The 61,035-nt window shown below is 39.1% G+C and overlaps 1 long non-coding RNA gene across 2 annotated transcripts; it reads left to right on the forward strand.

Moving 5' to 3' along the window:
* Positions 1-13,385: 13,385 nt before the first annotated feature.
* LOC144238025 (uncharacterized) lies at positions 13,386-45,062 on the forward strand. 2 transcript variants are annotated; one of them, XR_013336980.1, is made up of 4 exons: positions 13,386-13,570; positions 14,743-14,859; positions 44,151-44,199; positions 44,710-45,062. It is a non-coding gene; the product is annotated as an uncharacterized LOC144238025 (long non-coding RNA). The 2 variants fall into 2 exon arrangements; XR_013336981.1 differs by lacking the exons at positions 44,151-44,199; positions 44,710-45,062 and adding an exon at positions 23,734-24,021.
* Positions 45,063-61,035: the final 15,973 nt, after the last annotated feature.

Consider the following 61,035-nt stretch of genomic DNA (forward strand, 5'->3'; position numbering starts at 1 on the left):
GAGGGTGTCAAGTTAAGGTATTGACTTGTGAATGTGTTGATATGATTAGTTAACTTGGCACACAACATTTCCTTCCATGAGTGGGATGTGGGATAATGGTATTTTGATGGAAAGAAAGTTTGGGAAAGATCCAGGGATTGAGATATTGTCAGGAAGGGCAGGCTGTGAGCACCAAAGTGAGAGTGTGGGTAAACCAGAAGACAGAGATGACGCTGGGCTCCTGGAGAGAGGCTGGGTGCCCAAAGACAGGAATGTGCAGGCAAGAGATTAGGGCAGCACAGGCATACTATTTCAACCAATATAAGAATCCAGTCATTCATTTCCCTCCTTTGCCCTATTGAATAGCTGTACCTCTAGTGTTAAGAAGGGTCACTAGGAATAGGCTTTCTTTCTTTTTTTAAAAAAATGTTTTATTTATTTCTAGGAGAGAGAGAGACAGCGTGAGCAGGGGAGGGTCAGAGAGAGAGGGAGTCACAGACTCTGCAACGGGCTCCAGGCTCTGAGCTGGCAGTCAGCACAGAGCCCGACGCGGGGCTCGAACCCACGAACCGCGAAATCATGACCTAAGCTAAAGTTGGTGCTCAACCGACTAAGCTACCCAGGTACCCTGGAATAGGCTTTCTTGAACCTACAGAAGACACTACTGGGGGCAACCTGGGGGAGGAGCCAGAGCAGGATTCACATTCCACTATCACCTTCACGTTGCAAAATTTGGGAATGTTGCTAACGTTCTTTGGTTTCTTCTATCTGTTAAATTGACATATCTTCCTCAGAATGTCATTACATAGTTAAATACAATGGTAGGTATTAAATATAACCACCCCTATAAAGCCTGATTCTGATCGATTTTCTTTTCCTTTTGGCCCCCAACAGTCTTCCCCACTACTAAAGAGGAGCCCATGAGGAGGCTGAGGGAGAGTAGCATGTCACTTTTTTCACTTCTATTCCAACCAAAAAGCTTCTCCTTGGCTGCCTTGTCTATGTGTTCCTTGAGGTCCCAGCCCTATATGACAGGAGCTTCCTCTACCAGAGGCAAAGTGGGCTTTATGGGTGTGTGAGCTGAGCAGTCACTGAGGGCCCTGTGCTGACAGGAGCCCTGGGCTGGGTTTCTTCCTCCACTGTTGTTACCTGGAAATTGTTAATAATTTTTGTGTGTTTCATTTCAGTTTGTACTCCACACATTATGTTCTGGCCAAAGGACGTTCACTCAGTGGCATGGTCCTCTCCTCTGTATATACGTATAGGTGCTTTTTGCCTTTGTTTTCCAACGCCCTGAACCCCTCAGAGGTGATGACTATATTAATTGCCTCTTGTGGTGAAAACAAGGGAGAAAGATGAGAAATACTCTTGGGAAATCCTTTTTCTGGTATGAAAGAATTAAAAAAAAGAAATGAAAGGAACATACTTTTTATTAAAATTTACTTGGTCAGTGAAAGCACTGTGAGAAGTCAGGATGCATATTTAGGTATATTCCTTCTCTACTTCTTTATATTCCATATTTGTAGCCTAAAAATTACATATTCACATATCCTTAAACACAAACCAAATAATACAGCTGCCAAAGGATGTAGATATTTTAGGACACATTTGTTTCTCTTACATTTTGTTGATGTCTAAACACAGTCCTTCGAAGTGAAAATTCCCTCATCTAATTTAATTTATTCACATTTTTACATTGACTATTTGAGTGGCTTTTATGATGGGTGATGCTGAAATTATTTCCAGTTTCTAAAAGCAAAGACCGAGGCTCTGTATTTTTACCAAAGAGATGAGACAAGACTGATTTCACTAAACTTGGCCATTTCTTTTGCCTTACCTGGGCCAGCCTCATAGAAAAGTATTCCTTGACTCATCTAACAAATACTAGAAATCACTGTGCTTTTGAAGTTCTAACACTGGCCCCTGATTTGGGAGTCAAAGTGGAAGCCAACATAAAGTGAGTGTTGTTGCCGAGAAGGCCAGAGTCAAAACTAAGACTCATGAACCAGTAAACACCGCTGATGCGGTCATTGTGGCACTGAAAGAAATTGTGTTATAAAATATAAAGAGATGCTTTGTCAAAGTCTCTTTACTTTCTGTCTGGAGAAGATTTCAAAGACCTTGAATAGCCTAAAAAAGTCATCAAGATAAGTGTGAGCACAGGAGGCCCCTCAGCTGGGCAGCTCTCCCTGCAGCTGGTGACATTGCATTCCTGCAAAGACCCAGAAGAGGTGGAGCTTGAAGAAGAGAGAGAAATGGGGGTCTTCTGAGCAAAGCTTATCACCTGTGAAATGGAGCTCAGTGTTGGAGGGAAAAAAGGAACAGATGAAGGATTGGATTTTGATTTTCCTCTACATTTTTGATCAGACTGAGTATGGAAAAGCCAGAATTACCATGTGAAAGCCTAGTCACCAGAGACTGTCTCCTCATTTAAAGCAAAACAGCAAAAGAGCACCACGAAACTCTACCATAGTTATAAAAATTTTGAGCATGTTGTCATAAGCCAAAGAAGTTTGGATAAACATCTAATATTTTCATTAAATGACCTGGTGGACATGTAAGGACTTTGTAGAGTATAAAGTGCCATTTAATTGTCTAGTGTTATTATTATTAATTAAAATCCATTAAACTTCTATTTGAGGCTTGTGTCCTTTCATGGGAACTATGCAAATTGTTCTGAGATATAGTACTTAACTGGAGAATATGTAGTTTTTATCCAGGAAGGATAAAAAATTGGGACCTACCGAGAAACAGGAAGTCAGGGTTATTATAGAATTCAGAAAAAAGTGACGGTTAAAGTCAATTCCCTAAACAGCCAAACACTCCTTTTTAATTTTAAAAAGGAGGGGAAAGTTTTACATTGGAAGACTGACAAACCAACAGGAGGCTATCAACTGGTTTGGAAAATGGAGAGCAAAGTTAGTTGGTGTTGCTAGGAAACAGACTTCTGAGCTGAGTTCTTCTTAAAGGACCAGTGTACTGTTTTGGTTTTATAAATACTAGCTATTTATTTACTTATTCATTGTGAATTAAAATGACTGATCTCAGAATAAGACTGGCTAAGCCAGAAACAGCACAAATGCAGACAATTCAAATACGATTAGGAAGCTAAATGTTGGGCATCCAATAAGGCATTCACTGTGGAGCTGACTACCTAATGTTACTCAGACAGAAAAAGCTTTATATGACCAAGATGATTCCTAAATAGAGCTTCAAGTCTAAGAGAATTATAGATGACCAATAAAAATTTACTGCAAAAGATAAAATGATGCACTGAAGACAAATGGCAGAGAGGCTGACAGCCAAGAAAGTGAGGAGTTGTCCTTTGGAAAAAGACCCCGGATGTGTGTTCAAGGGTCATGTCCCATGGGATGCTGTCCCTCTTAGGTCATCACTTCACAGACATACGAAGCTGGTCACTGCCCACAGCAGAGGGGCTCGAAGCTTGACAGTTTAGTAAACGGGTCTGACTGAGGACATGGAATCTGTGGGCTTTGAGATGAAAGCCCCTCTGGGTCTCCCTCACAACAGAGCCACTTCATCAACTTTCCTAATGTGTAGTCAGACTTAAAGCTGGAGGGAGGGAAGAAAAACACTTCTGGCGCTTGAGAAAAGGGGAGGATTTGATTAATGTACAGCGAGGGAGTAAACCAGTTCTCAGGGAGAAGAATCTTTGATCAATGGTATGAAGAAGAATCTTTCAAATCCCCCAGATTCCAGTCACTTTAAAAGGAACAAAAAGAAGCTGATTCAGAGCACAGCTGTTGTTATTAAAAACAAAACCAGAACAACAAGGCAGGGAAAAACTGCAAAATATCATCTCAAATGGCTTATCTGGAGCAGCAGCAAATGAATAATGCTTCTCAGCATACACCTCAAAACTAGAGGGACAGTTCGGGCCTCAGTGAGTTAAATACATACAGGTCTTCTGGGGGAGCTGAGGGAGATTTTGTTCTTGGTCATCTTTTCCCTAGATAATAGCACCTGTGTGTGGCGGGTGGATGTAGTCTAAAATAAGCAAGCCAACCTATCCAGTATCAGGAAGGAAACGAACTTTGATCAATTGTCTACTTGTGTGCAGGCCACTCTCGTATGGATTATCTAATTTAAACAGTATTTTTACCCCTGAGGGTTTATATTGTATGAAATTGCCAAGAGAAATATGGCTTCTGTGTGCTCAGGTTAACAAATGATGGGCAGCTGCCTTAGAGAGTTGTGGTCATTTCGTCTTGGATGCTTGATGCCCAAGTCTCTTCAAATGGGTCTTTCTGAACTCAAATGTCAGTGTTTTATGTCAGTTCCTGGAGACATGTCATTTTCCCTTAATTATTTTCTTTCTGTTTAGTAGTCAAGTATTAATTTAAAGCTTTTGGACATTTGACTTCTCTGTTCCAATCCTCTATGAAGTACTGCACATACATAACGATTTTTAAAAACTATTTGTGGTTTCTCTTCAGAAGACACATAAGTATGAATTCAGGAGCTCAGATTCCTTCACCCTCTGGACCTGAGTCATCCTTGTCTAGTTGCTAAAATGTCACTGACTGCTACTACGTTCTCTCTTTTTTTCTTTCCTATCGCTTCAGGTATCTGGTTGATCCACCGTCACCACTCTCAAAACTTTTAACGAGCTTTAAATTCACCAGCAAAATTGCGCAATATTTGTAAATCCTGTTCTCTTTGCTGTTTGGAAGAAGGAAGTGTTTCTGCATTATTCCATACCTGTCTTGAGAAATCCAGCTGAGCCTGAAGCAGCAGAGCTGTCACATTGGAGGGCTGCCTGTGATAAGGACTCTGCTACCGATACTTCTCTGTTGTCATTTACCCTGCTCCGTGTTCGATCTGCAGGGTATCTTAGGCTGTGCCCAAATACTAGAAGGGATGTAGCTGCCGTGATGCCCCCGATCATGGCTGCCTGTCCAAGCAAGCTGAAGGGTGTGACTAAGAGGCCCAAGGACAACAGTCTGTTTGATTAGCACCTCTGTGATTGCCTCAGGAGCCAGCTTCTCAGCCTGAGTTCAAGAGACGTTGTGGTTCCCAGACGCGCTCTGACTCGATGCAGAGTGCACACTTCACGTGGAGCAACACGCACTACAGCAGGGAGCAGTTGTGTTGACCTTTAGGTGTGCACCATGGTCTGTGCTGGTCAGCATTTCCCCAAGGACCCATTGGTGGCCTTCATATGGTTTTCTACTCTGTTTCCTGGGGCATCGACTGTCAGTGTCCTGCTGAGAGAGCATAAATCAGTGACAGCTGTCAGTTCTTTATCTCCAGCGAGGATCTCCGGCTGCAGAAAAGGGCCTCTGGTTCATAACCAAATGTATTGATCAGAGACTGCTGGAGTCTGGACGAAATGCGTATGCTGAAATGGAGTTTGCCATTAAGTGTGGAGCTAAATAGTTCATTTTCTTCTGTGGGATGAAATAAAATCACTCAAAGAAGCATTTGGGATTGAAGATCACAATAGATGAAAAGCTATGGAGGAAAAAAATTAAGTTTTTCAGAATTGATTGCAATATTTCTCATGATATTCTTGATCTTTTCACAAAATCAAACTTTCTGGTAGCTTCTAGTGAAACCTATTTTTACGTTTGCTTTTGATTAATGGAAAGGAGTCATTTTATTTTTCTTCACCATAATAAAAATCAAGCTGTCCTAGGGTGCCCTTCAAAATAAAAATCAAGAGATGATTTGAACCGAATATTAATATTGTTCTTTTAAACTTCTGGATTTTCCCCCTTATTTTAATAAACTAACTTTTAAGCTGATCTCTCTAGAATGCAATGCACATTTTGTGAAAATATGAAGTAGACAAAAATTTACAATAAAGCTTGATCAAGATCTTTCATACATTCTTATCCTATTTACAGATAGCAGAGAGAAGTAAGGCTTCTACTCATTCTTTTGTGTAGCGTGTGTGCTTGAAAAGGCCTGCCAGAATGTGTGATTAGGTGAATTTGGGCATCTCAATCATTTTATTGTAGCTATTGTTATAATTTAGAATTCATGGGGCATCATTTTTAATTCAAGAATACAGAGTGGATTTCTCTCTTTAAAAAATGATCTCTCAGTTTCCAGACATAAGGCTTTTTAGAATCAGGCCGGGACCTAACTGAGAACACAATGGAGTACACTTAACTATGCACTGATTTAATTTAACCCCATCCTGCAGCTAATCTTGAAACTTTTGCCAATTATGATGTCTTCCAGAAGCTCTGAGGCCCTCCAGAATCTTTAGCAGGCATCAGTATTACTCTAATGGCTCGACCTTAAAACCTCTGTCATCTGAGCATCCTGAGATTCTTCTGCCACCAAGTTAGCATCAGTTTATTCCACTGAAATAGTGTTTCTCAACCTTTTTCTTTTCATTAATAACCTCCCTCCCCTCTCCCGAGCTTTTTTAGACATTTTTTTCTCCGTTGCTCCCTTTCCCCATGAAATTGTAGTACCTCAGATATGCTGTACATCTGTTTTGATAGTGTGGGCCTCTGTTTGACCACAAATGATTATAATAGCTAAGATTGTTTTGCCTCACAAGTACCAGTTTTTATCACCTTGGGGCAATGTCACTCCCCCTCACTACATGTACGAAAATATACTCACAATACTACCAAGTAGATACTATATTTGAAGGCACTATAGGTGAATAAAACCTTTTGAAATGATTAGCTACTAATTGAAAAGTGCTTATTATATTTAATGTTTATTTGCATCAAAAGATGATGCACATTGAGCGTGTTCCTCTTCCTGGTAATGTTAGCACCACAGCTGCTGGGCTGTTAGTGGCAGTGATGGTTTGGCTGGACTCCAACATTGCTCTTGGCCTAAGATATATCATCAGGATTTGCCTCAACCCACTGTGGAAGTGAAAGTGCCTTCAGTTAATCCTAGTCTGCACACCACACTCCATTTGTGGGGTTTCTGCTGTGGCTTCAAGGTAACAAAGATTTTCTCTCCCGCAGTCTTCCTCCTAATGTTTCCAACTCGATTCTAACACCTTCAACCATAAAGATACATTTCCCCTTGTCCACTCTCCAATGCTGAGTTTTGATGTCAAAGAGGGCAGAGCTGAAGTGTAGAGGAGAGAAGAGAGCAAGAGAAATAGGAGGGGATTTTAGGAAAGCCATAGTAAAATATCTGATAAGAGGTAATGGGAAAAAGGAAAAGTTTGGGTATTATTCTAAAAACCTTATAGACACTCACAAAATCTTCCCAACAAGCCTTGCTTATCATCAAAACCTTCATTTTACAAGGAGGGGACAGATATAGATTATGCAGAAGGTACTGATAGGGAGGTTAAGTCACTTGCCCAAGGTTACACAGCTAGTAACCTGCAGAACCAGAATTTAAACACAGAGAAACTAGTCCTGTAGGCCATGTTCATCATGGACCCTCTGTCTTTACACCAAGAACCTGCCCAGGTTCTCCAGATAGCTTTCTTTCCCTAGCCCTCTCTTTGAATTCTCCAGGAGTTGGCATTATTGCCTAGAACAATGTTTTTCAAATTGTTCTTAGCAGAGCTTGGGTGTGTCATTCAGTTTTTAGCATTTCAACGAATTCCCCAAGGATCTCATTTAAAATGCAGATTTTCATGTTTTATGCATGGAGAAGAAGATCCAGAGGTTCTAAGTGAAGCCCAGAAACTTGTCATTTGAATAAGCACTCCTTCTGTACCTCCTTGCCCTGGGTGCTTGATCCTATTTTACTCAAAACAACTCCACGTTTTATCTGTTGCATTCTCGGGTTACTTCCTAAGATTTCTTTCAAGGAGAGAATTCTTCAGTCATGACATGTCAAAATACCTCACTGGTCTCACTGGTTACACACCTGTCACAGTGGTTATTTGGGGAACATTATGACAAATTATTTTTGATTAATAAGTTGTCAACAATTTTAAGTACAGCAATATGAGTAGAGTGTGTACGTTTTATTTGTATTATTTATTTTATTTGTATCCTGCCATATTGGGCTAATTATCAAAATCCATATAATACAATAGTATTTTAAATGTAAGGAATGCAATGTAAGGGGAAAAATTGGTTCAAAAAATAAGATAAAGGTGGGATGTATTTACACAAAACATATGCTGTGTGATCGAATATGCTTGCTAGATCTGAGCAAATTGGCCTGTGAAGTTTCTAGGAACTAAAGAGGAAAATTTATCAGTGTTGTGATGCTTTGCAATAAGCCAGTTGCCCCTTAAAAGAGTACAGTCATTTCTTTGATCAGAACTCCAGAGAAGTGATATCCCCTGTAATAGGACAGCATATGATGCTCTGGGTGGCGTCTTCTTGGGATACCCAATCCTGAAGTTCATCTGCCGTGTCTTACACTTTCCTTTGTGTGGTTTCATGGAATTGTGGCAAAGCCAATTCAGTAAATGTAATCTATCCAAAGGCCAAAATGAGGAAGTCAGGTGCCCCATTCACCATTGAGAGAAGAATCCATTTTAAACCAGCTAGACTTTAGGATGGGGTTGGCGAAATATGGCTTGTGGCCCAAATGTGATTTTTTTTTGTCATTTATAAGTGGTTGAAAAAGAAGAATATTTCATGACATGTGAGAATCACATAAAATTTGAATTTCCGTGTCCATAAATATAATTTTGTTGGAACACATCATACTCATTTATTCACATACAGTATTTTCTATGCCTGCTTTTGTGCTACAACAGCAGACTTACATTGTTGTGACAGAGACCATATGCCCCACAAAGCCTAAAATATTTACTATCCAGTCCTTTACAGATAAAGTTTGCCCCTGCTTTAGATTCTTGAGAAAGGGGGCGCCTGGGTGGCTCAGTTGGTTAAGCATCTGACTTCGGCTCAGGTCATGATCTCATGGTTCGTGGGTTCAAGCCCCGCGTCAGGCTCTGTGCTCACAGCTCAGAGCCTGGAGCCTGCTTCAGATTCTGTGTCTCCCTTTCTCTCTGACTCTCCTCTGCTCACTCTGTCTCTCTCTCTCTCTCTCTCTCACAAATTAAAACATTAAAAAGAAAAAAAAAGCTCCCTTTAGATTCTTAAGAGATTGACTACATGTCCTTTAGTCTTGTTTTACTCAAGTGAGTTTTACTCACCTTAGAGAGGCAAAGAGTTAAAAGTTCAAGTCCCTGGAGCACCTGGGTAGTTCAGTCGGTTGAATATCGATTCTTAATATTGGCTCAGGTCATGATCTCACGGTTTGTGAGTTTGAGCCTCATGTTGGGCTCTGTGCTGACAGTGTGCTTGGGGTTCTCTCTCTCCCCCCTCTTTCTGCTTCTACCCTGCTTGCACACTCTCTCTCTCACAACAAATAAATAAACATTTTAAAAAAAGTTCAAGCCTCTAACAAGTATGTAGAGTATGCATATGCTGTTTTGCCTCCTATTAAGGTGGACACAGTTTTAAACAGTTGAGCTGTAGGCAGAGACATCTTGTGATGTCACTCCTCTTGTGAAAGTTGGAAGGTTTAATGGGAGCATGTTATATATTTGTGATATAAAACCACAACTGTGAACTGACACATGCGTGGGGAAAGAAACAAGGTGTTGAGGCAGCAGGGTCAGCCATTACTGAATTTCCCTTTGACTATCTGCTTTTCCTTTGACTATCATCCATTTTGTCAGCTGCCAATGTATTCTAATGGACACATGGGGAGAAAGCACCAAGGGCTTCAGAAAAATGATGGAGAAAACCTTGATTATTGTTAACTTGACAGTCCTTCACTACAACTTTTCTGGATTGTTTGTGTTGGGCATTATGGGTTATTACTTGTGGAATATTTAGCCTAGCTTATGGAGCACAACTATTTTATGGAAACAGTTTAAGAATGACCAGTTTAAAACAGTGGTGGATACTAACGCCATTATTAAAAGACAGGTGTCTGAAATTTTACAGAGTGAGGAGAGTATAGAAGTGACTCTGTCATCAATCAACAACTATATAATTTTATCATAATGGTGCATTTTACATAGTCTGGGTGCCTGGATAAGTGCATTCCTCAAAGTGAAAAATGTAAGTGCAGAAGAGTAAGCAGACTGTGCTCAGTGACAGGGACGTGACAACAAAATTTGTAAGAAACTCTTTTTTTATATATAGACTAGAAAATTTGGGTAGGGTATTTGCTCCCTAATCATGTTCCAAAGGTGTAGAGAAGGCTGTCCTGGCTTTAGCTGTCACTCTGTGTTTAGAAGTGTCACCAATAATTTGTAGCCTGGAAGTGCTTGACTTGTGGACCCCTGGTGCTAATTGGATCCACTGATTTCTGTAAAATCCCCACCTGTCATCAGCTCAGCAGTAGGTATGATATTGAAGCTCTAATGAACCCAGGGAAAACTTTAAATAGCCAGTCTGATTCTTTTTGATTTTATTACTGGGCAAAAAGTTTGAATTTCTAGGGAGGGAACTTTATTTTTATAGTCTCTTATAACCTTTCATTAGGATACATGCTGTTTAAGAAGGAGGTCAGGCTTTATCCTGGAGGATACCCCATTCCTGCAGAAAGGTTGTTAGAATTTAAGAAATCCATCCAGTGGAGCTCAGTTAGAACCTGCAAGGAAAATGAATCCAGAATCCTTGTTAACTAGAAACCAACTTGTTCCACCACTGCAGCAGAAGAATCCATTCTGGGAAGTGGGGAGCTGGTGACCTAGGGCTCAGGGTTACTGCCTGTGTTGTTTTGCTTCAGTAGCTATTTTCTTTGGTGCTTCAGCTTCAAAGCCAAATTCACTTGCAAACCTGTTTTATATCACTATGGGAATTCCTCGTCTCTAAAAGCAGAGACTGTCCTGTCACAGAATACGGTCCTCTGGGAGAAACAGGAATACATTTGGATGAGCTCCAGCATGTATCGCTGTTCTCTGATACCATGAATGAAGCTGCCAGTGTCCTTTAATAGCAGGGCACTCAGGAGCTGTTTGAAACAGAGGTGACCAGGGCTGCTCTGTCCACAGACTGTCACCACCTTCGCTTGCACTGTGGTAGTCTTTGTCAGAATATTCTCCTTCTGTTATCTAGGCCAGAAAAATCCTGTTACATTCTTATGTTTAGCTATATGGACAGGATGTAAAATACATTCCTTCACTAAACATAACCACGGATATCCACAAGGACCCAAATGTTCTTATGAGATTTATGTTGATTGTGAAGAAGCAGTTTGCTTTTATGGCAATGAAGAACTTGAGTACAAGCAGACAGAATACACACACATCTGACTGTATTGTTTGCCCACATTAGCAATTTGTTAACCCATCCCCATAAACCAAGGTCCAATTGCTATCAACTGAAATAATTGCACCGATATTGTTCTTGTTCTTGGGGCTCTAGGACCCTCATGGGGGCTTTAATCCATGTACCAAAATAGACAAACAAGGAAAGACTTGTTAAGTCTTGCAACCAGGTCATCTGACCTCAGTGGATATTCCCTTTGGTATGTCTTTCTGAGGCCCTGACTTGCCTGTATTTGAATAATGCCAGGAGCATATTTCAGCCTTTACCCTTAGGAATTGATAATATAGTCTATTCTTGATTTCAGCACTTCCCCACCTCCTTCATTTCTTGATTTATTCAATCATTCTTAGAATGCCTGAGCTGCTCTTTGCTTGGGCACCCTCACTCATTCTCCTCTTGGTATTTTCTGAGACTTACACATCAGGTAGATGTGGGGCATCTTATATCTCTACTTCAAAGTTGTGCTTTGGCTACACGCTGTCTGCTTTGGATTCCTTTGTGACATGAGCTCTTGTTGCCCCTTATTATTTCATTGATGCATATCTATAAATTATCTTTATTTTTTCCTTGGCCCCTTCACTCATCATGTTATTAATATCTCAACATAAAAGAAAACCAACGTGGGAATAAAGGGCCCATGAGTGAATGGTTGGTCTCAGGGCTGATTAGGAGTCAGAGACACCAAAATGGAGAAAAGACTAGAGATGTTGGTTCTCCAAGATCTGGGATGGGAACTGCAAAGCTGAAAAACAGGCTCTTGAAATCCTACCACCTGCCATTTGTTTGGATCAAATTGCTGGCCTGAGTTTTTAGCTTGAGGTACTTTCTTTCCTGGCCATGGCCTCTTATCTTTGTTCTCTATTCTCTTCAGGGCTGGTACTTTCCTATAACCATAGAACATAATATTAGGATGGGGCTGGGGGTTGAGAGCAATTCCTTAAATTGGATATGAAGAATCAGGTCCCAGAGAAGTGATGACTTCTTCAATGTCACACAGCATGCTGCTAGAGAAGCCGATACTAGACACCCGTCTCCAGAATCGCAGGGCCAAAGCTGTCTTGTCTAATGGATAGCTGCTTACATTCAGCAAAAGGTAACTTTGTGCTGAAGCAGCTGCCTCCAAGTGTGCTCAGAAAGTAATGGTGTGCAGCCGTTTTCCAGAGAGAAATGGCAAGGGAAAGAACTCACAATACTGACAGAAGAAATGTCAGGTATACCTTCAATTAGCTTTATTCTTCCATAAGAAAACTGAAATTAACTTCGCATATAACACCAAATTAAGTGATTTGACTTGGAAGCTAGTCATTAACATCTTCTGGGTTTTCCCCCCTTCATAATTGATGGTATTTTCTTTTATTAAATAGTAAAAAATAAATTTTTAAGACAGGTGTTCTAGGTGCTACTTCATCATCCAAAGTTTCTTTGCAGATGATTTGTGAACCAGGTGATAAATAATTGGCTAATTAGAATGTGGAATTTGGAATAAAGACTCTGAAGTGGATTCTATGGTAGGCAGCAACATGTATGAGTAATAATAAGGTGACAGCCCCTGGTTATAAAATCCTGTGCCTCTGTTACTGTTTCTGATTTGCCCTTGAGCTGTCCTGTGGTATGTTACCAGTGATTGTTTTCTTTCATTGACATGTGCATGTGAGAATAGTCTAAAAATATGTGGTATTCCATACAGTGAGACTTCTCTCAACCATAAGAATGATTTTCTGGAGTGTTAATTATATAATTTACTGATTCTTAACCCTAAAGTACTGACCACAAATGGCCATGAGTCCAACTAAAGGTGAGGAAAGGTACCTATCTTTTATTTTGGCCCTGAATACTTTAAGAACCTAATCTATTTCTCATATTATGAAATGTAAAAAAAAAAGAAAAGAAAAGCAGAAAAACGGAAAAAAGAAAAGCAAAGAAGTGAAAGAAAAGAAAGCAACTATGGGCAACTGTGTGGCTCAAGTGGTTAAGTGTCTGACTCTTGATTTTGGCTCAGGTCATGATCTCACTGATGTGGGATTAAACCCTGCATTGGGTGGGCTGTGGAGCCTGTTTGGGATGCCATCATCTCTCCCTTTCCCTCTACCCCTCCCTCATTCATGCTTTCTCTATCTCTCTCTCCAAAGGAAAAAAGAAAGAAAGAAAGAAAGAAAGAAAGAAAGAAAGAAAGAAAGAAAGAAAGAAAGAGAGAAAGAAAGAAAGAAAGAAAGACAAGGAAGCAACTAAAAATTCCCCCAAAGATCTATGTGGCTTTGTTCCCTGTGATTTTACAATGCTACTTCTAAAGTAACCGGAGACTCTCAAGGTCCTTGCCTAAGAAACCAGAGAACTATAAAGAAGATTGAATGAAGCATCCAGATATGAAGGGTTTCACAATTCAGGTGGGGTGCTGAAGAAGTGATAAGACAGCATGGTGGGCTTCAACTGAGATGAGGAAGTTCTTTCCAAAGATTTCATATAATTGGATATCAGTAGACACATGTGTGTCCCTTTTGGTCTTCCTGTGTCTCTGTGCCTAAACAACTGTATGTGTACCCAAGCTTTTGGTTACACCCTTCCTGGAGGAGCCATCTTTAGTTGGAATCAGATCCTTGTCACTGAGCATAACTTACTTTTTAAAAAATGTTTATTTACTTATTTTGTACTCGCGTGAGAGAGGGTGAGTGTGTGCATGAGCAGGAGGGGGCCAGAAAGAAAGGGAGAGAGGGAAAAGGGAGAGAGAGAATCTCAGGCAGGCTCCATGCTGTCAGCATAGAGCGTGACCCAAGGCTCGATCTCATGTACCCTGAGATCATGACCTGAGCCAAAATAAAGTCAGATACTTAGCCAGCTGAGCCACCCAGGTGCCCTGAACATAACCTCTCGAAGTACCTGTAGTAGACAGTGCCTCTTATCCTCCCATCCAGGGCCCATATTTGTCCTCCCAAATGCAGTGGTACAGAGTTCTATTAAACAAATAAATAATGATAAATCCTGTGGGTTAGGTGTGGAAACTGAGATCCTTGGCGAGCGGTCTCAGCCTTTTAAAAGTCTGTCTCCCTCAGGCTCTCTGATTGTGGAGTGTTTTCCTGCTTTGGGTCTTTCTATTTTGTCAAGTACAGTGTTTCTGGTTTTTAGGCACTAGTATTAGGAGGAGAGCAGCTCAGCCCTTGCAAGACACCGAGACACACAGGTGCTGAACCTGTGCAATGGACATTTTATTCTTACTCTGTTGCTGTTCCCAATATCCTTTTATAACCCTCCACTTTACCCCTGAATAGAGAAGCACCAAGTTGCTACTTTCCTGTATTAACGCCAATCCCATTTTTTTAAATGTATGTTTAGTGTTGAGAGAGAGAAAAGAGACAGAGTGTGAGTGGAGGAGGGGCAGAGGGAGACAGACACGGAATCCAAAGCAGGCTCCAGACTCTGAGCTGTCAGCACAGAGCCCAGTGGGAGGCTCAAACTCACAAACTGTGAGATCACCACCTGAGCAGAAGTCAGACGTTTAACCGACTGAGCCACCCAGGCTCCCCAAACCCATATTTGATAATGAATCTGATTTCTATCCTAGGTAATGCACAACCATTTGAGGAATGCCTCTTATCTCTTATCTCACAGTGGTCAAACCACCCTCACCTGTGACCTGTTGTCATGAGAAGCTCAGACATTGAGGCCAGGATCCTCACAGGTAGGCCTAGACAGTCACGTTTCTGGTTGAGGCACACCCTTATTGTGAGATGTGTTCAGTAGATTCTTTGAACATAGCCTCTAACAAAGTTAGACTTTCTCATCCACTTGGGGCTCTCACCTCTCTATCCTGCTCACGGACCATAGTTCTCCAGAATGAGAACTTGACTTGCAATTCCTGTGTGGTAAAAGTATGAATAGCCTCAAGACCACCTTGGTTACTTAAAAAGAAGGTTTTGTTTTGTTTTCTCTTTTTTTAGAACACTAAATGTGTTAAAATTAACAGAACCAAACACATGTGCTTACAAGTCCTCAAATAACAATTTGATACTTTAGAATGTTTTCCAAACAATGAATGGGCTCTCTTTTTTCCTTTAAGAACTTTAATTTTAGTTAGGGATCAATCTTTTTTTTTTTTATTGCACACATTTATTTAACCAAACAGTTTTATACAGAATGCTTAAAGCACATTTCTTCATATTTTATAGAAGGATTTGACATTCATACCATTGCACAACCAAATCTAACTCCTGACTAGATGGATTACTTTTTGTTTGGAGTTTAAAGCTTTAATGACAGGGCACGTGGATGGCTCAGTTGGTTAAGCATCTGACTTTAGCTCAGGCCATGATCTCACATTCAAGACCCATGCCCTCTGTGCTGACAACTTGGAGCCTGGAACCTGCTTGGGATTTTGTGTCTCCCTCTCTCCCCTGCTTGCACTCTGTCTCTCTGTCTCTTTCTCAAAAAACAAACATTAAAAAAATAAAGCCTTAGTGGGAATAATCATTATTAACTTTACTAATAATTACTTACTGAAAAATACATTCCAAAAAATAATGAATTAAAATTAAATTTAATATGGTGGTCTCATATGCGCTAAAGGAGGTGGTGCCTGATTTGAAGGAGGAGTTTATGCCATGTCCATATAACATCCTCTTTGGAATTTCTGTGACTCTGGGGTCAAGAATCATTATTCTGCTGCCTTTTCGCCAGACATCATGCATGCTACCAATCTCCTTTAGTTGTTGGCCAAGTCTTTTAAGATCTATAAAAAAATTATAAAAGTTTTTCTTTCTAGCTTCTGGATAGACTTCCTTTAGTCAGATTTGCACTAAAAACCCAGCTCTACCATGTAAGTGACCTTAGATAAGCATTCAACTCCTTTGTACCTCACTTGCCTCATCTGCGAAATGGGAATGAAAGTCATTCAAACTTACCACATGGGGCTGTGAAGAGTAAGTGAGATGATTCCCATGAGGTACAAGCACAGTGCTCCCTTATAACAACATGTTATTATGCCATTTCTGTTACTAAGTCAAGAAGCAGAAAATACAGCAACAGACAGTGCCACTCCCTCACTTAGCTTTTCCTTGAAGAGAGGAACATCCTGGAATGGCATATACAGAAGGTAATATGAAAGCCCAAATTATTAATATTAGTTAGTTTTTATCCCCCCCCCCCAAGATGTGAAATGCATGTCTCCTGGCAAGAGAGACAACCATTCTTGGGTTTCTTGTGCTCTGACACATCCTGCTAGGTGGAAGATTCTAATGGCTCTTTACCTGGTCCGTTCCCTGGGTTGCATGTGAGGCTGGCAACCTTAAGTCATAAGGTCACATCTCTCACAGACGGTGGGCAGCCTGGCTGAGTTCTCCAAACTCTGTGTCCCTCAGCTGTGTTATAAAGTATACTGCTGTGTGCACCGTATCCATCAGGGTCCATGAGACTTAGGGAGACAAGGGAACCAATAAAAACACATGGTGCTAATGCTACTAGCTGTGTTGTAGTAAAGTCTACTCTTTTTGGCACAGGAAAGTGCTTTCTGTAAACATCCATGGCATAGTAATAAGGTAACTGATTGGCTTGTGAGTAAGGTAAAACCCCAGACCCCATACCTCTCCTTTCCCAAGGTATTATATAAAGAATATGTCTGTACTCAGTACCAACCCATATACTCTGATCCTCATTCTTTTGAGTTTCCTTGTGGAAAGTTTCCATCACAGAAAGATGTTCCAGCACAGGAGTGCCCGAGGGCTATAAATCCAGGTCCTGTCATACATGATCTTGAGAACTGAAGCAGGAGCAGACACTATGTGGCATTTAATGCTACGGAAAAATGATGATGAATGTGGCCATGTCTGTTTCTGCAGATAACTCTTCATAGGTTCTTGTTGCCTGTAGAATAAACTACAAATCCCTTCTAAGAGATATGTAAGTCTCTATGACCTTCCTATTGTTACAAAACCTCATCCTTTAACATTCCCCTGCTCTTTGACTGAGTTACAGATGTATAGAACAATTACATTATTCATCATACATTTATTTATTCAATCCATGTCCACTGATGGCACAGTATATGACAGGCCTTGTGTTAAAAGTGGGGCAAAGCAGAGGACAATCCAGTCACATGGCTCTGTTCTCCCTGGAACAGGCACATTCCTTCTGATTGTTCTGTTATCTGCTCTCCCTTCTCTGATGAAGACTCATGTATATCTTACATGGTTTCTCTTAAGAACCACCTGCTCCCAGAAATCTTCCTTGACCCCGAGTCTTCAGTTTCCTTCCATTGTGCTACTCCATCATTGAAGTCATATCTGTGCCATAGCAACAGTCATCCTTATTTTAGCCAGTTATGTACTTACATGATCTTCTTTCTATACCCGTTAGTTCCATTCAGCATTCCACTCATGTGCAATGTCCTTTGCAATTTTAATGCTGGATCCAGTTTTTACTCACATCTTATCCGTAGGGCCTTGTTCAGCATCTGACATATAGCAAACACTCAATAAATATGTTGTAGAATCAATGAATAACTAATTTAGTATGGCTTCACGCTGACGTTACCCAATAGACAGAGTCATAGATTTATGCAACTGTAGGGCTGAGAGAGTTTTGCAAGAGCATCTCTAACTCCTCAAGTCACTGATAAAACATTTCCAAGTTGAATCACAGAAAGCAACACAAATACCAGATACCCACTGTTTGGAGCTGCTGAAAATCTGTGAGCAGAAATAATAACTGAAGTAAGAGGAGATCCTTAAGTTTAGCAGTTTGTCAAAGTGCTAGTTAATACAACAGGTAGGACCTTTGAGTAAAGATGGTTGTGTTGAAGCCTGTTCTACTTTATTGAGTCAAGCTGCAGAGTCAAGAGCTACAAAACATTTACTCGATGGTGAGCTTGATGATGAATCATGTATTACTCATCTCCCGTCTTATAAACCACATGTTTGAAGATCTCCCATAAATGGCTACCAGGTGGGGTGAGAAGAACTTCTCAGAATCAGGGTAGAATGCCTGAGACATACTCAAATGGGGAGCAAAGTGGTAAATACTATTTCTTTTTAAAAATTTATTTTTATTTTAGAGAGAGAGCATGAGGTAGGGAGAGGGAGAGAGAGAGAGAGAGAGAGAGAGAGAGAGAGAGAGAGAGAAAGAGAATCCCCAGTAGGTTCCACGCTGAGTGTGGAGCCCAACATGGGGCTCCATCCCACAACCCTGGGATCATGAGCTAAGCTGAAAATCAAGAATCGATGCTCAACCAAATGAGACACCCAGGCACCCCAAGAATGGTTTTTATTAGGTGACTGGAAGGGGGTTTGGAGTCTGTGGTCTGCAGGAGAGCTATCTTTGTTGGGGCTGGGAAGTGGGTGGGAAGGAAAGGACTTTGTTCCTCCAGGAGACATGAAAATTTTTTATTGTCTGATGTATGCTCTCTTTTTATTATGTCTTGCTTTTCCTTTTCTTCTGTCCTTGTGTTTCTTCCATGGAAATTGCTGTTTCTCTTTGGCATCAGTTCCATTCTTTAAGATGTAGCCACCTGTGAGTGTTAGGGATCATATGCTTTTAATCTTCTCACAAGTTGCAGTTAGAGTGAGTTAAGTTCCATCAGAGTGGAGTCTGCCTGAGAAAATATCCAACAACTGTGGAATTTGATCAAACTATGATGAAGACAATTGTTGATCTGAGAAGTGACTTTTCTCCCTGACAATTCATGACCAGGCCAATTTGATGTTTGAGGTATGTTCTCAATCTGGTGATTTGCTTCTTTAACTGTGGCTACTCTCCTGAAGCCTTTTAGCCCATCAGCTTACAATCGTTAAAACTTGCCAAAAAAGGAAAAACAAAACATCATGTTTTTAGTCTAATTAAAAAAAAGAACACTCCCTTGATTCATTAAGACTTTGAACAACAGGATCATTACAAAAATACTTTGTAGGATAGAAAGTAAAGTGTTAACAAAGCTTCTAATATTTATAAATGCAACACTGTAATTATAAGTTTACTTAAAGTGCACTCTGTGGCCTAGATATTCTTCCTCTTGGCTACAAAGCTTTGTATGGCTGCTTAAGGGGTAGCTACACCCATAATCTATTTTTTTGCATTCACTGTGTATAGCCTACCTTCTTTCACAAACTTACAAGTAATGCAAATGAAGGTCATTGTTGATAGATATAGTTCATTTCATAGAATTTTTACAAAATATTTTTATTCTGATAAAATATTTGATTCCAGTAAACATAGTGCTTTGTTCATGTACAATTTCATTTCAAATGGTTTTCTTTCTCAGTTTCTTGATTATCTTTCACTTGTTGGTTAGGCCTATCTGTTTATTGATAAAATGCTGGGTAACTACAGGTTCTGAGCTATTCAAGAGAAGAGTGACTTCCAGGTTTGTCTTTCCTTGTCAGGAAGCTATCATAATTTTTCCTCAGAACATGAAGCTAATTGCCCAGTAAGGAAAATATCCTAACTTCTCCATTTCTATATTTCCGACTTCTTTTTAGTGATCATTCGTTTTATCAGAAACTTCTAATTTCCTTTAAATATGCCATTTTAACAGGATTTGGTGCATTCTTAAGTATCTCTACTCCATCTTCTAGCAAACATTTTTTTTTCTGAAGCTATGTCAAAATCTATAATGAAGTTTGATATAATTTTAAATATTTGATGGATTTTTAATTTTTAATTTTTCAACAGTTTATACATTATGTAGTAAAATATTCAAAGCATATAAAGGATATATGGATATACATGGAAAGTAAAGCTTTCCTCATCCTTGCCCCTCCATTCCCCATTTCCACTTTTCCTTTCTGTGGACAACCATGATTACTCATTTCTTGTGTAAACTTTCAGACAAACATACATGTATACATGCAGATTATTTACACTCACTCCTCTCCCTTTACACAAATAGTGGTGTAATACACCCTGTTCTCTATCTGATTTTCTGCACATATTTGTAGATCTCAGAAAATGTTCCAAATCAGTTTATATAGAAGTACTATCTTATTTTTATAGCTGCATTTTATTCCATAGAAAATCATAATTTATCCACCTAATTTCCTGCTGATGAGCATTTAGGCTGTTTCTAATATTTTGCTATTGTCCTCCATTCTGCAATGACTATCTTTGTTCATACGTCTTTGTGCACTCATGTGAAATTACTTCTATAATAATGTTTCATATTCAAATTGTTTGGTCAAGGGAATATAAGCACACTTCAGTTTTGATAGGTGTTGCCAAATTGCCCTCCAAAGATGTTTCCTGATTTACACCCACAGTAACATGATCTGAGAATATGGATTTCTTTTTAAATTGTGCACCGTCTAGAGAGAAGTAAACTGCTCAATATTTGCCACTATGTCTTGCAATCAGCACTGAATGAATCTACCAGACACTAAATATAATTAAGAGCCCATTACAGTTACTACTGAAATTAGTCAGTGTAATGCTTCTTCTCACCTTCTCCAGCTGATTAAATGTATACTTAATATCCATGCCTCAACTTGCAATCTTGGAAGTGTTTAGTGGCTGCACACAGAGCATTTGACAGCTACGCTCATTGACAGGAGAGAGAGTGTTCTATGTCTTTAGACAAATAAAGGTCAGTGTCTTAAGTCTGATGCTGTTTTGTTAGGCAAGTATTTAAACTGTGATCTTATATCTCAAAATTCAGTACAATATTAAACATGATGGTGAGTTCAGCAGGTGTTTGCTATTCCTGCCTAAAACTGTCTACACTTTTGATGTTGGCTCATAATCAGATCATTTAGACGCAGCCTGAAACAATTCTGTCTGCTTTTAACATGTCAATAAGAAATAAAAATGGTTTCAACTTCTGATTTTAGAACTAGGAATGTTAGTTGTTTTATTATTATTATTATTAATGGAGTAAATATTTTATAGTGAATTCTGTATAATTATTTTTCACCTATTTGGAAATTCTCAGTTTATACCACATGATTCTTTTTTTTCTCTTTGGTGTATTACAACCAAGCCCACCATTTTCTCTGAGCACTGAGATGAATTCTCCTATCTTGCTTTGTCAATTTGGTCAATGGTTTCCCCCTCTCTGGACATCAGTTTGCCATCTACATTTGTAGTCAGTGTTTTCTTGATAGATTGTAGCAGCTTATAACACAAAAACCTGAGGGTGAGAATCAAGATTTTTCAATTATGTAAAGGTAACAACATGTAAGGAATTCATTATGCTATATCCTCATTAATATAAATCTTTAACAGTCTTCTAAAACAAGAAGTTGAAGTCAGTTTTTATTTTTTTATTGACATATTAGAAATAGTATTGTCGGTGAAATTCCTATGTTTCTTTTTTCCTTCCAAGATATTATTTAAATTCAAGTTAGTTAGCATATAATGTAGAATTGGGAAACTTCTATGTTGCTGTGTCAAGTGGCCTTTAATGAGTAGAAATGATTCATAACATCCTATAAAACGGCATGATAATTCTTCTTCTTTTTTTTCCTATTCTTTATAACCTAGTTCCCTTTTCACCATTTCTTCTCTTACGTTTATATTTTAATAGGTTCCCCCTAATTTCATAAACACTCTTGCCAGCACAATGAAGTTGATCATCTCCCAAGCTGAACTTATCTCACCCCAAAACAGCTCCCTCTCCAGAGTTTCTTGCATCAGTGAGTAGTGTCAACACACATCCAGTGGTGCCTGGTAACACTTTTTTCTCCCTCCTCTGCCTTTCCTGCCCACTCCATCAGTCACCATATATTGTTGTCCTACATTCTAAATATCTCCCAAATCTATCCACTTCTCTCCATATTTACTGTACTTCCCTAGTCTTACTGGACATAGCCTCCTAAATATTATCCCCATATTTATTCTTGTTCATTTTTAGTTACTTTTCTACAGAAAGAATATATAAAGCAAAAGTTCATAAGGCATTGGACATCAGGCCATCAGGCAAAAAAAGAGACAATTGAAACATAGGAAACAAATAAGATGAATCCCAAAATGACCTAGCTTATTGTGTGGAGAATGTTTCCAGGCTATGATGCAGGGAAGAGAAGCCTCACCTGAGCCTAATAGACTCTTTGAGTTAAATAAAGGGGATCTAGGACCATAGGAAGATTGAGGGGGTTGGATTTCATAGGACTGAGTGTCAGAGAAGAGAAATGCAGAGAAAGAGAGTTCTGGAAAGCTACTTCATGTCCCCCAAAAGTATCTAGTTGAAAAGTGATCAGTGCATGTCCATGAGGAAGCTACCCATGCGGTGTGAAGATCTAGTCAAAAGGATGCAAATGAAAAATACACAGAGCTCAGTTAGGATCTGCAATGATGCTCATTCTCAGAAGTCAGAGTGGAAAACCTCATAATTTATGGTTCATTGAGTATTCAGAAGGGTATTGTCTAAGTAGTGAGGAAAATTCTCCCTAGACATAATGCTCACTGGTTCTGCCTAACAATACTTAAAAGCAAGACCCAAGGGAATCAAATATTTCTAATTTGACCACATCCCAGAAAAAAGCAAACAAACAAGAAAATGTATTAAATTATAGAAAAGTTCTGCAGCCAATAAGGTAAGAATCACAATGTCTGGTATCCAATCAAACATTACAAGGCATTAAGAAAAACAAAACAAAACAAACAGTATAGTATAAAATATAGTGAATACAAAAATCAAAACTGACTCAGAATTAACACAGATGATAGAATTAGTAGACAAAGATATTAAAATGATTATAAATCTATTTAATATGATCAGAAAGTAGAAAATGGATATATTAAATAAAGGTATAGGCAATACTTTTGAATTTTTTAAATGTTTATTCTTTTGAGGGAGAGAGAAAGACAGAGCGGGGTAGGGAGTACAGGAGGAACAGAAAGGGAAGAAGACACAGAATCTGAAGCAAGCTCCAGGCTCTGAGCTGTCAGCAAATAGCCTGATGCAGGGCTTGAACTCATAGACCTCGAGACCATGACCTGCAACTAAAGTTGGATGCTTAACTGACTGAGCCACCCAGATGCCCAAAAAATATTTTTTAAAAGAACCAAAGCAAACTTCTAGAGAAGTAGCCTGCAATGTCTCAGATGAAAATACACAGGATATGGCTAGCAGCAGATTAGACATTGCATAATAAAAGATTAGTGAGCATGGAAACAAAGCAGTAGAAACTATTTAAAATGAAAAAGGGAAAACAGTGAAATTTAAAAAATGAGACCATTAGTGAACTCTGGGACAATTTTAGTAGGTCTACTATTGTGTAATTAATTGGTGTAGCACAGAAAAGTTGTTTGTAGAAATAATGGCCAAAATATTTCCAAACTTGAAAAATATAAGCAAATGGATCCAAACAACTTTAAAAAACAAAACAAAACAAAACAAAAACATAGGGGTGCCTGGGCTTCTCAGGCTTTTTAGAGCATTGCAATGATTCTAGAGGGACTAAAGACATTGGACCTGAGTTTTATTAATAATAATTCCTCAAACTTTTATCACAGAGATCGTTGGTCTGGCTTTGGTTGCTGCCCTTCCTGTGTCATAGTTTTTAATATTCTTTCAATTCTAAGAGTGTATTGAAAAATCTTTTTCAATTAATTTCCTTGTTTTTTGCTGTAGCTATCCAGAGTCAGTTTCTGTTGCATGTGATCAAAAGAACCGTCACTAACAGAGCCTGCATGTTGGACTTCAGTGGAAAGAAACATTCCGTATTTGCAGCATAAGAATGTGAATTTTACCCTCTCCCCCAGAATATCGCAAATGAAATATTTTCTTAAAAGCTCATACAAGTCCACTGGTGACTGAAAAATTCCTCTCTAGCATGATCTTCCCCTTCATCTTCCAGGCTCCTATCCAACTTCTTACTTGATTTCTCCATTTGAATATCTAATAAACATCTCAAACTTACTTTGCACAAAACAAAACCTAATCATCTGCAGTAAATGAGATGGGCTTTCATGTAGTTGTTCAGATAAAACTCTAGAAATCATCCCTGATTTCTCTCTTTCCTTTCCCAAATCCAATTGCTCAGTAAGTTCTGTCAGTTTTACCTTAAAAATATAGCCAGAATCCAACCACTCACCATCTGAACAACTTTATCCTCCTTGAAGCCACCCTTCTTTCTCCCTTGGAAAACTGCAAATAGCGTCCTAATTATACTTCATGCTTCTACTCTAGCTTTGCCACAGGGCAGCCAGAATAATTATTTTAATGTAAACCAGATCATGTTACTTTCATACTCAAAACCTGTCAGTAGATTCTCATCACAACAAAAATAAAATTCAAACACCTGTCATGACAATAGGCCCTATGTGATCTGTCCCTTGATTGAAACTCTTACTTCAGTTTTGTCCACTGTCTCCTTGCACATCTTGTCCAGTCATGCTGGTCACCTTGTTATATCTACAACTGGAGAAGAGGTCTCAGAGGACAGGGATTTCTTCTGTTTTACTCACTGTTGTATTTCCAGAGCCTAGAATAATGCCTGACACAGAGTAGATGTCAATTAATAGTTCTTAAATAAATGAGTAAAATTTTAAAATACTGAATCAAAAAGGAAACAAAGAAAAAGGGACAAAAGAGGAAGAAATCGATGGAATGAATAAAAATAATGAGAAGGTAGATAAAATTTAACCATATCTATAATTACATTAAAACATAATGGCCTCCAATTAAAAGGCAGAAATTGTTGGATAGAGAAACAAAACAAAACAAAAAACAAAAAATAAGAATCACTACATACTGCAAGCAAGAAATGCAGTTTAACTATAAAGACACAATTATGTTAAAAGTAATAGTATGGAAAAATATATATCACACTAACAGTAATCATAAGAAAGTTTAAATGGCTATATTAATATCAGGGAAAGCACTTTTAGAGTAAAGGATATTAGCAGTGATAGAGAAAGTCAATTCATTTTATTATTTTTTTAATATTTTTATTTATTTCTAGGAGAGAGAGAGAGAGACAGTGTGAGCAGGGGAGGGTCAGAGAGAGAGGGAGACACAGACTCTGAAACAGGCTCCAGGCTCTGAGCTGGCTGTCAGCACAGAGCCCGACGCCGGGCCCAAACCCACGAACCGGAGATCATGACCTAATTGAAAGTCAGACGCTTAACCGACTAAGCCACCCAAGCGCCCCAGGTCATTTCATTTTAGAACACACTCATTGTAAGTGTTAGTTCATTTAATAACAGAACTTCAAATTATAGGAAAAACACTGATAGAATTGCAAAGATAAATAGACAAATCTTATGAATAGATAAAGAAGATTTGGTGTATATATATATATAATGGAGTATTACTTGGCAATCAAAAAGAATGAAATCTTGCCATTTGCAACAATGTGGGTGGAACTAGAGTGTGTTACACTAATCCAATTAGTCAATCAGAGAAAGTCAAATTTCATATGACTTCACTCATATGTGGAATTTAAGATACAAAACAGATGAACATAATGGAAAGGAAGCAGATATAAAAACAGGGAAAGGGACAAAATATAAGAGACTCTTAAATATAGAGAGCAAACTGAGAGTTGCTGGAGGGATTGTGGGTAGGGGGATTGGGCTAAATGGTCATGGGGCATAAAGAAGGACACTGGTTGGTATGAGCACTGGATGTTATATGTAGAGGATGAATCACTGAATTCCACTCCTGAAATCATTATTGCACTATATGATAGCTAACTTGAATATAAATTTTAAAAATATATATTAAAAATAGACAAATTTTGAAGAGTGTCCATAATCAGAACCATACATATATAGTCAATGAAGTTTTGATAAGATTGCAAAGGCACAACAGTGAAAAAAAGAAGTCTTTCCAACTAATTTTACTGGAACAATTGGACAAACACATGTGCCAAAATGAACAAGTTCACATCTTACATCACATACAAAAATCAACATTAAACGATCATATAACCTAAATATAAAACATAAAAATATGAAAATTCTATAAGAAGACTATTATATTCATAGAAGAAAATCTTTGTGATGTTTGGTCAGGCAAAAATTTCTTACATATGACATCAAAAATGCAATCCATACAAGAAAGTAGTTTGAAAAATTAGATTTTATAAGCTTAAAAATTCTGCTTTTTAATGTTTATTTATTTTTGAGAGGCAGAGAGGGAGAGAGAGAGAGTGCAAGTAGACAAAAGGAAGAGAGAAGGTTACCCAGAATCTAAGCTGTCTGCACAGAGCCCAATGTGGGGCTCGAACTCACAAACTGTGAAATTATGATTTGAGCCAAAGTTGGATGCTTAACCAACTGAGCCACTCAGGCACCCCATGAGAGCCCTACTCTTTAAAAGAACTGCAAAGAGATTGCAAAGACAGCCATTGATATGGAAAAAAATATTTGTAAATCACAAATCAGCTAAGGAACTTATATTTGGAATATATAAAGAAGCTTCAAGACTCAATGATAAGAGGTTAAAGAGCCAAAAACAAAATGTAGAAAACTTGTGAATAAACATTTCACTAAAGGAGATATATGGGTGATAGATTAGCTCATGGAAATATGCTGAACATAGGGAAATGAAAATTAAAACCACAATGACATTTCACAACACACTGATTAGCATGTCCACAATTAAAGAGACTTATGATACCAATGTTGACAAATATGTGGAGCAACTGGAGCTCTCAATTCTGCTGATGGGAATGAAGGTGCATATGACACCTTTGGAAAAAATCTGTCAGTTTCTTAAGAAGTTAAAGATACACTTACTATATATGATTCAACCACTCTGCTTATAGAAATGAAAATATATGTCTTACAGATATTTATACACAAATGTTCCTAGAGCTTTATTTGTAACAATCTCAAACTAGAAACAACTGTAATGTTCCACAGGTTAATGAGTAAATAAACTCTAGAATCTCCATACAATCAAATACTGGTAAGCAATAAAAAATAAATGATCAATATTTGTAAGAACATGGATAAATCTCAATATAATTATGCTGAATTATTTATGTTGGACGGAATAGACCTTAAAACAAAGACTATAACAGAAGACAAGGAAAGACACTATATAATAATAAAGGGTACAATCCAAACAGAAGATATAACAATTGTAAATATGTATGCACTCAATATAGAAGCATCCAAATACATAAAACAGTTAACAACAAGCAAAAGGAACTAATCTATAATGATACAATAGGGGACTTTAACACCCAACTTATATCCATGGGCAGGTCATCCAAACAAAATCAAGAAGGAAACAGTGGCTTTGAATGACACACTGGACCAGATGCATTTAACATATATTCAGAACATTCCGCCCGAAAACAGAAGAATACACATTCTTTCCAAGTGCACATGGAACATTCTCTAAAATAGATTAGGTATCAATCTCAATAAATTCAAAAAGATCAAAGTCATACCATGCATTTTTTCTCATGGCAAGGCTATGAAAGTAGAAATCAACCACAAATAAAAATCAGGAAAAAGCACAAATTCCTGGACGTTAAATAACTTCTACTAAACAATGAATGAGTCAACCAAGAAATCAAAGAAGAAATTAAAAAAGTACATGAAAATGAAAAGAGAACACAATGATCCAAAATCTTTAGGATGCAGCACAAGCTGTTCTTTTGTTTATCTGTTTTTGAGAGAGACAGAGCATGAGCATGAGCAGAGGAGAGGCAGAGAGAGAGGAAGACACAGAATCCAAAACTGACTTCAGGCTCTGAACTGTCAGCACAGAACCCAACGCAGGCCTCAGACTCATGAACTGCGTGATCATGACCTGAGCCAAAGTCAGGTGCTCAACCGACTGAGCCACCCAGGTACCCCAGCACAAACTGTTCTAAGAGGGAAGTTTATACCAATATAGGTCTACCTCAAGAAACAAGAAAAGTTGCAAATAAACAAACTAATTTTACATCTAAAGAAGCTAGAAAAAGAACAAACAAAATCCCAAACCAGCAGAAGGAATAAAATAATAAAGATTAGAGCAGAAGCAAATAATACAGAAACTTCAAAAATAAAAGGACAAAACAAAACCAAAAACCAAAGAACAAAAAAAGAAACAAACAAAAACTCAATAGAACAGATTAATGAAAACAGGAGCTGGTTATTTGAGAAGATCAGTAAAACTTATAAATCTCTAGCCAGACTCATTTAAAAAAAAAAGAAAGAAAAAGAAAAAGAGGAATCAAATAAACAAAGTCACAAATGAGAGGAGAAATAACAACCAACACCACAGAAATACAATTATAAGAGAATATTATAAAAAAATTATAAGCCAACAAATTGGACAACTTGGAAGAAATGGATAAATTCCTAGAAAGAAATAATCAACCAAAACTAAAAGAGGAAGAAATAGAAAATTTTAGCAGACTTATTAGCAATGAAACCAAATTAGTACCAAAAACTCCCAACAAACAAAAGTCCAGGACTAGACATCTTCAAAGGCAAATTCTACCAAACATTTAAATAGGAGTTAATAGTTAGTCTCAAACTATTCTAAAAAATAGAAAGGGAAGAAAAACTTCCAAATTAATTCTCTGAGAACAGCATTACATTGATACCAAAACAAAATAAAGACACCACACATACAAAAAAAGAGAACTACAGGCCAATATTTCTGATGAACATATATACAAAAATCCTCAACAAAATACTAGCAAACCAAATCCAACAATACATTAAGAAAACTCACTCACCATGATCAAGTGGGATTTATTCCTGAGCTGTAAGGCTGATTCGATATTTGCAAATAATCAAGGTGATACATGACATCAGTAAGGGAAAGGATAAAAGCCATATGATCATTTCCAAAGATGTAGAAAAAGCATCTGACAGAGTACAACATTCATTCATGACCCTCAACAAAGTAGGTTTATATGGAGCATACCTCAACATAATAAAGACCCAGAAAATATCATACTAAGAATCAAGACAAGGTTGTTCATTCCCATCACTTTTATTCAACGTAATACTAGAAGTCCTGGCCACAGGAATCAAACAACAAAAAGAAACAAAAGGCATCCAAATTAATAAAAAGAAATAAAAATTTCACTACTTGCAGACAACATGATACTATATATATATATGTATATATATATATATATATATATCCCTAAATATATAGATAGATAGACAGATATCCCTAAAGACTCCACCAAAAATCTACTAAAACTGATAAATGAATTCAGTAAAGTCTGGGATATAAAATCAATATACAGAAATCTGTTGTAGTTTTACACTCTAATAATGTAGCAGCAGAAAGAGAAATTAAGAAAGCAATCCCATTTACAATTGCACCAAAAAGTAATATGTAGGAATAAACTTAGTCAAAAGGTGAAAGACCTGTACTCTGAAAACCATGGAACATTGATAAAAGAAATAGAAGATGACACACAGTAATGGGAAGACATTCCATACTCATAGATTGGAAAAACAAATAGTGTTAAATGTCTATAGTATCCAAAGCAATCTGCAGATCTAATGTAATCCCTACCAAAATATCAACATCATTTTCACAGAACTGGAACAAACAATCCTGATATTCGTATGGAACCACAGAAGATCCCAAATAGCTAAAGCAACTTTGACAAAGTAAAGCAAAGCTGGAGGCATCACAATCCCAAACTTCAAGTTATATTATAAAGCTATAGTAATCAAAACAGTATGTTACTGGCACAAAAAAATAGACACCTAAGTCAATAGAACAGAATAGAAAACCCAGAAATAAACTCACAATTATAGGGTCAATTGATCTTCAACGAATCAAGAAAGAATATCCAATGGGGAAAAGATGGTCTCTTCAACAAATGGTGCTGGGAAAACTGGACAGCTACATGCAAAAAAAAAAAAAAAAAAAAAAAAAAAAGAAAGAAACTGGACCACTTTATTACACCATACACAGAAATAAATTCAAAATGAATTAAAGACACAAATATAAAACCTGAAATCATAAAAATCCTAGAAAAGAGCAAAATTATTTAAAGCAAAAATAAACTATTTGGACTACATCAAAATAGTCAAAGGAAACAATCAAAACTGAATGGGAGAAGATATTTACAAATGACATATATATTAAAGGGCTATATCAAAAATATACAAAGAACTAATACAACTCAACACCCAAAGAAACAAATAATTCAATTAAAAATGGTCAGAAGACATGAATAAACATTTCTCCAAAGACATTCAGATGGCCAATGGACACATGAAAAGATGCTCATCATCTTTTCATCACAGAAATCACTCATCATCACTCATCATCACAGAAATCCAAATCAATAGCATAATGAGATATCACCTTACACCTGTCAGAATGAGTAAAATAAAAAAAACATAAGAAATAAGTATTGTAGAGGATGTAGAGAAAAAGGAACTGTTAGTGGGAATGCAAACTGGTGCAGCCACTGTAGAAAACAGTAAGGAGATTCCTCAAAAAGTTAAGAATAGAACTACCCTGTGATCCAATAATCACACTACTGGGTATTTACCCAAAACATACAAAAAACACTGGCACACCTGGGTGGCTCAGTTGGTTAAGTGTCCCACTTCAACTCAGGTCATGATCTCATGGTTCATGAGTCTGAGCCCACACTGGACTCCATGCTGTCAGCTCAGAGCCCACTTTGGATCCATGGTCTCTCTCTCTCTCTCTCTCTCTCTCTCAAAAAGAAATAAACATTAAAAAAATACAAAACACCAATTCAAAGGGACACATACGCCCCAATGCTTATTACAGCATTATTTACAATAGCTAAATTATGGAAGCAACCCAAGTATCCATTGCTAAATGAATGGATAAAGAAGAAATGATATCTATGTATATCTATATCTATATCTATATATCTATATCTATGTCTATGTCTATGTCTATATAATAATATGTCTATATTATTCAGTCACAAAAAGAATGGAATTTTACCATTCACAACCATGTGGATGGAGAGAGAGCTAGGGAATATTACCCTATGTGAAATAAGTCAGTCAGAGAAAGACAAATACCATATGATTTAAATCATATCTGGAATTTAAGAAACAAAACAAATGTGCATAGGAAAAAAGAGAGAGAAACAAACCAATAAGTAGATTCTGAGCTATGGAGAACAAAATGATGGTTACCAGGGGGTGGGTGGAGGATGTGTGAAAGTGTTGAAGAAAATTAAGGGTACATTTAGCATTATGAGCACTGAGTAATGTATGGAATTGTTGAATCACTGTATACACCTGAATAAATATCACACTGTATATTAACTACACTGGAATTAAAACTTTTTAAAAATTTAGGGGCGCCTGGGTGACTTAGTCGGTTAAGCGTCCGACTTTCGCTTAGGTCATGATCTCGCGGTTCGTGGGTTCGAGCCCCGCGTCGGGCTCTGTGCTGTCTGCCAGCTCAGAGCCTGGAGCCTGTTTCAGTCTGTGACTCCCTCTCTCTCTGACCCTCCCCTGCTCATGCTGTCTCTCTCTCTCTCCTAGAAATAAATAAAACATTAAAAAATTAAAAAAAAAACTTTTTAAAAATTTAATTAAAAAACCAAACTGTTACTTGCTAAGTAAAACAAACACTAAGGCATTAGAGACAGAAGAAATCTAAGAGTCCTTACCTTCTAGTAGTTGAGGTCTTCTCACTTTACTTCATAATATGGATCTTATTTATTCATTTAGAGTGAGTATGAGCAGAGCAGGGGCAGAGAGGGAGGGAGAGAGGAAACAATCTTAAGCAGGCACCATGCTCAGCCTGGAGCCCAATGTGGGGCTCAGTCTCACCACCCTGAGATAATGACCTGAGCTGAAATTAAGAGTTGGAGGCTTAACCAACTGAGCCACCTAGGTGCTCCCATAAATTGTTATATATTAAAATTCATACAAATTCTGATTTTGTGTTTCTCAAAATCAACTGGAAAATATATTGTTAGTCATCAAGGGTATATTTCAGATGTCATTATGGATTCAAATCCAATATTTCTAATAATGAGTTTCTCCGAGAAATAGAAAAAAAAATTATTCTGAGTGAAAAAAGCTTGATGGAGAAATTCATGATATGTAATTGTATTTATATAAAATTCTAGAAAGTATGAGCGAATCTATAGTGAAATAAAGCAGATCACTGTTTGCCTGGGGATTGGAATGCTGTTGGAAGAGGGAAGGAACAGGAAGAAAGGATGACAAAGGGCCATGAGGAATTTATCTGGGCCATGGATATGTTCATTATCTTGATTGTGGTGATGATGGGTATCACATAAATCAAAACTTATCAAATTGTGCACTTTAATTATGTGCAGTTTATTATATGTCAGTTATAGCTCAATATATATTCCCCCCCTCAAAGAAAATAGTATTTGACTGATTTGAGTGTTTCATATGCTACCATTTGACCTATGGAATACAAATCTTTTTATTTTTTTAAAGCTGTGTGTCTTTAACTACAATGCAGTTATATATTCAAGATCTTAGGAATTCCATAATAATTTTTTTTAGGTGAAGAAACTAGACTGAATGTGTAAGCTGATGTGCTCCAAATTATATAAGAATGCAGGGTGTCTAAACTAGACCACAAAATGAAAGTTTGGGTTTTGTGTCACCCATAAAGCTAAGTCACAGTGACATTTTAATAAACGGTCAAAATAGTGCATTCATGTGGTCTGAAACTTTACTGGGTAATAGTAAATCTGCTGGTTGAAAAATTTAAACAATTTTCAAATCATTATTGAGTATAGCACAAAATAACTAATAGTTTCATCTGACCATAAATCTCAATCAAAATATTGTGGTTTGTACTATAGCCATATTGATGGCTTTAAATGGAATGCATTTAATATGGTTAGTATTTGCTTCTGTGTAAATTAGAAAAAGGCACATGTTCCTCAGGATTCTTTACCTTCCACTCACAGAAAATTGTCATAATATGCTGTTTTTGGTTGCTTAAGATCAAAAGACTTTAATTCCATCTGCTGGAGAATGGTCCTAATAAATACAACGACTTTTCCAATGTGAGTGGCACCCTACAGGGTTTTGCAACGACTGAGGCCCAGATGTACATTTATCGGAAAAGAGAATTTACCACTACGTTATTAGAAGTATAACTGTTCTAATTTCAAACAAGATGTTTAAGTATTATTAACTTTGAAATTTTAATCTTGCTCAACTGGTAAACAGAAGTGGACTCTCACACAGAGGTGTGTAAGTAACTTTTAAATTCATTTTATTGACATTGGGAACTTTTGGACATTTGGGAGTTAGGGACAAGTCTTATGTTCATTTTTAGGAAAAAGTGCTGTGTCTTTTATAAGTTGAGTATGTAAATAAGGAGGCTCGATTATATTTTAGAAGAAATTTTTTGCAGTAACACTCTTTCTAGTTTAAGATGACTAAGGATGAGGTAATCGTGGCTCAGCAACATGTTTCAGTTAAGACAGCACTCAAGAGAATTTCATTTGCTTTCCAGCCCCACAGTTGGGCCAAGAAAAGTAATTACAGTGATTAATAATAATATTTGATTTTCAAGTCCCCGAGCCCACTCCTCAGAGCTGGTATTATCTGGGGGGCAGAGAAACAAATTGCAGGAAGGAAATGAGAAGTATGTCCTACCATTTGAATTCTTGAGCATTACATAGTCCCAACGCTGCCATTGCACACCCAGCTTGTGTCACCCCATGAATTTTTATACAGGATTTTTAGCATCTTGTTTTCCTGGTCACCCTAGAACTGAGGGCAGAGCAGAGGTGATGTTTTCACTCTTTGGGGAGGGATTTTTAATTAATGCCTCTTTAAGGAGCCCCTCCTCCTGTTTGAAAGTGCTGTTAGGAAATTTGCAAGTGGTGATGGAGAACAGATTTAAAAGAATCAGGGCCCCTGCTTTGAAAATCAAAAAATGAAACACAACAAAAATAACACATTTTTTTGTCCTTAAAAGGCTCTCATGTTCTCATCTCTGACAGGATTCTGATGGCCAGCACAAGGACACTTCTAAGATACCCAAGCTTTAATATAAACAAATAAATGAAAAGAGAGAGAGAGAGAAAAGAAAACAAACAAACAACAACAACAAAAAAACCTGCCCAGGGCAGGGCTGGGTTGCAAGACTCCAGTAGCCTTCAGCTCAGCCACTACCAGGAGGAGTTGCTATGGGAACCATTGCAAAAGATTAAATATATCAAGAGTACATGATTGTGAGAAATGGGTGGGAAAGAGAATTATATTAATGTTGAAATGATGGTTCTTCTATTTGTGGCATTTTCACATTTTTTTTCTAAATCACATACAAAAACTCCTTCACCAACAGAACTCATTAACAAATAAGTCTTTGCTGTATGCTAAACAGAGAGACAATGGAATGTTCATATTTCATTGTGAAAATTAAAGGGCTGTGATTTTTTTTTTTTTTTCTGTGCTTGTTTGTTTTCTAAGCCTAGAATCGCTTTTGGAATAAACTCTGCCATTTTGCATTGTCTGCTACAATAATCTTAGAGGGATACAATAATCCAGAGGGTCTGGAGCACGGCAATGTGGGGTTCCTTGCTCTTTTCCTCTCATCCTGTTGTACATCATATATACCATATTTATTTTGACCCTGGGATCTGGAAAAAAAAATTTTAACCTTCTTGCTTATTGTAATTCTCCTTAGAAAAAATTACCAGGAGGGTCAAAACTAGGAAGGTAAATCCCTGAAGAAGGTTCCTTAAAATGGTGTAAATGCTGTGATTTGAATTCAGTATTCAAAAAATTCAGAATCTTTCAACAGAATCTTTCTTCTTATTATTATTATTGTGAAATTCTCTCAGTCTGTAAGAAGTCAGTTGTTGATGCTCACCTGGTAAGTGGGGACAGCTGGATCATAAATTTCAGAAAGTGACTCCTGGCGTCCTGATTACCCAAAGACAGAACTGAAACTCTGAGGGCACCTAAGTGGCTTAGTTGGTTAAGCATACAACTTCAGCTCAGGTCAAGATTTCACGGTTTGTGGCTTCAAGCCCCACATCGGACTCTGTGCTGACAGCTCAGAGCCTGGAGCCTGCTTTGGATTCTGTGTCTTTCTCTCTCCCCCTCCCCTGCTTGCTCTCTGTGTCTCTCTCAAAAAAAAAAAAAAAAGAAGAACGGAGATTCTTCATGGTCCATTTGCTGTTTTGTCCTTAACCATACTGCCCCTGTGCCTTGATGGATGAACTTAAGAGTAGGATTTAAATTAGAAAAATCCACTGTTTCTTAATTTTAAATCAACTCTTCAGATGAGGTAGGTTTCTGAAGAATTACGGGAAAGTATTTCCCTCTTTTGCAATTATGTAAGGTCATGTTTCAAAGCAAATCTCTGCCAGGAACATATTGTACTTTTTGGTTTACTTTGCCCTTTCCCACAGCACAGAACTGCACCCTTTATTATTATTGTCACAGTTGACTGAAGAAGAGCTATATGTCCAATAAGATGATGCTCTCCGAAGATTTATTCTATATAAAAATATTGTGTTTTAGAGACATAGTCGAACAAGAAATTTGTTTTTATTTTTTAAAATTATTTTTAAAAACTGTAATGTATATTACATATAAATGTATCTAACTTGATGTTGTTAAAATTAAGAAGTAGGCTATGTGTTCATGCTTTTTAAAATATGGTCTCACTTTATTTCAAGTCCATAAATTTCACGCTTTAAACATAATTAACAACTGGGGTGCCTGAGTGGCTCAGTCAGTCAAGTGTCCATCTTCGGCTCAGTCATGACTTCATGGTTTGTGGGTTTGAGCCCCATATCGGACTCTGTGCTGACAGCTTGGAGCCTGGAGCCTGCTTTGGATTCTGTGTCTCTATCTCTCTCTCTGTCCCTCCCCTGCTCTCATACTGTCTCAGAAATGAATAAACATTAACAAATTTTAAAAATTAAAATAACAATGAGGATAAGGAAGACAGAACACTTTAACCAGGAGGGAGCGCAAGTCCTAACATTGTGGCAGCACTTCAAGGTTGAGTCTTCAGAATGGACTGGACCCTGGGGTCACCTCCAAGGAGCTGCAAGGCTCCTTCTTTATCCCAATGCTGCTTTTTGGTTATTTTAGAAATATGGTAGTGGTAGGAGAGGGCATGAAGACTGGATTTTAAAAGGCTGGAGACAGTCTCCTGAGTGGGAGATGAGGTAAAGTATCTTTGGAAGATTTGCATGGAAAACATGAATAAAGATATTTTTGTGGAAAAAATATCACCAAGTTTTCTCCTGTCAATCGGTAAATAACACTGAACCAAAGCAACCAGTACCAAACCTCATATAGAAGAAAGGCCCCTGGTTGCCATTTGCTTCTCAGACAAAAGCATGCTGACCATCTTCTTTTGTTTTTTATTTATTTATTTATTTATTTTTTTACAAATAGTTTATTGTCAAATTAGTTTCCACATAACACTCAGTGCTCATCCCCACAAGCGCCCTCCTCCATGCCCATCCCCCCTCCCGCCCACATCCATCAGTCCTCAGTTTTTGTCAGCATTCAAGAGTCTCTCATGGTTTGCCTCTCTCCCTTTCCCCCACCATTTCCGCCCTTCTTCTCCCCCTTGTTCCTCTGTCAAGTTCCTCCTAATCCTCCTATACGTGCAAACATATGATATTTGTCCTTCTCTGCCTGACTTATTTCGCTCAGCATAACACCCTCAAGGTCCATCCATGTTGCTACACATGGCCAGATTTCATTGTTTCTCATTGCCATGTAGTATTCCATGGTATAGATAAACCACATCTTCTTGATCCATTCATCTGTTGATGGACACTTAGGCTCTTTCCATGTTTTAGCTATTGTGGAGAGTGCTGCTATGAACATTGGGGTACATGTGCTCCTATGCATCAGCATTTCTGTATCCCTTGGGTAAATTCCTAGCAGTGCTATTGCTGGGTCATAGGGGAGTTCTATTGTTAGTTTCCTGAGGAACCTCCACACTGTTTTCCAGAGGGGCTGTACCAGTTTACATTCCCACCAACAGTGTAGGAGGGTGCCCGTTTCTCCACATCCTCGCCAGCATCTAGAGTTCTCTGATTTGCTCATTTTGCAAATCAGACTGGCTCTGACTGGCGTGAGGTGGTATCTCAGTGTGGTTTTGATTTGTATTTCCCTGTGACCATCTTCTTTTGAAGCAACTCAAGAACATCAACTTTCATCTGAATAAAACCTATTCATATTTACAGACTGCCTGGCTCATTATCTTAGGGGTGCCACAAACAAATGCCTCCATCTTACCTATGGTTTGGGAGGTGGCAGAAAGTGAAGTGACATTGACTAACTGATAGCCCCTTTATTTAATGGCTGAGGGTCTTTGAAGGCTGTGGCCAGTGCCAGTAGTGCTGTCGAAGTCAGGACTTCTCCCTTGTCCCCCTTTCATGAAGCATTTTTGTCTTTCCAGCACTAGAAACACTCCCATGCTTATTTTAAGAGGATGAGAGTTTGGTAATTAAATTAATCCTACCACTACCCTTTGCTGTAAGGCTTTGACAGGAGCATATTAAATGTACACACCTTGTTCCTTTTATAGATTTGTTCGGAATGATCTCACTGTGGAAGGAAATCAAATGCAAAGTCATATTTTAATGCATTTAAAACGAGAGGTTTACATTCCACAAGCTTCTGTTTCATTTGTGGGTATTTTCCTCCTAAAGTGCTGTCAATTGCCACTTCGTTTGATTCTTTTCAAATGCAGCTTGGCAGTAGTGCTGACCACATCAATTTCATATTCTCTTTTGTCTGACTCAAGGATATCAGACACTGCTTCATCTTAATGAGGCCTAGTTCTCCTCCTATTACCAGGCTATTTTCCTCTGATAAATCACAGTGTCCTGTGGTGTCATTGCAACTGTAATAGCAGGCAGGTGAAGAGTGAATGATGCTCCTGAGCTCCTGTGCCTCTTTCCTAACTGAGCCTTTGCTCCCATGCTGAAGCTGCGTGGTCTCAAGATCATGAGCAAATTCCTATCCTGTGGATTTCCCTGTGTCATGACTAGGCTTGCCCTCACAGATGCTCTGACTGGTGGTGTGAAACAAGGCCTCCTTAAGAGAACACAATGTGTGGCTCACTTGAAAGGTTTTCTGCTTCCTGGGTAGGGTCATATATGAAAGCTTTTCTTGTTGATTTTTTTTTTTCAATTTATTTCTAGGAAAGAGAGAGAGAGAGAGACAGTGTGAGCAGGGAAGGGTCAGAGAGAGAAGGAGTCACAGACTCTGAAACAGGCTCCAGGCTCTGAGCTGGCAGTCAGCACAGAGCCCGATGTGGGGCTCGAACCCACGAACCGCGAGATCATGACCTAAGCGAAAGTCGGACGCTTAACCGACTAAGCCACCCAGGCGCCCCTTCTTGTTGATTTTTAAGGAGTGACAAAACTGGCCATAAAGTCTGTTTTCTCCTGAAAGGATAGAGTTAAATAAATGAAAAATAATGAAAAAAATTACTTTCCTGTATAATGAAGCCAAGAGAAAATTCTGACATGAATATTTGTTCATTCGCTTGTTCACTAATTCATTCAATATTAATTGATCTCCAACTTTGAGAAAGACATTGTTCTAACTGATGTGAGGGATACATAGTTGACTGGCTTTGAACATGAGGTGGGATTAGGGCTGCATCTGAGGTGGGATCTGAGAGAGATTTCACTGGAGGAAACAGTTCCAGCCTTGATAAAGCTCTGGGAAAGTGCAGAATTTGCAAGGGACAAGGATGTTTGTAAAAGCAGGTTGAAATCCGAAGATATCACAACTTATTCCTATAGGTAAAATAAAGTAACACTTTCTTTTTAATGTTTATTTATTTTTGGGAGGGGGGAGGACAGAGAGACAGGGGGACAGAGGATCTGAAGTGGGTTCTGTGCTGACAGCAGAGTCCAATGTGGGGCTTGAACTCACGAATAGTGAAATCATGACCTGAGCCAAAGTCAGATGCTAAATCAACTGAGCCACCCAGATGCCCAAAAACAACACTTTTAAAGTCAGAGGTATCCTTTAGGAATCTAAAATTTTATTCCATCTAAACTATTCCAACTTGTCCTGATATATCTTCCCGAGGTGTTCCCAGACTGAAGGAGATAGAGAAGCAATGATGACCCGACAGAGGGCAGTGAGAAGGGAGAAGCTTGTGAAGACTCAGACATGGGACTGAGATTTCAGAAATATCATTAAGAGGATTTTTAATAAGCTCCCCAAGTGGTATGCAGGATGAGGATTGTATGCCATTGTTCTACATTTTTCAAAGGCTCGGTTTTGAGATAATGGTATCTCGGGATTACTGCATAAAGGACATGCAGTTCATTCATTTTGCTAAATACACAAAATGTTCTCCATAGATAAAGCCAGATGAGGGTACCCTGATTTTCTGGAAGGCATTATTTTACCACCTCATGCCATTCTCTGTTGAGTTCTTCTCTACGGTTGAGCCTTTGACCTACATTGAGGAATGTATAAAACTCAAGTTTTTAAAAAGTCATTGATATATACCATGGAGGAAAGCTATTAAGAAAATTATAGAATATTTGCATTGCACTGTCCCATGTAAAAAGTTTTCACTCAAGTCTTACTAGTCCCAATACTGGGACCAACTATACTTTCCCCAAGCAATTGCTTTGTTTTTGAAAATAGTTTCAAAGAGTGTTTCTTTCCCTGGGTTGGCTGCTAGAAAGTGCAGATCCCAATATGCAGCAGACTTCTAGTGAAGTGTACTTATGGCAATTATTTTTTTTTCTTTTTCCTCATTTTCTAGACTTCATTTTGAAAGTATTGTATGTGCTTATGTAAGTTACATCAAATCAATTTAAGGGTAAGAAGTGACATAAATAATAAATAAAACATGAATTACAGAAAACACTTAATCTTTCAAAATATTCTAGGGTAAGAGTTGAACTGTCTCCCTTTTTTTTCCCCTAAGGGTTGAAGCTCTGAGTCATAGAATCTTTGGTTTACTGGAATCTCCAGAAGAAAAACAGTATTTAAGAAAATTTCTAGACTTGTAGAGGGCCAGATATGTTCCCAGTTCATATTGTCTTTTGGCATTGTCTTATGTGACCGGTTTCAGATAGTTATTTAAAGAAAGTTCCCAAACATAAATATCAACTAGGGAAGAAAGGATTTGGCAACTTTGGAACTTAGGAATTCCAAACAAAAATGAGGATAGAACATTACATTCTTAAATTTTCTGGTGCAGAATTTCTGATAATCAGGACATACAAAAAATTACAAATTTGGAAAAAGATATATTGCTTTTCTCACACACACCCACAGACATACTCTAACATACAAGAGAATAGATCCACATTATACATATTTAAACTAATTTTCGTTTTTCAGGTCAATTTGGTCAGAACTTTGCATACCCAATTTCTCTTGGAAAATATATGTATTAATCCCAGAGTCAGATACATCTGTAAATAGTTGAAAATCAAACAGTTCATGCCACTTACACTGCCAAAGTGACACCCCATTTAAATTTTTCATAAATGTTTTCCAGATTTGCAAATCCTCTTTGATGTTTTAAATTTAATGAACAAGTGGTGAAATGGTTTTACAGTGGAAGTGAGGCTTTTCAACCAATAGCTGAAGTGCCTGTTTCGCTCAGATCACCTGGGGACAGAGTTTTTAGATGGTCAAACAGAGTATACCTGTCTGGGAGTCATTGGCTTTCTCAGTTGAAAGTATTATGTATATAACTGCAATTTCCCTTTGAGAGCACGCGATTCCATCACCACCAAATCAAGTTCAACACCAAACAAAGCCAATGCATTGAACAATCTCAGCTCTCTTTCTGGACGTAATGTGATTCTTGGTTCTCTTGACAGGTGTGTAGAAGTCTCCAAGGGCTTTTAATAGGCCTAGATATAAACCATTGCTTGCAAAGAAGGGGAGAAAAAAATGCTGATATAACATGCAGGGATACCTTGATTTCCCCAAAAGACTGAGAACATGAAGAAACAATAACAGAATAACACAGACTGCCATTAATTTAGAGAAGTGTTCAAAAAACTGTGTATATATTTGAACCAAATTTTTCCCATTGGGACCCTGATGACAGAGATGGTTCCATCACAGAGAGCCAACACCTGGCAGTGAACCCTCTCCCCTGGTTTGTGGGAATATGGGCTCCACAGACTTGATGCTTCTCACCTATAAGCAAGTCAATATTATTTTCTATCAGGAGGCTTAACAGAATATGCCTTTGTACTGCCTGCTAAAGGAACATGGAAACTGAGTTTCCTGTAATGTTTCAGTCTTGAATATCAATCAAGCTCTCTTTTAAAAAAATTTTTTTTAAGTTTATTTATTTTTGAGAGAGAGACAGAGTGCAAGTTGGGGAGGGGCAGAGAGAGAGGGAGACACATAATCTGAAGCAGGCTCTGGACTCTGAGCTGTCAGCACAGAGCCCAATGTGGGGCTCACACTCGTGAGTTGTGCCTGAGCCGGAATTGGACGCTTAATCGATTGAGCCACCCAGGCACCCCTCAATCAAGCTGTCTTGCAGAAATGTGTCTACTTATAGTACCAGAAGTGTTGGCACCCCCTGAGAGTTTGTTAGACATGCAAATTTAGTGGCCCCAGCCCAGGCCTACTAAAGCAGTCTCTGGAGCTTGAGGCCCTTCTCCACCACCACTGCCCCATGTGTCATCACAGGTGATTCCGATGGATGTTGAACACTGACCAGAAGCCTACTTTTTGCTCCCTGTGCTCTTTAAACCTTTCGTCCAGTCTCTGCCAGTGCCTTGCTTCTAGCTGTTCTCGACATGGAACCGTCATTCACAGACTGCCCTTGGCGATGTCATTCAGCTCTTTCTTCCCACTGGCCTATTTTCTGCCACCTACCAACAGTGCAATGCACCCTCTGCTGTTCCTAACATTGGGACGACTTAATGCTTCCCTTTTTCCTACTGAGGGGAGAGAAGAACCCTTGACTTTTTTCTTTTTATTCCTCAACTGTCAGTGCCAAGCACTTCAATGGCTCTTTGTCACTTACTTTTTTCTTAGTCACAGATTTGGATAAACTCGCCTCCCCAAAGTTGAAGGTGGGGTCATCATCCAGTTTAGAAACAGCATGAAAATAATCTTCTACATTGAGCACATTTATGCTGGTAACTGTTGACAGAGACCAGGGTCATTCTTCCCCTGGCAGCCCGGGGTTCTGCCCAGGTGAGAGTGGTCAGGGAAAGCTGGCTGGGGGTGCATCTGCTTTTCATTCTGACATCGAAACCCCTGGCCTGTTTTTCACCTCTGCTCGCCGTAGTGGAACTAGCTTTCCTATTTCGGCCAGGATTCTGGGTGTCATTAGTGTATGTATATGTGTACCTGCAAGTATAAATGTTGAGTAAAAAAAATGGAGAAAGAAATAGGAAAACCAACAATATCGTCAGTAAGCCTTTCTGACGTCCATGCTGAGGCTAGCAGTTGAGTCTTCAAAAGCAAACTCTGGAGGTTGTGTAGGATGTGGCTGGACATTTGGAAGTGAAGGCTGTTTCCTGGACCTTTCATGAGGACCTCAAATTCGTCATGGTTATATAGAGTGCTTCCAAACAGTTTCTGGAGGATCTTACAGAATTTACCCCCTAAAAGAAAGTTTGGGGTAAGGTCAAAGGGCTAACTGCATCCTCCCTTTTGAATATACAAATTCAAGAATTTATTTCCCAAGAGCTGGCTTTAATTATTAGTCATATGGAAGATTTGGGATCCTGACTTGGGAATCAGGATATTACGTCGTCTTTCTATCAGACTGTTTTGAGCCTTAACAGACTGATCCAATTAATTGCTTCTTCCCACTTATTGCTGCCTTTTGTGAGCCATTATTCTACCTCTTTTGAACTCCACTTCCTGCTCACCACTCAACCTTCACAGTTGCACACAGATACCCTTTTTTTTCTTTCCCCTTTATCTTGAACTCTTTTGGTTTAAATATCTTTCCAAAGTCTTGAAGAAACACTTGAATTGCAGAAAGATGTCACCTGTGTGCTGCATTTCCCAGGAAAAAAAATGTGTCGTTCATTGCAACCCCAGTGCTAACTTTCTGACCATAATTAGCTCATCCACCAAGTGCAATTAAAACTGTCATCTTACTGGTGTCACAGAGCAGCTCTGTAGCTGATTTAGCCTACCTCTGCCTGCAAGCCTTGAAACATGCTTAGCCCTGTTTATCCTTCCCAATACAATGTTCTCCTCCAGCTGGAAGCCAAGAAAGTGCTTGGGGATACCTCCAAATCAATCGGCTTTGTCCTGACCCATTTCACTGTGAGCATAAGAGCCATCTTAAAGCTGATACCACAGATGATGTGCCACTTACTGTCCTGAGTAGAGTAGAGTATATAAGGAAACAGGATTATTGTTTTAGGGCTATTGTCTTAGTCTTTTCAGGCCATTATAACAAAACACCTTAGATTGGTTTGCTTATAGAACAACAGAAATTTATTTCTCACAGTTCTGGAGGCTAGAAAGTCCAAGATCAAGGTGTTGACAGATTTGGTGTCTGGTGAAAGCCTGCTTCCTGGTTCATACACTGCTGCTTTTTCTGGGTGTCTTTACATGGCAGAAGGGGGCAAGGGTGCTCCCTGAGGCCTTTTTTATAAAGGAACTAATCCCATTCATTATGACTCCATCATCAGGACCTATTCCGCCTCCCAGAGACTCCAGCTCCCAACACCATCCCATCGGAAGCTAGGTTGTAACATGAATTTTAGAACGGCACAAATATTATGTCTATAGCAGTTGTGTATTAACATGAGAATTATAGAGAATTCATGGATGCTCTAAGTGTCGCCTTTTCAGTAAAAACATGTCTAAGTATTTGAGAAAATCATGAACAAAACTAAGGAGAAAATAATGGAAGGGAAAGATTCTTGTAACTAACCCCCAGAAATTCTTGATGATGAAATAGAGGAGGGCCCAAGCCACGCACTTAACTACAGCTATGCCAAGTTTGACCTTCATGGCCCTTCTCCCTCTCCTTTCCCTGTCTCTAACTCCATTCAAATATGGCCTCCTGGTGCCCCTCAAACAACTCCCCCACCCTGTCCACTTTAAAAACTCAGTCATCAATGGCTAAAGGCTCAGTGACTATATATCACTCTCTGTTCTCAGATTTTTGCAGTTTAAGAGGAGAGTACTTCTGTCTGGAGGCTTCATGAAGGTAAGGAGCTTTGATCCATAACAGGTGCCAATTAGTACGTGTTGACTGATTGCTGCAGCTCTAAAAACTCGGTCTTCAGGGTCCAAGATGGGCTACCAGGATAGTTAATGTGATATGGGGGTGCATGTAGGACAGACCAAGGCTCTTTGGGATCCTTGCTCATGCTCACACTCAAAATGGAAGACTGATTCTCTGTGTGTATGAGTGGTAAGCTGCCTCAATGTGAGATTTCCTGGGGAAGGGGAGTTAGCTTTGGGAATCAGGTGAAACAGGGAGGAAGAGGCAGAGAAGTCCTCTAGAATTCAAGGTTAGCTTCCTTCTTTATACCCTTCTGCATTTTGTCATTCTATTAATTGATGGATTGGACATAGAGAGGAATCCAGACTGGGGTTGGGGTGAGGAGTTTCAGAAATGGAAATGTTTCCTTCTGAAGTTCAGCCACCAAGCTGGTTAGTCTCAAAATCGCATCGGCTTGCAATTCACAGCTCTACCTTGCTGCCTCCTTCACAGCTGCTTTAACCTATACCAGCCAGGTTGTTGGTAAGCTGCAAAGAAAGCCCACAGAAAGCAAAGGGCCAAGAACATTCTGGATCTGGAAAAGCCACTACTCTGCTGCCAAGGAGAAAGAGAGCACCAACCAGGGCTTTAAGAGGCAAGACAAGGTTCCCCAGCTACTAGAACACTAGGAGGGTCTTCATGAGTGGCTGTCACATGATGTGACATGATGAATGCTAGTCTTTTTGCTCCTGGTTTCTGTACTTCAGAGCCCTGTAACTGATCGGCTGGAGGTTGTCTTGTGCTTTGTGTATGATATATCAACTTTTAACACTGCAGGATTTCCATTTGTGTTTTTATTAGACACTGAAGCCACAAAATACAAATTAAAATCGTTAAGTGAATTTTAAAGTATTGTGTGATTATTATAATTATGAAGTACCTCTTTACATAGATCTCCAAAGACTAAGCCTGTTGAATGATTAGCTTGTTTGTTTTCTAACTCATTTCAGTTCAGTCCTTACTGTATCTAGGAAGTCTTTATGTTCTTTCTTTGGTGTGTAATGAAAACTGTTGTCTCTCCTCCTTTGATGTGTGGGAGAATAAATTGTCTTGCACAATTATAATTTAAATTTTTTATTGTGGCCGATTCTTTGTATAAATAGTTAAATTGCTGCTGATGAATGTCACCTCTGAAAGTGATTCTCAGCCATGGTTTCAATATAGGTTCACAGCAGTGCTGTCCATTAGAATTCTGCAAAGATAGACATGTTTTTTGTTGTCCCAGGAAGTGAACCCTTGAAATGTGGCTAAAGTGATTGAGTCTTGAAATTTTAAATTTAATTTGATTTTAATTAACTTAAATAAAAACAGCCACAGTGGCTACTGCTTACCATAACAATAGTGAGTGCAGGCTCAGAGGTTGAACAGTGGATGAGATCAAGTGAATGGAGTGATTTCTTAAGGATCCAGAAGGGCCCTGTCTCCAAAATCACTGCCTCACCCACCAACTCACAATTATGTACTAGCTTAAGTGGCAACAAATCTGTTTATGCAATGACTGTATCTCCCACAAATTCATATGTTGAAATCCTAACCCCTCCCTGCATGTGATAGTATTAGAAGGTTGGGCCTTTGGAAGGTAGGCAGGTCATGAGGGTGGAGCCTTCATGAGTGGAATTAGTGCTCTCATAAGAAGCGACATGCTGTCCACGATGGGAGGACACAGTAAGAAGGTGGTCCTCTGCAAACCAGGAGGAGGGCCCTCACCAGAACTTGACCATGCTGGCACCCTGATCTCAGACTTCCCAACTTTCAGAACAGTAAGAAATTAATATTTGTTATTTAAGCAACTCAGTGTGGTGATTTGTCACAGCAGCCCAAGCTAAGACAAAAGTCTTGAGTGAAAGCGTCACTGGGACATAAGTTCTTGCCACGTTGGAGATGGTGATGGCTCTATAGAAATGGAGGGCCTGGCTTTCCATAAGCCATGTAAGGAAAGCAACCACCTTACTTTAGAGTAACAATCCCCTTTTAAATATTCATACTGTGCTCTAATCACAAGAGAAATATATGGCAGTTCTGGTTGAATGACTGACTTCAGGCCATTTCCTGGGGGTCATGGAGGAGGGTTTGAGCCAGATGCCAAGATTTCTGATGTCGCTAGGGCAGGGACAGTAAACAACATTAGGAAGGAGAGAAAGGAGAGGGGCCAAGATGAACTAAGTAATTCATACTTTTGCCCAGTCACTTCACCTAGACTGAGAAGAAGATGTAGTAGGAAGATTTCAATAGCCTGGGCAGAGGTCCCTTGGCCCCGCCATTTGCAACAGTGGCAACAAATGGGCAGTTTCTTAGTTCCTCCCTTGAGCTGGTCTTCTGAGAGGAGAGATTTGTGTTTTTTTTTTTTTTTANCGCTTAACCGACTAAGCCACCCAGGCGCCCCGAGAGATTTGTGTTTTATTCATTTTTGAATCCCGCACAAAATTATCTCTGGAAGGATGTCTGGAAGACCAACTGGAAGGGTGTCTAAGCTGTGCTTTTTCACCTTTGCTAACTCCCTTTTCAAAACAGGGACCGATCCTGTCTCTGCTACCATCTGCCTGTGGAGAAGTACCTTGGTGGACCAGGAAGCCAGAATGGTTAGGCCCCCATCTCCTCCTTCCTTTGAGGGTTTATGGCAGTGAGAAAAGGACAGTGGTTGAGAGGGATTTTAAATGCCTTCGCTGCCAACTTGTTTGAGAACCACACAAAAGAATTTTGAAACTGAAAGATGCTCATGCTTTAACAAATGGTTTACAAATTCCATTAGTTGGAACCCATTTTTACCTTATCCTTGACAGCTGGCTTGAGAAAAGATGAGGAGCAACTCAGAAATTTCTGGACTCCACTGAAATAACTGGAATGTCCTTTTCCTTTTTAGTTGTTTGTTTATTTATTCATAGTTAAGAGCTAAATTTTGCCTATGGCAAGGCAACTCCCATCTCTCCTTACCCAGCTCACTCCCTCCTGTGTACCTCTATCCCCCCACTACCACTCCTGCAGCCTAATTATTTTCTTTGAAAATGAAAGGGCTAGGATTTGTCAAATTATTGATCCTGTTTAGTTCTGCAGTCAAAGGAACTTTGGTGAAAATCATTTCAGATGATATATTTGGTATGGGGTTTAGAAAGGAGGCTGGATGGCTCAGTCAGTTAAGCATTTAACTTCGGTTCAGGTTATGATCTCACGGTTCAAGAGTTTGAACCCCACGTGGGGTTCTGTGCTGACAGCTCAGAGCCTGGAGCCTGCTTCGGATTCTGTGTCTCCCTCTCTCTCTGCCCCTCCCCCACTCATACTCTGTCTCTCTCTCTCTCAAAAATAACTAAATGTTAAAAAAAAAAATTAGAAAGAACTGACCAAAGGGAACTCAGGTTTCAAAGATGACATCTTAGTAATATACTTTATTGGTAGAGTACAGAGTTTTATTGGCCAAGCTAAAAAATCTATAACATGAACACCATAATATTTTCCATGTATACTGGTATACTGAAATAATTCTAAGACCATTCTCAGCTCTTTTGAGTAAGGATGCTACACAAATAAAGCTGGTGATGATATTATCACTGTTCACCATTTCTTTTCTTTATTTTAAGGTTTTTAAAAATTTTATTTTTGAGAGAGAGAGAAGAGAATGAGGAAGCTACAAAGAGAGAGAAGAACAGAGGATTCGAAGGGGGCTCTGCTCTGACAGCTGCATGCTGATGCAGGGCTTGAACTCATGTACCATGAGGTCATGACCTGAGGCAAAGTCCGATGCTCAACCAACTAAACCAGCCAGGCATCCATCCTCATTTCTTTTCTGCTACTGACAATTTTTTTGGACAAGTACACATACTTATCTTCCACTAGCACCGAACCTCTTAAGAAATGAGAAAGAGAAAAAAATCAAGTGCTTGGAGAAATATCCATTGTCTCTAACTTAGCTGCTACAACATGTTGCTAATTTAGGAGGGACAAAACAAAACAAAAAAGAAACCCAAAACAAAACTATTTACAACAGTTGATGAACAGAAGCATTGTTCTCAATGAGAGATTCAAACTATTGGATTTCCTGTGTAATGAGCCACTTCTGGCGGCAGGGTGCCTGGATTCTTGGATTCAGAAATTCCACTACTTTAGAAGAATGCCATAGGTTCATTTTGATTAATTTATTGAGCAAAGCAGTACTCTTGGTACTTTAAAAAATATTCTTGGATTTTGTGAGTGGTTGCTATAGTTTATTAATGCAAGTTATGCTCTTTGATACAATTACATCATGGTATGCATATTTTATTTTATTTTATTAATTTAATTTAATTTATTGCTTTTTGAGAGGGGGAGAGAAAGTGCATGTGTGCAACCTGGGGCTCAATTTCACAACCATGAGATCATGACTGAGATCATGACCTGAGCTGAAGTCAGGAGTCAGATGCTTAACCAACTGAGCCACCTAGGTGTTATTTTATTAAGTAAATTTTAGATGACAGAAATGTTCTCAATTTAAGCTTTTTAGAGCCCCTGCTTCCTCAGGTCTTTTATACTTTTCAGCCTTTATCTGTATCTGAATTTTCTCTACTGAGTTCAATCTTTGCTACAAGTGGAGCTTATTAATATATATTGATATATTTATCCCCTTCTCCACTCTCATTTAATTAGTTGATACTTATTAACTGATACTGATTAAGTGGGCAAAGGTGTGCTCATTGTCTTGGGGTCCCACCTTATGCAGACCCTGCCCTATCGCCATTTCTGACTCTTATCTCTCTTTTCTCCTGCAGTCCCCCATCTGCAAGATTGCTATTAGATGCCTGAATGTTCCTTTAAGTGAAATATATTTCAGACAAGTTCCTATGACCATCCATAGTGACATACCCATCCCGGTCACGTAGGCTTGTAACCTCGATGTGACCTCGTGGTTTCCTTCTTGTTCATCCCTCAGGTCCGGCTCACATCTAGGTATTTGACTCATGCCTTGTTCTGTTTCTCCTGTCTTCCCCCTACTTCCAACACCACTGTCACCCATGACTCAGATCTTCACTTCACTTGAGTATTACTGCATCAGCGTTCCAGCTGCTGTCTGCTTTGTGCCCTTCCTCTCTCCAACCCAATCCACTTGCCTGGACAGATTCATTTTTTCTAAGAACAGTACTCTGATTATGATAATCCCCTGCTCAGAAACCATCAAGGACACTCTTTTGTTGAGAGAATAGTCTACCTATCTGGGCATGGAAGTCAGACCGACCAAGGTAGGGCCCCCGAGCTGCTTCTCCGGCTTTTCTCTTACACTCTTTGCTACACCAGTTCCCATTTCTGTCCCATGCCTTTGCTGCCACTGTTCCTTCTGGCTCACACATGTTCCTTCCCACACACCTTTGTGAGGAGCTCATATTCGGCCCCATCTTCAAAGTCTTGCTCAAGTGCTACCTTCTTCATACAGTCCTTCCAAATTTTCTAGTCAGAAATGATCTATTTCTCTCTGGGTTCCTATAACCTCTAATATTGAAAAAGTTAAATTTATTTGAATTGAAACATTATTATTTGACAGGACTTCATGACACTGCATTGTTTCTCAAACCAGCACTCTCCAGCTTTGTCTAAAACCCAAACTCACTTTATATTTGTCTCCAGGGTCTGTTGCTAGACCTTTGACAAGGATGTGTGTTGTTGTCTGGTTTCCCCATGGTGCCACAGAGATGATTTCCACTTTCTCCTGATTAACCACTACATTATGGAAACACACTTTCAACATCATTATGAAGTAGTTATGAGGCAACCATTCTCTGACATGCTGCTGGGCAAGCCTCGGCCATCTGCAGACCTGACAGTGGGTCTTGGGCTGGGGGGGATCAGAGGCAGAGGAAACTGGCTTGGAGGAAGTCATGGTTGCAAGCCTGCAAGTTGAAAGTGGTAGCTAAGCAAGGACAATGCAAGTTCGGTTCACAGAAAGTGTTTCTTCTCGGCAGATGGCTTTGATGCCAGGTTTACTGAAACAAGTTCCCCTTTTACTGGGATGACTCAGATCTTCCCTTTTGGTTCCATTCAGGGGCTTGGAGACCATATCTGGAAAAAGGAGACTCTTAGTCCTTTCATGGGGAATGTATTTGACTTGTGCATGTTTCCATCTATCCATTCACAATGAGTGATGGTGTAAAATACATCTCAGAAGGACGATAACTCCAGTGCACTGAACGATGAGATAGCAATCAGGAAAAGTGATGGTCTCCTGAAAGTCACCTGCATAAGGAATTCTGCAGAGTGCTTGGGACTACCTAGAATACAGAAGGATAGATGGGGGAAAAATCCTAGAAATATGGATTTAATTTTATCAACAGTAAGTAAAAATAAATGGTTAAGGCATTCTCTTGTTTATAAAGAGTAACTTGAACAAAGTTAATTTACCAAAGAAAGTCACGGATGCTGTGTTTCTGAAAAGGCCACCTAGGATTGCTTATGGATTGTTTATTCCTATAAAACTATTCTTTTTTTCTCTCTCAGCCTTTTTCAAATTAAGGACTTCAGTAACTTTTACAGATATTAAGATTGTGTACTTCGGCTGTTTGCCAGGTTAAAATATTCTCTTCCTAGCCTCTTTGCATCCCCAAAACAACTAATTTTCCTGCAGAAATTTTTTGCCACTTTTACATTTTGGTTCTAAAGAAAACTTTCTTTAAAAAGAGAAGTTTTTGGTGACGAAACCATGTACTTAATAGTCCACTTTTTTAAAAGTGTAATCGGGCTAAGTTCTCTTTAAAAGAAAAAAAGAAGTATGCATTTGGGCACTTCAAACCTCATCAACTACATTTGATCCCAGATATTATCTAGGCTTATCTTGAATAGGAAAATGCCAAAGGCTCAAGTGCTGTAAGACTCCGAGAGCGTTTTCACTCATCAGGAGGCTGATTAAGCTTATTATTTGCTGTCCAAAAAGCTTCAGGTGCTTATTGACCTGGACTAAACCAGAAAACAGTAAAGGGAGAAAAGGAATGCACTCTTAATTGAAAGCCTCAAGGAAACCAGGTCAACAAAGTAGAGATGGACACTTCTTTGTGCCTGTTGGGGTGCTGAGCTGTTCTGCCAGGAGTCTGTGGCCTGGGAAGGCTCATTTCCCATCATCCCTTGAGACAAGAGATACCTAACACCACATTTACAGAAGCTCAGCCATGTTTTCACACCTGGTTAAGTGTCCATATTTCCTTGCATCCAAACAAGAAGTGAGTTTTACACATATTTTTTTACTCAAATATTTGAACTCTCAGGAGAACCATCCAGCAGTCTGGTTCTAGAGTTGCTCCGCTTCGAAGCTCAGGTTTGTTCAGTCCCCACAAAGGATCCTGACGCTTGCCAAGAAAAACAGCACAGCAGCTGCATCATTGCGAGGGTGGTGCAAGCTTTAAAATATCCTAAAATCACCACTTATGGAAAGATGTAGAACCTTCAGCCATATTGGCACATTTACCGAGGGCTAGTTAGTTAAATACCTCCCCCCATGTTGTCACTGTTTTGTTTCATTGGGTATGATTCCTCCCAACTTATTAAACCTCTCACGTTTTCTTTTACGTAAATCACTTCAGTTTTCCTACAGGAATTACAAAGGCCCAGTATTTACCAGAAAAAAATGTGGATGACAGAATTATTCGGAAGTCAGTGTGTTATATATATATACATATATATGTATGTATGTATGCATACATATATATGTATATATATATAACTACTCTGTTATTTCTATTATTTTATTCACAATTGGGTATTGATAGTAGAAATTATAATGAACTCAGTATTGTGATTGGGCAAAAGAGTCTGTTCTATTATATCCTGAATGGTCTGAGACTGGTATAAATTCCCATCATCAGTTTTAAGAAAACCTGTCTTGGAGGAGATTAAAGTTGGGGAAAGCAACAGATGGCGAAGGGGCATTTAAAGAACATGCATGTCTTCACTCATTCTAGGAAGTACCTGGTAAATCCAAGTGTATTTTCTTTGTTTTTATTCAAAAGGGCAACTTCTCTTATCTTTTCTGTGATTTGAGTATTTTTTGACCCAAGAGAAGGTAAGAGATGACATGTGGAGTTTTAGCAGCCAAGATAAACAATCTTCCATGAAACCAAAATATTTTATGGCACAGGCAAACCTCCTCAGCTTACTGGGAGGTTTGCTAAGAGACAGTGGGAATGGAGAGTTCAATCAACCAGGGATTTCTGACTCGAGATTTGGCCAGTATTTCTTTTGTATTAAACAACTGCCATTCAAAGGTTTTCAGCCAACTATAGCATTTTTACCTAAGTTATTCCATTATTTAACCTTATTCACATGCTGGATGATTAACTGCATATTTTCCCCAGCTTGGTCTTTTAGTAAATTGTTTCTTGGTAAAAAGGAAGTTGCCAAGTAATTATTCTTTTGCACATGTCACCTCAAGGCCCTTCACTTTTACTTTGTGGTGGTATTGTGCCTTTGTTATTTCCTTACTTTTTTTCTCTGCCCTTTCACTCCAGTGATGAAAGCTTCTGCATAAAACCAGAGGTTTCAGTGCATGTCATTCTTGGTAAGGGCACTTACATCTCTGTATTATATACATAAATAAATATGCTGAAGAATCCTAAGCCAAGGGGAACATTCAGCAGAGCAGAGATCTCACTTGCAGTCAGAATTCCAGTTCTCTCTGCAAAATTATTAGATGGCTATTTAGAGAGAAAGATGGAAAGAAACAGGAGTGGAAATTGAAGATTTCTTTAGGAATTTGAGTCCTTGTATCCAGAGGTCTATGGAGGAATTGCCAGTAATTCATATTCCAGGCAAAGAAAGGATTTTGGCTTGTCCCACTGAACAACTACAAGTTAAGAAGGGGAGAGGTCATCCTTCCTTCTCCTCACTTGTGCAATCCAAGACAGACATGAGGCCCATTAGACCTTGCTCCCACACTTTTTCTAACAGCCTCAGGTCATAGAACACTCTGGGTTCACACCCCTACAGAGTTACTATACCAATTTTTCCTTCACTGCTTGCTTACGGAATTATTGGAAATGTTTTGAAAAGCAATAGTTTGTTCTTACTTCTTTTATTATTTCACCCACACACAGAGCCTTTTCTCTGAGGAGCTCAGGTGCACATGCCACAATTAAAAGGACTTCATCTGAAGTTCAATTATGACCTTGCTGGGTCAGTGATCTGTGAGCTGAATTATCAAGACCTGCTGATGACCTGAACAAGGGGAAAGCCAACCAGAGCACTTAGAAACAGTAAGAAGTAAAAGGAAATGTGAAAATACCAAGATAGGTATGTGAGAGAAGGGACTTGCAAGGGGCCAGTGGGTCACTGGGAGGTCAAAATGTCATCAGGGGGCCTATTGAAATGTTACTGTAGGAGAGGAGCCCAGAAAGTTTGGGGAAAGCCACTAAAGAGACACAATTTAGTTGAGAGGGAGCAGAAAGAATTTTCTGTTGCTGAGCTATTAAAAGCCAGGCTGAGATACACAAAACATGCCCATGTTTTTACTTTTCACCTATAGTGCTTCCTTCTTTTAATTTGTTTATATTCACAGTGACCAGAGGAAGTAAGCAATGCTTATTATGATAGCCATGTTAGCTAATAATATTATCATGCATTGATAAAGATGATAGTAAAATATTTAACATTATTTAATGTTATGGTACACTGAATACACTTGGTTGCTTGTTTCCACCCCCCCCCCAAGTGTTCCAAAGCTGACCATAAATAATTTTAAAAGGTTTAAGACCAAAGGACAAAACAGACTGAGAGAGGTCAAAGAGTGGACTAGAAGTTTCAATGAAATTCCAGAAGATGGGAAGCAGCAGAGAGGGACTTGGAAAGAGACATCAGAGAAGAGTGACAATGAGGAGTCTTTTTATTATTTCATAGAATCTGGAACAGGCTCTAGAGTTGGCAGGAAAGGTATTTCAGCAGGCTTGGAAATTCTGTTTCTGAAGTAGTTAGAACTCTGTCTCCCCTTTCTCATACCTACCTGGGTAACTATTCCTGGCAACCTGAGCAAGAGGCAAGGACAGTCTCTGTAGACAGACTCAAGCAGAGAGGCCACCTGGGTGGCTCAGTCAGTTAAGAGTCTGACTCTGGACTTTGGCTCAGGTCATGATCTCACAGGTTTGTGAATTTGAGCCCTGTGTCAGGCTCTGCACTATTAGTGCTTTGGATCCTCTCTCTCATTCTCTCTCTGCCCCTCCTCCACATACACACTCTCCCTCAGACTAAATAAACTTAAGAAAAGAAAAAACTTTTAAAAGAAACTGGAGAGAGAACCTGAATTCTTGCTTGCCAAGGCAGCTAAAAGTGCAGTATGTTGCGGTAGTGCTGACTGGGCATTTGGTGAGTATGTCTTCCTGAGAGATGCATCTCCCTCCCCCAGCTCCCTTCCCAGAAGGGGTCACCAGCACCCTTGTAGTAACTGGACATTGGAAGATTTCTTTTAGGAGAAAGCAGCTCAAGAAAACAAGGTTATGTTGATATTGATATTTGGTACCATCCAGTGGAAATACTGGTCCCTGTTAGGTGCTTGACTAGAAAGCTTATGAACCCCACTGAGGCACACTGAGCTTATAATTAGCTTTCTAGCTCTTCTCCCTTAAATATGAGTGACAGCTAAGCATCACCAGTTCTTTAGGAGAGACTCCAACATGAAAGGTAAAACCCAAAGAAATCCAAAACCAGAAGAAAGAAAAGAAAAAAAGGAAAAGTTTCAAAAACAAATAAGAAAAAGAAAAGGAAACTCAAACTAAAACAAAACTAAACAGAGGGCTCAATAACTATGATCTTCAGAGAAAGAAGGCCCTGCATTAGTGTTATTTTTTAATTGTTATGTTTTATATTTTATTGTTTTTTTAAGTAAGCTTTATGCCTGGCACAGAGCTCAGTGTGGGGCTTGACCTCATGATGCTGAGATCAAGACCTGAGCTGAGATCAAGAGTTGAACGCTTAACTGACTGAGCCACCCAGGTGCCCCAGAAGGCACTGAGTTTATGAAACAAGAACAGTATGCAACAGGAAATCTCAAAAGAGCTGTTGGAAATTAAATATAACAAAATTAAAGTAAGATATTTCATACAAAGGCAAAAACTAAGTTTGAAAATTATTCAAAAAGCACAAAAATTATTCCCATAAAAGGAGAAGATAAGAAAAGTAGAGGCTCAATCCAGTAAATAAAACATAGAATTAGTAGGAGCTCTAATTAGTAAGAATTAGTAAGAAAAAGAATAAAGGAGAAAATTACCAAAGATATAATTCAAGAAGAATTTTCAAAGCTGAAGGACATGAGTTTCTACACTGAGGTCCCAAAGTAATAAATTACAAACACAAACAAACAAAACACCCAAGACTCAGTATTATGAATTTCAGAGCAAGAGGAATACAGAGAAAACCCCAGAAGTTTCTACAGATTAAAAACCAAACCAAACCAAATGGTGCCATGGACACATATACGCAAACGGACACACATAAAAGCACGAGCACACAGACACGTTTTATAATTGAATCATACTAATTATAACAATGGAAACTGGAAAAAACTATAACAATCTCTTTAAAATTCTGAGGGAATATTTTCCAACCTGGAATTCTTTATCAAGTCAAATTAGATAGAAGTGAGGATGTTTAAAGACATATTAACGTCTTAAAACATATATCCTTTCTACGAAAGTTATTGAAGGATTGTTCTAGTAATACAGAGGAATAAATCAAGAAAAAAGAGATCAGGAAATTGCATCTGGTACAGAAAAGAGAAAAAATAGGTTGCCAGGAGGATGAAGAGAAGGCACAAAACTGTAGTTGTGCATAAAGTAAAACTAAAACAGATTAGTGTGAAAGACAGAGGGCTTCAGTAGAGATGACTCAAAAATATATTAGTATTCTTGACATACGTGGCCATATTAGGAAGCCTCCCTCCATTCCTGTCAAAGAACAATTTAGTGATAAGGCATAGAAAACAAGTCCAGCCAACCAACTCAACTGAGGCAATTATTAAACATACATATATATATATATACACACACACATATTAAACATATACACACACACACATATGTATATGGAAATGTCATAGTTCACTCTATGGTTCAGCTGGGAATAATATTGCATGTAGACAGAAGTTGTTGTATAACATTAGAGCCTGGTGGGGAATAAAAAGGTAGAGATCGTGTGTGTGTGTGTGTATGTGTGTGTGTGTGTGTGCGTGTGCACGCGCACACGCTAGTATAACAGAGTTAAATCCTCACCTATTTTCATAAGGAATTGACACATCAGGTCTGAATTTAATCATAGTATTCGGGAAAATGGAAGCAAGTATCAAAAGAATCAAATAAACGCTGAAAGCTATTGGCACTCAGAGCAGGACTCAGAGGGTGGAAAGAGGAGAAGAGGAGTCCCGTTATTTATAATCAACTCTGATACAACTCTGTATCAAAGTTGTGCACTTTTTATATTATGCACAAATAAGATCTCATCAAAACAGACCATCCAACACTATACCATGCATGAGGAAAAACTTTACATGAATTCTTACGTTTAATGCTCACATAATTACTCCATGAGATAGACCTTATTTCCCTCATTGAACATTAATAAGGCAGATCTTGGAAAACTTCAGTCAGAAAGAGGTTTGGAAACCTGTTCAAGGTCACATGCTAAGTGGATGTCATAGATGGGCTATGATCTCAGACATCTGACTCCAGAGCTGTGCTTTTAACCATAACAGCATTCTACTGCTCAGGCTATATCAATGCAATGGTTGGGGAGCTTAAAGTGGCATGCTTTAGCATATCAGTGTTTCATAAAAGCACAATTCTAGTAAACACAATATAAATGCTTTTTATTTTAGCCACATCTACTTAATTTGCCGTTAGAGCTAAAAGAGTGAATATTATTGCATTGATGGTGCAGAATGTCTGCTCAAAGGAGAGTGTAGAGGGAGAGGCCACACATTGCTGTCCCTCCTTTGTACAGAATTTGGTAAGCCCCCACAGCACTGAGATGTTAGAGCCCTGGGAATGACCACGTGCCTTCTTCTCTATCCGGCCTTCCTGCTCCCCTGGCTTCTCTCTTTAGGACCAGCCCCGATTTTGATTTTGAATTATTTAGGCTTCAAGTCTAAGTAATTACTCACATAAACTTTCTAACCCCTAGGCCCTGAGCAGGTCTAGACTTGCCCCCCTTATTCGGTGACTTCCATTCTGCATTCTCAGCATGATGGAAATTTAAACAGCAAGGATCATGTAGTACACATCAGATTATAAAACTTTATATACTGGCGGTGCCTTTGACTGTATAAAAATTGGTTTTCATGCCTTGCTTGGATTTGGCACCAGACTAGAAAGGGCTGAACTCTTGCTCCTCAGGAGCCCTCTTGACTTCTCAACCACAAACTCATGTCAACTGAAATCTAAGAAGTGGCCACAAGCAGTCTGGTTTTGATACCTGCCAACTTTTTCCTCAAACTAGCTCTTAACCACTTTCATAATTCACTTTTAAAACTACCCAGTCCTTGTAAGTCAATGAGACTAAACAGTGTCAGCTGCTGGCTTAGAGTCATTTCTCTGATGGCTGTATTAATATTTCTGTGTTCTCACCTCCTACCCCTGGAGGCATCAGCTTGCATGACTGGAGCTATTAGTTCCACCCAAGATTTGAGTCTCAGGCAAGCCATAGACAGATGATGTGGAAGACAGATGTTTCTGAATCCATATTCACAAGCTTTAGACAATATCAAACACCCAAGTGGAGACTTATTATTCTATTTCACTTATACCCTCAGAATTCAGATTCAGTTGAAGTGTGAGACATAGACAAGATACCTGTCCATGGATAACAGAATATTCTGGCTTCCGACTCTCTTCTAAATTTCTCTGTTTCTGTTTATTGCTCAGTTTTTCTTTCCATCTCCTGGAAAGAATAACTTGTTGTTATGTGTTAGGTTTTGTCATTTTTAGAGAGCCCAGTCAAGAGCCCATCTTTTAGTTTTGTATTTTGAATTGCTTTACTTTTAATCTAGATCTGGCTTCATTCAACAAATTAAGTACAGCCTTAGAGTAGCAACTCAGTTAACATTTAAGTTTTTTTTTTCAATTACAAGATTTTAATGCAAAAACCCTTTTGTATATCCCTTGGGATCCTTTGTTTTATAAAGCTTTCTTTCACGAAAATAAATTTTCTTGATTATGAGCCGTTTTCAACCTATGAAAGTTCTTTCCAACATACATGGCTTCAAGAGAAAATATTTCTCTGAGTAGGGGAGATTGACACTCTGGGACTATCTTTTGATTTGGGATTCAAATTATTTGTTTAGGTTTGACACAGAGTAGAAAGCAAAGTTTTGGGTCAGTCATTCTTTGATCCCTCTCCTCTTCATCTTGGATCTCTGACTCTCTCCACAGAAACATGGAGGCTTATTAAAATAAGGAACACTAGAAACAGCTACAAGAATCTGTGTGGAGAATAAAGTGATCTGCTGGCCAATGTCTATATGTATGTTTAAGCTGAGATTCTGCTCACTGGATAATTCTTTCAATGAGAGTCCTGTTTAAAAACCTGTTGGATGAAGGGAAATGCCTTTACGATGTCCCCCCAGTGCAGTTTAGTTTACATGTGGTTACTGATAAAGACAATCACCTTTGTTATTGAGGGGTTGGTTTTCTCTCACTTCCTCTGCTTAGAGAAACCTCACTTCTTATTAGTGCAAATGTAGTCACTTTAACAGAGGCTTGGGGAGAAATTTGTGGTTTTTAAAGATCTATCTCTTGACCTATTACCACTAAATGTTTTTATTAAATCTTTCCACTGACATCTGTTCCTGACTGTCAGTTTTGCTAGTTGGGCTAAGCGACCATGAACGTTCATGCAGAGGTGAGGCTGGTTAGAACGGAAGACAAAACACTCAACCTTCCCTCTCTGGTATGACAGTCCTTTACTGTTTAATGTACTCAGATTGTTATGACATCTTGACTCTGCTAGAGGCAGGGAGATCTGCAACCTGAGGATATGGCCTCAGGAAGAGGACAGTAACAAGGGAAGACAGTACGTATATGGTCATGTGGTGTGTTTCAGGGAGGTGGGTACCACCATTGTCAGAGGGAGGGACTCAAACAAACCATAATATTTACTTACAAGTGACAGCATCTAAAGTAGATGGTGGAGCAAGAAGTCACACAAGGCAGCCTGAGAGAGGTCCAGTGGGCAGAGGGACAGACTGTGGGGCTGAATCACTTTCTTCCTTGATAAAGCTGGGTATGTTTCTCTTTGTGCAGTTGAAAATGTGGGGGTGTATCAGCTGACCATCAACAACACATATGTTAACACCTCCCCTCTTTTCCCCAGTGATGAATTGTGGGGAGGGGGGTCACAGATAAAAGGGAAAAAGGGTGCAGGAGATTTTAAAAAATGCAAGAAGGGCCAGAGAACTGGTTCTGGGCTGTTTACCACCCAGGGAGAGGGGCCTAGTTCCTGGAGGGCTCCCTGACACCTCTCCTCTCTGTTCCCTCAGCTCTCAGGCTCCCCCTACTCCTTCCCAGGTGCCACTTCCCTTTCCTGGCACTGCCTGGGCCTTCGCAGCAGGACGCACAGCGCCCCTCCTGGTTTGGCTGCTTTCTGGCCTCCATCCCTGAGTGCCAGTCACACGCAGGGACTGGTTTGTGTTCTGGCTCAGGTTCGTCTTGCACAGTACTGCTCTCACCTCCACTCACCTCCTGGCTCCATCTTCCTGCCGGAGCCCAGCCCATACAGGGTGTGCTCTTACCCTGGGAAACTTACACACAGTGCTCTTTTAGAGATTCCAGATCCCCAGATCCAGAGAGCAGTCTTGGGATGTGCCGTTTCCAAGCCGCCCTTGGAAATTCTGAAGAGCAGCCAAGTTTGGGAACCCTGTGTGGACATCCCTTCTCTGGGAGCATCCCTGATCAGCCCCTCGTGTTGCTCTCACTTCACTATCCAGGGGTTCCTAGTCTCCAAGCTTCCAAGCATGAAGAGGTGGACACAAAATGGCCAGTGGACAAAAAGTGCATTAGAGTATAAAATTAGGAAGTAAGAATAGTAGGAAAGCTCTCTTTGCAGAGACGGAGCATTGGAAAGTGAATGTCTGCAGGCAATAAACAAGGGTCCTTGTTTTATAAGGTGCTGGTGCCCCACCCCCCTTTCTTAGGTTCTACGCTTATTGGCTGGATAACTCTAGGGGCTGGGGTGTCCATTCCTGATTGGCTTAATTCCATTGTATGAAGGGTGGCCTCTAGCCATAGCAATTCTTCTGGGTCAGACCTTCTGTGGTCTAATGCTTATTTTTAGTTAGATCTTTTGTCAAATTCCTGAGGGAAACCTGAGGGGGAGTAGGTGGTGTCTTACATTTTTAAGCGGAACCTTAGCCAGAGGATGTTTGCTGTGGTCTGAGGCTCCCAGCATTTTTCCAAAGTGTTTTTCTCTGCCCAGGGACCTCAGGTCCTAACCTCTCCCTCTCTTCCTACTGAATCCTATCATTTCCTATCATACTTCTGCTCTGCGCTGTTCTAGCGCTTTAACTGTCTCCCCAGGAAATGTCCACTTCGTGAGGGCAGGAACTCTGCCTGGCTTTGAAGTGGTTCACAAGATACTCATTTGAACTGGATTGAAACTTTTGTTCTCTCCTGCTCTTGCTAAAACAAAAGCAAACTTCTTTCTGGTTCCTTTTTGTTTGTTTTTAAAGAGAAAGGATTTAAAACAAATAAGATACTAGGAAAATTACAAAACCGCAAAAACTTTTGTTGTAACAAAAGCTGGTAATACTGGTCCTTCGTTGTTGTTTAAGTGTGAATGATGCCAGACCCGCACTTGCTT

The sequence above is a fragment of the Crocuta crocuta genome, unplaced genomic scaffold (assembly GCF_008692635.1).
Source record: "Crocuta crocuta isolate KB4526 unplaced genomic scaffold, BGI_CrCroc_1.0 scaffold457, whole genome shotgun sequence".
Lineage (NCBI taxonomy): Eukaryota > Metazoa > Chordata > Mammalia > Carnivora > Hyaenidae > Crocuta > Crocuta crocuta.